This window comes from Erythrolamprus reginae, chromosome 5 (assembly GCF_031021105.1).
Source record: "Erythrolamprus reginae isolate rEryReg1 chromosome 5, rEryReg1.hap1, whole genome shotgun sequence".
Lineage (NCBI taxonomy): Eukaryota > Metazoa > Chordata > Lepidosauria > Squamata > Dipsadidae > Erythrolamprus > Erythrolamprus reginae.
The window spans coordinates 78979402-79040349 of record NC_091954.1 but is presented as its reverse complement, the minus strand read 5'-3'; the positions used below and the strand labels follow the sequence as shown (position 1 = coordinate 79040349).

General features: G+C 39.5%; 1 protein-coding gene across 4 annotated transcripts; it reads left to right on the top strand.

Moving 5' to 3' along the window:
• The first annotated feature begins 493 nt into the window (after positions 1-493).
• On the top strand, positions 494-56282 carry NMNAT3 (nicotinamide nucleotide adenylyltransferase 3). 4 transcript variants are annotated; one of them, XM_070753281.1, is made up of 7 exons: positions 494-593; positions 7324-7394; positions 27727-27869; positions 34879-35062; positions 38263-38372; positions 50011-50189; positions 56086-56282. In XM_070753281.1, exons 3-7 carry the CDS (start codon positions 27761-27763, stop codon positions 56125-56127), a joined length of 624 nt encoding a protein of 207 aa, XP_070609382.1. In that variant the 5' UTR covers positions 494-593; positions 7324-7394; positions 27727-27760; the 3' UTR covers positions 56128-56282. The 4 variants fall into 4 exon arrangements, with proteins under 4 accessions (XP_070609382.1, XP_070609379.1, XP_070609380.1 ...); XM_070753278.1 differs by lacking the exons at positions 50011-50189; positions 56086-56282 and adding an exon at positions 44090-44465; XM_070753279.1 differs by lacking the exons at positions 7324-7394; positions 50011-50189; positions 56086-56282 and adding an exon at positions 44090-44465.
• The last annotated feature ends 4666 nt before the right edge of the window (positions 56283-60948 follow it).

The following is a 60948-nucleotide window of genomic DNA, read 5'->3' as shown; positions in this document are numbered from 1 at the left end:
TCTCACTTATGACTGTACCTTGTTGCTTGTATCAAGATTTGTAGTAATATTGTTTCTTCATTGCTTATTTGACCCCTATGACAATCATTGTGTTTTACCTCATGATTCTTGATAAATGTATACTGTATTTTCTTTTATTTACACTGAGAACATATGCACCAAAGACAATTTCCTTGTGTGTCCAATCACCCTTGGCCAATAAAGAATTCTATTCTATTCTATCCATGCATCCTTACGGTATTCCCAAAGCATGGATCTCCCAATACAATGTTTAAAGTCAAAATTTCTCCCCTAACAAGTGCTCCGTTCTATCTCTTATTGTTGTTGGGGGGGGGGAGTACTGAGTGCAGCGCAATTAGCGAATACCACAAGCATTCAGAAACCATTTTTTGCACTAGCGCTGAACGCAGAAAGTAGAAGCGAGGAACATAAGAAGCAACCATGCGTAAAACTCAATTAAGTTTTCGTTTGTTTACTTTCAAAATCCTGCCCGCCTTGCCTGTCCGGAGCAGCACCTCCCCCTCGAGGGGCAGAACCGTGATCAAGTTGGAGAAGGTGAAAGGACTCGACGGAAGCGATATTGACTCCGGCTGGTAAGGGAGGACGAGGCGGTTCAAATCTTATTTATGCCCCGTTTAGGTGAGGCAGCGTGGTGAGGTGCCGAAGGGGGCGGGAGGTTCGTCGCAAGGAGACTTCGGGAAGCTGGTGCGTAACCGCGCTTTCCCAGCTCTGAGTAAGGGAAAGCACCGGAATGAGGAAGGGCTTTTTTTTTTTTAAGTTAAAATAAATCATTCAGCGCCGGGAGGGCGAAGGGAAAACCTTCTCGGACTTGGATTTCCACTTGACCTTTTAAAAGCTCTGCCTCTAGGCCAGAGTCGGGCTAAGAAAGTGGCAGGCTTTCACTTTAGGTTAGAAAGAGAACATTTAAAACGAGCAACTTTGCTGACTTCTGGGATGTCCTCGGGAGTAAGAGGCAATCTGAAGAAGAAATGCTTTCATAAAGGCAATCGGGCTAACGGCTGTTAAAGGCCCGATGTTGTAATGGCCTTAAGAAGCTAGATGAACTCTTTGTAATTAACCAATGCTTTTCTCATCTGGATTAATGACTTCTGCAAAAGACCATACTGGATAAGAGAGATGCCTTCAATTAAATTGGGAACCCAGTCGATTCAAGCTGATTAACACATTTGCTATTTCTTCTTAACTGTTTTTTAAATTCTATACATTTTGATATCTCTGCACATCAGACCTTGCTGCAGGTTGTTAAGACCAATCCTTAGTACAAAATACAAAGCAAAGCGGAGATTGTCATTATTGCATTTGTTTTAATACCTCAGTGCCATCTGTGATGTTAGCCAAGCATCTCGATTGTTTTTTTCATGTTTACATTTTTAAGTCATTGAAATATTATCTGTTGAATTAATGTCATCCCTTCTGTGCAGCATATGTTACCTTTAGGTTTTTTACTGAAATAAAAACAGGAATGAATGAAATGGAAACGTTTTGTAAACGTTTTATAAACCTTAAAGATATCTGCTATCTACATTTTTAAGCCAGTTAAATTTTTATAGGACCTTGAGTTCTAGAATTTTTGTTTGCACAGAATCAAATAGTTTGCAGGTGTCATTTAATATTGTAGGAAAGAAAACACCTTAGTTCTTGAAATCTAAAGCAGTGATTTTAGAAAGGCTGAAAAAAGAGTACTGTATTTCTGCGTACAGGTTAAACATGAAGACTGAAAAATCACTGCTTGGAAAGTAGGAACAAATATTTAAATACATAAAAGTGATCTGAATCCCTTTCTGCATCATATAAAGCTTTTTTTAAAAAAGGGGAAATTTGAAAAGTATTTAGTACTTCAAAATACAATATATAGTTATTGAAAATGCTTCTCTCCCTATACATATAATTGCTTCCACTATATCTGTCAGAATGCACACATCTATCTGTCAGTCCCCCAGGAAGAAGTTGGATTTTTTACTTAATTTAATCTGATATAAAAATAGATCCACTGGCATTTATTTAGAATATTAGGACCATTCTGCTTGTGACTCTCATCTATTCTACCTGGTAAACTGGTTTGCCAAAAGTGCATAAGGAATGTAAAATAATATTTCATCACTGACAATTATGATTACTGATGATAAGGAAAATATTGCTTCTGTAGTATTAAATACTGACAATATCAGAATTACTACCCTTCTTAGTTAAAAACTGCAGATTGATCATAAGTCTTGCATTCTGCATAGCATTGTTGTACATGCTGAAAAAAATCACATCATTTTAACTTGCAAAGTAAGTGATTATAATAAGCATTATTTCTAAACTATGAATTCTTTTAACATACCAGAGGCTTTTATATCACAAATTTTATACAATGACAATCTATCACCCATCCCACTCCTAGAAAAATTAAATATTCTAGGATATATTAAAAAGGCAGAATATTATATTTTCTCTAAAGGAGAAACATGTTTCTAAAGACATAAACTCAGAGCTTCAACTCCCTGCTCCCCTCCAGCAGATATTTTGGTGCCAACCTATCTACAGGACAAAGGCTGGGCCAGATTATCTACAAAACAAAAGGCATGGCTCTCAGGACATGATGGAATTAGCCCTCATTCAGGATCCAAACCAAGACAAAGCTGTTAAGCCATAATAGGAATTGTGTAAAGTCCTTTCATTATATCACCACCCAGCAAGATTCAACTAGGCCTTGGACTCAAGACAACCTACAAAGGTAGGCCTGTATGGCCCCATGGGAGTCTGACAACCAATCAGTACATTTCTTACACAGGAACAGGAAGCTCCAAGGCTGGGCCCAAGAGAGAGTATACATCTTTCTCCCTGTCTCACCCATATGCTATTTTTTGTTCAGGACCTCAAACCATGTGGTCCTGTCCACCATTAAACCATCTTTCCAAGCAGTCCATGTTTCCAATGTTTTTCTTGAACTGAATCCAGATGGACATTTCTTTCAGCACATGTTATCTTTCTTGTACCAGATATATTTTTAAAAAGCCCTTTTGTTTGCAGCACTAGCTTCAACTGCTTTTTTTTTTGGAGGTGATAAAAAAGTACTGGAAATGTCTGAAACTATGGCATCTCTTGAGCAAACATAATGGATAGCTTAGTGGAGTAGGATCACTAAGAAATTCAGATTAATTTATTTAACAGTACCAAGAAAAATGGTGATTTTCCTGATTGAATTAGACTCTTGATATTTAAAAAGGAGAAAGGCACAGAATGCATAACTTTGGGGGGGGTTGTTTACCAAATCCTTTAATTGGCCTTGGCCTCCATATGAGGTGAGGAAGAAGAGAGGAAATCTGAAGAATGGATTATTAGTTGTTAAATTGTTCTAAGCAGCTACTCAGCTTTCTCGAGGAAATCCTCCAGGACTGGGTTGGATGAAAAATGGAAAAACCTCCAGGAAGTTCCGTATTTTTGAATCCCACCCTTAGTCATGCATGCATGTATGGGGAAGCGCGGGGCATCATGTGCGCATATATGGGGGACTACAGGGGGGTGCATGTTCTGCATGCACATTGCATTTTGGATGCCGGCATGCATGTGTGCCTGCTGCTACACGCACATGCACTTTCAGCACGCAACAAGAAAAAAGTTAGCCATCATTGCACTAGACCAGTGATGGGCAACCTTTTGAGCTTGGGGTGTCAAAATTCGCCAAAAAACCCAGCATAACTCGGGTGGTGTGTCACCTTGAGAAAAAAACCATAATTTTGTGCTAAAAGTGTCTGGTAACCGATTCCAGGCACTCCAAATTTCCTGTTCATAGTGGCACTCCCTCTTGATTCTCCAAGAGGCACCTTTCTAGCTTCTCAAGCTTTGACCTCAAGTCAACAAACAAGCTTCGCCGAGTCTTACTTTCACTTTGCAGAATAGTCCCCGGACTCTTTTTTTAAAAAAAACTCCTGCAGGAGAGGGCAGGGCGCCCTTGCCCCAAAGACTCACTGAAATGGCGAATTCTCACGTGAATTGCAGGTTACTTCCAGAAGCCTGGGACAGATATCCTTGCAAAGGTTTGACAGAAAAAGCAAGCAAAGAGCAAACTTCAAAAGAAGGGAAAAGATGGGAGGGAAGGAGGAGGCAAAAGGAGGAAGGGAGGGAAGAAGGAAGGAAGGAGAGAGAGAGAGAGAAAGGGGCTCTTTGGAAGGAACAGGTTTCGTTCTAATGGAAAGAATCGGCTCACCCAATGAAAGGGAACGCGAAGCGACGATATTTCTTCATCTGGAAAAATGGACACCTGACTTCCTTAACGGCCGCGTGTCACTGAAAATGGCTACGCGTGTCAGTGCTGACACACGTGTCATAGGTTCGCCATCACTGCACTAGACCAAGGGTAGGCAAAGTTGGCTGTTCTATGGCATGTGGACTTCAACTCACAGAATTCCTGAGCTAGCATGGTTGGCTCAGGTATTCTGGGAGTTGAAGTCCACATGCCACAAAAGAGCCAACTTTGCCTACCTCTGCACTAGACCATTTCTCATTGAAGTATATATGATTCCATATTTGCCTTAAAACGTATTACAGTAATGTTGATTTGCAAAGACATTTCCCATAATTTGGCAAAATCTTTACAACATACAGTTAGTCCCCAAAATAAATACTAAATAGTACCAGAATGTTTTTCAACATATTTAATAACACACAGCTGCAAAACGACTTATTTATATGCATTTGTCTAATCAAGACATTATTTCCACTTTGCATTTCTTTGGCAAGCAGCTGCATTTGTAGTTTTGTGTCTTGATGAAAATTGTCTTGGTTCTGAAGCAATTTTTGATGTTGCTTTCTGCTTTCTCATAGGTTTTTTTTTTGTATGGTTACAAATTTATATTGATCCCAGGAAGATTCATTTGTCATGTTTCTGCACTTGGATCATTTCAGAATTTCTTATCATCTACAGGTGGTCCTTGTTTAGGGAACATGCTAATTCCACCAGAAAAGTGGTCACTAAGTGAAAAATCATATAACCACAAATGTGTTTGTGATTTTATTTCAGCTTTCCTTTACAGCAGGGGTGTCAAACTCGCGGCCCACAGGCTGGATGCATCATGCGCTGGCCACCCCCACCTCTCTTTTACCAAGTGGGAAAAAGTTGTGATACATCAGGTAATGATAATGTGTCATCGTGAGTTTAACACCCCTGCTTTACAGCATTAGAAGGATATGTCAAACAGCCACATGACTCCAAATGGCAGGGAAGATTTCCAGAACTTTATTCATGAGGAATCCAGGTAAAGGGGAAAATCTTGCATCCTTTTTTCCTCGCTCCTTTGGAATGCTCACCTTGGTACTGGGATAATTAACAAGAAAAGAATTGATGTTTGTATTTACATTCATTGGACTGGAAAGGATTACAAGCGAATAAGTGGGTACACAACAGGAAATGTGCAGTGAAAGGAATAGGCTAATGCCCACTGTTTGCCTAGTGTGCTTCCTGAAAGCCTCTTAGGAGGCAAGCAAAAGCCTTTGGTGTGAAACTGATTGGGGTCTTGTCAGTGTCAGGCAGCAGCGTGAGTCAGCCCTAGGGTTCTAATCAATTACTTAAGGTCACAGAGCTCAGCTTGTTAATTTGTGGTTAGAAATTTTTAGGGATGTGCTACACTACCAAGAAAGCAGTTCAAGAAGAGACCGCTTGTTAGATAAACCTTACCTCTGCAAGGGAGAGTATGGAAGAACAGGACACGTACTAAATTGACCATAATGAAGAGGGAGAGAGGAAGAGGTTGCTTCATCTGCCCCTTCTTCTTCATCACCATCATAACTGAATGGTTGCTATTCAGGACATTGTACAGCTCTCCAGCTAGGGATAAATTTTGTTTTTAACCTTCAGACCGCTGGCTCTGAAATAAAATTCTGTCCAAAATGTGCATAACCAGTGTGTCCCTCACGTGTTAATTCTAGTAGCCTCTGAGTCAGCCCTTTCAAGTGCAATAACTTTGTACAGGTGACATCTGATGCTTCTGTGATTCATGGATCGGATTTCTTTTCGACGGACATATCCACATTTGGATTTCTCCATCTGTGGGGTAGAAATTCTGTTATGATAGGGATGGACAAAATATTGACTTCTGGTCTAGCCATACAGCAGTCTTATATGTAAATATTTTTCCTATTCCCCCATATTAGGCTTTAAACTGCAGTGTAACTAACATACACAGGAATTATTTATTTATTTATTTATTTATTTATTTATTTATTTATTAAATTTGTATGCCGCCCCTCTCCGTAGACTCGGGGCGGCTCACAGCAGTGATAGAAACAATGTACAATACAAATCTAATAATATGAAGTTAAAAACCCATAATTTAAAAAACATGCATACAACAAACACACCATACATGAATTATATAGGCCTGGGGAAGATATTTCAATTCCCCCATGCCTGACGGCAGAGGTGGGTTTTGAGAAGTTTACAAAAGGCAAGGAGGGTGGGGGCAATTCTGATCTCTGGGGGAAGTTGGTTCCAGAGGGCTGGGGCCGCCACAGAGAAGGCTCTTCCCCTGCGTCCCGTCAAATGACATTGTTTAGTCGACGGGACCTGGAGAAGGCCAACTCTGTGGGACCTAACTGGTCGCTGGGATTTGTGCGGCAGAAGGTGGTCCCGGAGATATTCTGGTCCAATGCCATGAAGGGCTTTATAGGTCATAACCAACACTTTGAATTGTGACCGGAAACTGATCGGCAACCAATGCAGACTGCGGAGTGTTGGTGAAATATGGGCATACTTGGGAAAGCTCATGATTGCTCTTGCAGCTGCATTCTGCAGATCTGAAGTTTCCAATTACCAAAACTACAAGGCAGTTCAGTCCTCTGACAGCATGTTTGTTCTTTATAAACCACTTAAGTAATTAAAATAGGTTTAAAGCAGTGTTTCTCAACCTTGGAAATGTTAACCATAGACTCAACTTCCAGAACTCCATGCTAGCTGGAAAATGTGGGGAATTGAAGTCCATACAACTTAAAGTTAAGTTTAAAAGCCACCCTGAGTCCCATGGGATTGGGCGGCATATAAATCAAATAAATTAAAATTGCTAAAGTTGGAACAACTAGCCTAAATATATAGACTGCTTTCAGTATTTAGTCTCCCTTTTCTAGTAGAAAGTATATTCCTGGACTGAAATTATATTGGGATCTTCCTTGATCTAGTCCCAGAATGGGACTACTGGTACATTTCTTTACAGTGGTGAGCTTGATGTAACCCATCCTTATGGGATGAGGAATTGAGATTTTTTTTAACCAGTTCTCCCCTTCCTATAACATTCTAATTACTTTATCCCACATGATTTATTCTAGATATCTGTTTCTGTAATACTGTATTGCAAACTAGAGAAGAATTACAGCAGAGAATTTGGAAGATAAAAACTGTGAGTAAAGAAGAGGTTAATCCCTCCCAGCTCCTTTTTATTTAAAATTCACATTAACTTTTTCTAACACATACTCATGTAAATTATCACAGGGGCTGTACTGCATTGATGTGGAAAGTGTTGTTTGCAGCTGAATAGTATTATAAAACAAAATTTAGATTTTGTCTCTCCTGCTGCTGTAGACAGCTTACAATTAATATGTTGCATTCAATAATTTCTTTTCTCTGCAGGTGTTGGATTACTGTTGGAATTCATGGTTCAGCCCTAGCTAATTTATGCTCATCAAGATGAAGAAATTATAAATAATTATAACAGGAAAAGAAGAATTTGCAGTTAGAGCAGAAAACATTAAAGGGTTTTATATGAAACAAATGGCAAACAGTTGCAAACAAAAATAAGTTGCAAACAGTTATTTATAAATATGGGGTCTTTCTCCAGATATTTTAAAAATCTTAGAAATGATCTTCAAATTTTTGTATATTATTAAGTGTAATTATATACCTTTTCTGAATATTGATCTATTATGCCTAGCTATTGAAAATTAAGATTCACTGGGTTAATCCAGATGTGTCCATCATATGCCTGCCTCCTAGGCACCATATTTTTGGAGTATAAGCTGCACCGGAGTATAAGACGCACCTTAGTTTTGGGGGAGGAAAATAGGAAAAAGAATCTACTTACCAGATATTAATCTGGCTAGCATCCTTGGTCTGGTCAGCTTCAGCACATTATTGTATTACCTGGTTAGGGCTTTAAAAAAAACTTCTTCAGAGAAACAATGAAAGAGCTTGCAAGCCCTGAGAGCTGGGAAAATCATTTGCACCTGGTTAGGGCTGGAAAGAAACATTTGAAGCAAGTTAGAGCAATGAAAAAACCCTGCAAAGACTTAGGACTTTTCACAAAAAGTAACAATGAAAGAACCTGCAAGGTAAGAGTTGGGAAGACCGTTAGCACCTAGTTAGGGCTGGGGGGGGGGGAAACTTCAAAAACTACATTCAAAGTATAAGACACACCGGAATTTTCAGCCTCTTTTAGGGAAGAAAAAGATGCGTCTTATACTCCGAATAATACAGTAGGTTCTGTGACAAAGTAGGAGATAATAAACACCTGATATCTAAGAATGTAGTGCCATGTTTCAGAAGGATATTTCTCATTAAACCTCACCCACATGCAACACTGTGGTTGAACAATTATCTCTCTCTTTTTCTTTAAAAATTAGCCAAACTTTACTGTGGTCTGTATCACTGGGCTTAGGATAGAAAGATCTAAACTCTTCCCTTCTGTTTTTCCCAGGACCAATCTGAGGGAGAAATTGTTACTAGATGGGTTAAAAAATCCCCACCTAGAAAAACGGGTTGGCTGTTGTCTTTTTACAGGAAAATCCTTAAAGAAAGGATCTTCCAACAAGGTTTTAAAGTATCAATCTATATAGTATGTATTCTTACAGTGCCTATGTCAAAATTAGTTAACATGATAAAGTGGTAAATATCACTTTAGTTATTTCTTAATATTTTCTAAGGATACGTAGGAGCTAATTTGCTTGATTAAGCCTCTGAGGTAATGTAATAATGTATACCAAATCAATATTGCATCTGGTGTGTTTTTAAAATTAAAGTGAAATGCTTAATGTTTAATTACATTCTCCATGTTGGGTGGAGCTATTATCCATGATTTAATTTAATTTAATTTAATTTAATTTAATTTAATTGACTTCTATGCCACCCAATCCCAGTGGGACTCAGGGCATCTTACAACGATAAATAGTACATACAATAAACAAGACAAATAATTGGTAATAAGAACATTTTAAAAACCCATAATAAGCCAAAAAAAAAAAAAGAATTAACCAATTGAATCCACAATTATACAAAACAGTTGCAGTCGGACGTGATGAGATGTTACATTCATGGCCCCCAGGCTTTGCCCCAAAGCCAGGTCTTCACTGCCTTTTGGAAGGATAGTAAGGTGGGAGCAGTGCGGACATCGGGAGGTAGTTGGTTCTATAACGTCGGGGCAGCCACAGAAAATGCTCTTCCTTGGGGCCCAATCAACTTGCATTGTTTAGTCGACAGGACCCAGAGCAGGTCAACTCCCTGTGATCTAACTGGTCTCTGGGAGGTATATGGCAGGATACGGTCTCATAGATAGGCTGGTCCTAAGCCATGTAGGGCTTTATAGGTAATAACCAACACCTTGAATTGTGAACAGAGACCAATTGGTAGCCAATGCAGCATGCGGAGTGTTGGTGTTATATGGGTATATCGAGGAACACCCATGACAGTTCGTGCAGCTGCATTCTGGACTATCTGTAGTCTCCGAACACTCTTCAAGGGTAGCCCCCTGTAGAGAGTGTTGCAATAATCTATACGGGAGATAACAAGGGCCTGAGTGACTGTGCACAGAGCCTCCTGGTCCAGATAGGCCCTCAACTGGTTTACCAGTCGAACCCGTGAAAAGGTCCCTCTGACCATAGCTGAGAGATGGTGGTCAAGATTCATCTGTGGATCTAGGAGTTGTGTACTCTATCTGAGGGGGTTAAATCCCCTGGAGAACAGCAGTTTCGTTGTCTTAAATCTGTGACTTGTTTTCAACTAACCTTTGGCCTCTGGATCCAAAAATAACTACAGGTTTTGTATATCACATCAACTTTTTAAGCTACAGATACCCCCAAAAGTCGTACAAATTGTGCATATAAAGCAAAGAAAAAACTTACCAAATATACTGTTTGCAAAGAATAATTTTATTCATACAAAGGCTATAATAGTTACTGCAAGTTAAATTGTGTTCATGCAAATAGTTAATAATAATAAAAATAATAACAACAACAGAGTTGGAAGGAACCTGTGGCGGCCCCGACCCTCTGGAACCAGCTCCCCCCAGAGATTAGAATTGCGCCCACCGTCCTTGCCTTTCGTAAACTCCTTAAAACCCACCTCTGCCGTCAGGCATGGGGGAATTGAGACATCTCCCCCAGGCCTATATAGTTCATGCATGGTATGTTTATGTGTATATTTTTACTTTTTAATAAGGGGTTTTAGTGACTTTTAAATTATTAGATTTGTTGTATATTGTTTTATTATTGTTGTGAGCCGCCCCGAGTCTACGGAGAGGGGCGGCATACAAATCTAATAAATAATAATAATAATAATAATAATAATAACAACCTGCTTAGGCAGGAAACCCTACACTACTTCAGACAGATGCTTATCCAACATCTTCTTAAAAACCTCCAATGTTGGAGCATTAACAACTTCTGGAGGCAAGCTGTTCCATTGATTAATTGTTCTAATTGTTATGAAATTTCTCCTTAGTTCTAAGTTGCTTCTCTCTACTTATTCAGCTTCCAACCATTGCTTCTTGTTCTTCACTCATGTTCTTTGGAGAATAGGTTGACTCCTTTGTGGCAACCCTGAGATATTAGAAGACTGCTATCATGTCTCCCCTGGTCTTTTTCCTCATCAAAGTAGCCATGCCCAGTTCCTGCAACCGTTCTTCATATTTTTTAGGTGCTAGTCCCCTAATCATCTTTCTCACTCTTCTCTGCACTTTTTCTAGAGTTTCAACATTGTTTTTTTTTTAATCAAATGGTAATTGTACATATTAAGATAAAAATTTTCGCTTATAGCTTTTTCTGGAATGTTTAATCTGTGGACATTCTCGCTTGATGCTCCAACAATAGTCAGCCATCATATGTACATCCCATTTATCTTGATACTGTGCCTCCATGACCTTCAAATCTTGGTGGAATCGCTCACCCTGCTCATCACTGACTGCACCAAGATTTTCCAGGAAGTTAGCAAGATGGCTATGTAAAAAGGCAATTTGATGCTCATGTTGCAACCTCATAACTTTCATAAGGTATAGATAAAAGATGTGGTAGAAGAAAACTAACTACAGTTTTGAAACCAGCATGCCTAATTAACTATAAAAAAGCTCAAAAATCAAACTCAACAGAAATTTCCCTTTCCCCAGGCCATTCTCTACTTGGGCATTTTGTTAATGTATTCTGAGTTTGGTGCCTTTTTTATTGCCACTTGCATTCCATTCTGTGTCCTTGGATCTTTCGATCATTGCCTCTTATCTTGGGTTGTTAGCAATAGCAATAGCATTTAGACTTGTATACTGCTTCACAGTCTTTATAGTCCTCTCTAAGCAGTTTACAGAATCAGCATATTGCCCCAACAATCTGGGTCCTCATTTTACTGACTTCAGAAGGTTGAATCTACCCTGAGCCTGGTGAGATTCAAACTGCCAAATTGTAGACAACCAACAGGCAGCAGAATTAACCTGCAGTATTGCTTTCTAACCACTGCATCATACCGCGGCTCCTATTTTTCCTGGTACCTCTGGTTCCTGTCATCCCCCTTCCCGACATTCTCCTACTCCTCCTATTCCTTTTATGGCAGGATGTCATCACAGCGAAGCAGGACTCAAGTGATATGATGGCAGATATGACAGCTTATTTGATCAAATATCTAAAAAACCTCTGAAGGTTTAGCTCATCTTGGCTAAACCTTCTGTATTGGCTTTGAATTAAACTTTTTTTTTTTTTAATTGCTATTTCTCCCCCAAGTTAAGTAATTTTACAATTAAATATAGAGATGAAAATTTGAATTTGGAGTATGTGTTTTAAATATATCGTTGAAGTGTTAACTTTGAACTAACATCAGATAATCATACAATGCTAAACTGAAAGCAATCTTAGGCTGATCTACAGATAATTCCTTTCTCAATTAACCTCTCAGACTTGTAATATTAATAATAGAAAAATAGAGTGTAGGTTGAGTGTTATGAGTTATGCACATGGATGACCTACTGCCATCTGCTGATTAAAGCTACTGTTTTTTATTAAAAATATAAAAAGGCCATTTGTCTGTCTGCAACTGAAAAATAATTATTAATGCTTTTAGCATATAATCAAATTTTAGCAGTACAGTATTATATATGCCCATTTGCCAACTCCCACAATAGAAATGATAAAAAAAACAAATTTGCAGTTTAACACAGAAAAGTTTTAAAAATTTTAAGGCCTGTTCTGGGTGCATGTTTAAATTTTCTAACAAGTTTGGGGAAACTTGTTACAAAATAACGCATGTTTTGTGAATGTTTAAAATATTACAACTAAATTACAATTTCCATATTGATAAAAACTATATTTGTAGACACAAACTTTGCAGATTTACATATACAGTGTATTATTTTTCTCTAAATTATAGTGTTTACTATTGTGGTGTTTTATGCGGGTCGCCCCTAAGGTAATGCACCACATTTTTTTCATCAACCTACAGTAATGGTACGAATGTGAAACTTTAGATATATTATTTGAATTGTCAGGAGTGCATGTGTAAATTTTGCGTTTCTTCAGACAGATAGTGTAGCTACAGCAGTGTTTTGAAATGGCGTCTGTAATGGATGTATGTTATAAGCAACATGTCGTCATTGAATTTCTCACTCAGAGAAAGAAACTGTTGGGAACATTCACAAACGTTTGTGTACAGTTTATGGAGAATCTGGAGTCTGCAGAAGACATTTTAAGGATAAAAAAAGAGGTGATTCACACAGTGCAGAAATGGCTTCGTGACCAGAACAAGGAGTGGTACCGACAGGGCATACATGCTCTTGTGTCTTCCTGGAGGAAGGCCATAGAACAGGACAGTGATTATGTGGAAAAATAGGGAGTGTAGAAGAAACATCATTCTTTTTTGTGTGTAAGTTTCATTGTGTTCAATAAATAATTGTTGAAGGGGGAAAAAAGTGGTGCATTACTTTCTGGGCGATCCTCATATGTATATAATTTATGCATATTTCCGATAGATAAAGTGACATTGGTTTAATAAATTATACGTAGACAATTCCAATGAAGCCTTTTTAGAGTCTCTTAATCACAGAGCATTACTACTTTCACTTCAGGGACGACTTGTATCTTGACTGAGGAGACTGAGAAGAAGACAAAAATAATTTATTTCTAGATTACAGAATCTTTGTTGCGCTATTCTTAGTGATGTTCTCTAAAAGAAGCCCTACTTTTTCCCCCAGCTAATCTTCCAGGAGATCTCACCAATGGTTGTGCTCATTCCTGCTGGTTCTTTAGTTATCGACTCCCGTCACCTACATGCTGTGCAAAAGCAGGTCCAGCAATGCCCAATAACCTTCTCTTTCACAGTTTAACACCTTTTCTTTTATATGTTTTCAGCTATATGGCAGAAATGCCTACATTCAAGTGTTTCGATTAGACTTGGAGCTTCTTGGTGCTTACATGCCTCTTAGGCCTGGTTTTGCCCACAGAGAAATTACCTTGCTACAAGAATACACTACCTGACTCTAATATCATCAACTAACCCCCAAATCTTTACCCTTAGGCTATCCACTGTTGACCTCACCAAATTCCTAAGAGATCAGTAAGTGCACCAGTATGCTTACCATCCCGTCCTAATGTTTTCTCTTACTAATATCATGTATATGAGCATGGTTATATCTTTGCATACTACCAATACATTCTTGACAAAATAAATAAGAAAGAAAGAAAGAAAGAAAGAAAAAGAATATTTTTCTTCCTTATTTATCTTTGCTTTTAAGAATCTCACTCTTTCTGGATATTCTTCCATGCAATATCGCCGGCTCGACTTACCGGCCACGGCGCTTTTGCGGAAGGGCCGGGCAGACACCGGACTCTTCCATGGCGGCCGCCATCTTTGTTTTCGGCCGAAATCTCGCGAGACGAGATTTCGGCCGGGAAAGCCAGGCCCACGTGGCCTGGAATGACGTGGGGACCGGGCGGGGCTTGCTGGCCCTATTTAAGGGCTGCAGGCCCTGGGCCAAGCCTGTTCGCCCGGACCCAGTCATAGGAGCAGACACTTGGCTGTCTGCTCCTGGAGCCTTGCGGCGGCCGCGTGGAAGCGGCCGTCGCCTGGGAGGCCTCATGGCGGACCCAGTCTAAGGGGCAGACACTTGGCTGTCTGCTCCTGGAGCCTTTCGGCGGCCGCGTGGAGGCGGCCGTCGCTTTGGAGGCCTCGTTGGAGGCTTGAGGTGGCCTGCTCGTCGGGGCAGCAGGCTTCGGCCCATCCGAGGCTGGCGGTCTGCCCCTCTTCCAGAGGAGCTCTTGGGCAGCAACGGGCTTTCGGAGGAGTCCCGCGTGAGGCCTCCCACCCCCACCCCGTTGAAAGGCGGCCGCGTGTTGCGGTCGCCATTTTGAGAGCCTCATCGGAGGCTCAGGGGAATGGTTTGGGGGGCTTCGGTTTTGGCGGGAAGGCCAGGCCTGGTGCCATTTGGCTGGTGCCCCCCCCCTATCTCTGGGGGGGGATCATTATGGTACCCCCCCTTGGGGTTGTGGGGGGCTCGGGCGGAGGGCTCGCGGGTGCGGCCCCTCCCGTTGCGTGGCACCCCCCAAGACACAATAAAATAAATAAACACACAATCACTAAAAATGGAGGACAGTTGGGCCCGTGGCGGCAGCTTCTTGCTGCTGCGCTGCCTGTTTGGGCAGAGGCCTTTTGCTGCCCTCTTGGGGCCCGGGTGGCCCCGGTTCCTTCTGTGTAAATTAAGAACCACAGGTACACATAGATTATAATAATAATAATGGATTATTTCATATTTTTATATGGCACCATGGACATATGACGGCAAGGGTAGACCCATTGGCCCCTCTGGTCTGCCCTTGTTCTGTTCTGTATTTTATTTTGGGATGGATATATGTTTATCCCAGGCATGTTTGAATTCTGTTGCTGAGGATTCATCTACCGGGCCTGCTGGAAGTTTGTTCCAAGCCTTCGCTATTTCAGTGAAGTCATGGTCAAACTTCGGTACAGTTATGGTCTAACTTAATTATTTAAATATTGTTGCCTCTCGGTCCCAATTTTTTGGGGTTTTTTGTTTCGGGGGGGGGACACCTGTACCCAGGTTTGCCCCCCCCTCCTGGCTCCTAGTGTGGGAACACAGGCCCCTGGGGCTGCTTTTGCCAGGGCCTGGTGTGTCGGGGGCGGGGGGTTTGACCCCGCCAACCCAGGGCGTAGGGCCTTCTCCCTTTGGACGGCTTACCCGTCGGGGCCAGGGAGCTTGGACATGGGGGCCACCACGGTGTGGGACCCGTTCCCTGCATGTCAGGGGTTTGCGCAGAGGGGCTTGTTTCCCCCCTTTTGTATGTGCGGCCATGCGTGTGGGAAGGCGGGGCTCCCATGCCGCTTCCAGGTGCCCCTGCCCCTAAAAGGGGACGGTTAGGAGGGGGGGGGTCCAGGGTCCTAACCCCACCTACTGGGGGGAAAGCTGGGCCCAGCCCAATTATTTACAAAACAACAACAACAATAACATTGGGGTTGGTTGAGGGACGACCACCCTTGCTCGAGAGCGGCCGCTCTCTTGCTAGGTTTCTCCTAGGGATCCCGGATCCCTTACATGGGTTCGAGCAAGCCTTGAAGGCATTGTTCGGTCCGGAAGAGCATAAGAGGTGGCCTTGGGGAGGGCCCCTGGGCCCTTCCTGGAGCCGCCCTTCCCAAATCTTGGGGTCTCCCCATTAGGGGGGTCCCCGGTAAAGGTGGGTGATGAATTTAGGTTGATTCACCACTTGTCTTTTCTTAAAAGGGAGTCAGTGCGGGATTTCGTTCCTGACGAACTTTATTTAGTCTGGCTCGCATCCTTGATGCGGTCGTGGCCATGGTAAGGCAGTGTGGGGTTGGAGCCCTTAGGGATAAAATGCGACATTAGGTCAGCATCCCGGCTCTTCCCCATGCACCCGGACGGCTGCGGGCTTTTGGGCTTCCATTTCATGGGTGTTTTTATGTGGTCGGGGTTTTACCCACGGGTGGCTCCGTCTCTTGCTCTCTTTTGGGCGAGCTCGAGCACCTTATTGGAGTGGGCGCTCAGGAGGCGCAGCGGTCTGGGCTCGGCGTTCACTACCTCGAGGGTTCTTGGTGGCGGGGACTACGCGGGCAGCGCACTGCTTTGCTCTGCTGCGGGTCTTCGAAGCCCTTTGGCCCTGTTGGGGGTGCCTTTAGCCCCTGCGGGGACCGGGGGCCCCGCCACCAGGATTACCTTCCTCGGTATTGAATTGGACTCAAAGGAGCAATCTTCTAGATTGCCCCTGGACAAGTTGACTAAAATTAGGGATAACCTTGGTACGGTTCTGGGCTGCAGGAAGGTCACCCTTTGGCAGCTCCAGGACCTAGTGGGGATACTTAATTTGGCCCGCCGGGTCGTGGTGCCGGGCAGGGTTTTGTCTAGGAGGTTATATGCCGCGATGAAGGGGCTCCGTTTGCCCCATCATCGTACCCGCTTAGGTGCAGGGGTCATGGCTGACCTCTGCGTGTGGCGGGAGTTCTTAGAAAGTTTTAAGGGGTTGTCTTTTTGGAGGCAAGAGCTTCTTTGAAGCTGGATTGCAGTGTGTTCTGATGCTGCAGGGACCTGTGTTAGGTGCAGGGTTGTGTTGGGTGACCAGTGGTGCTGGTCTGCGTGGCCTCCAGCATGGAGGGCCTCTTCATTGGTTAAGGATTTGACCTTTTTGGGAGCTCCCCCCCTTGATAGTGGCTCTAGGGCTTTGGGGGGAACAGTTTAGGGCAAGACTGTGCAATTGGGTGTGACAGCCTAGTGGTTGTCCACGTGGTGAACGCCCTGTCCTCTAGGAGTGACAGGGTCATGAGGCTTTTCCGCCATTTTGTGCACAGGTCCTTGTCCCTGAGCACATTGTTTTTGTCTAGGCATGTCCCCGGGTTAGATAACGGGGTGGCTGACGCCTTGTCCCATGGTCAGTGGTCTCGGTTTCGGACCCTGGCCCCGTGGGGCACGTGTGTCGCCAGAGGTTTTCCGGTCCACCTTTGGAGCCTAGGAGGGCTCCTGGGCAGTGGAGAGTAGAGGCTTGCTGGCTACGGCTCTCTCGGGAGTGTCTGGCGCTCTGGGGGGCTTAGCAGCGGGCAGGTGAAGAGTTTTGGGATTGCAGGCAGTATATGGGTTACCCCTAGCTGGCCTGCCCCAGTTGTGTACCTGGCCATATTGTGTCCAGCTTGGGCAGCGTGGCCTTTCGGTTAGGAATATTAGGTCCAGGTTGGCCGGCTTCGCCTTGTTTAGGCGGGGGCGGGGTTATTGGTTTTTGGCATCTTCCGCAGTGTGACAGTGCGGGAAAGTTGGGCCGGGGCCGCATTGCGGGCCGCCGGGTCAATTTGGTGCCTTCCATCTCCTTACTTCAGTAGGTGGGTGCTAGTATGTAGGGTTTGGCCAGGCCAAGTATGGATCCCGCCATTCGGGAACGCTCGTTCTCGAGAGGCGCTGCCACTAGTGCGGTAATGGCCTCTCGATACGGAGGATTCGGGAAGTCGCTCGCCGGCGGTCAACGGCCTGTTTTAGGGTACGAACGGCCTGTTGAGGGTCCGGGTAAGATCTTAGGCCAGGTGCCTCCTTTGGTCCCCTTCTATTCAACCCCGCCAGGACGCGGCCGACGGTGTTGCTTGGGGTCATGAGCGCTCCGAGACCACTCAGCAACAAGTTGCCATCGGGGGTGGGGACCCTGCCGTCGTGGCGGCTGGGTCCTGGTTGTCTGGCTGGGGAGATGGGGTGTGCGGTGGGACGGGCGTTTCTACCGCTTGCTGGGAGGGCGGCATCCCATTGCTGCGCCCAGGTGGTCCTGGGAGGGCGGCATCCCATTGCTGCGCCCAGGAGGTGCTGGGAGGGTGACATCACGTTGCTGCGCCCAGTTGGTCCTGGGAGGGCGGCATCCCATTGCTGCGCCCAGGTGGTGTCGGGGGGGCGGCATCCCATTGCTGCCCCCAGTGGGGCTGGGAGGGCGGCATCCCATTGCTGCGCCCAGTCGGTGGCCAGGGGCGGCATCCCATCGTTGCGCTCAGAGGTGTGCTGGGAGGGCGGCATCCCATTGCTGCGCCCAGTTGGTGCTGGGAGGGCGGCATCCCATTGCTGCGCCCAGTTGGGACTGGGAGGGCGGCATCCCATTGCTGCGCCCAGTCGGTGCCGGGGGTCGGCATCCGTTGCTGCGCCTGGAGGTGTCCTGGGAGGGCGGCATTCCATTGCTGCGCCCAGTTGGTGCTGGGAGGGCGGCATCCCATTGCTGCGCCCAGTTTGTGCCGGGGGCGGCATCCCATTGCTGCGCCTGGATGTGTGCTGGGAGGGCGGCATCCTATTGCTGCGCCCAGTTGGTGCTGGGAGGGCGGCATCCCATTGCTGCGCCCAGTTTGTGCCGGGCGCGGCATCCCATTGCTGCGCCTGGATGTGTGCTGGGAGGGCGGCATCCCATTGCTGCGCCCAGTTGGTGCTGGGAGGGCGGCATCCCATTGCTGCGCCCAGATGGTACTGGGAGGGCTGCATCCCATTGCGGCGCCCAGGTGATGGGTCTTGCACTGTGGTGGCAAGGACCTGTGTGGGCCTGGGGGTCGTTTCGATCTGCCAGGTTCGCGAAGCCTGCGGTGGCTTCGCACTGTGCGGCCCTCCGCGCAAGTGGTGTGGTCGAGATCCTCTTGGGGATCGCTTGGTGGGACGCCATTTCCCTTAGGGCCCTTCACCGGGTTAGAAGGGGAGTTAAGGCCTGGGGGACGGTAGTCAGAAAGTTAGGCGGGGTGGTTGTGGCCCATCCCCGTATCACCATAGATCAGCTGTGGCTTTACCTGGCTGCTGGTCTTCCTCTGTCAGAACTGAGGAACACCACTTTCTTACAGGACCTGCAGTGTCTCTGCGTGAGCTGGCGCAGTTAGAGGGGGGAGTCGGGGGGCCAAGATAGAGATCTGACCCCCGCTCCGTGGCAGGTTAGGGGCGGAAATCTGGGTGGTGGTTCAGCAACTGCGCGTTCTCCCTTGGGCATCTTTGGGGATGATTGACAGGTTCTCTCCAAGCTCATGGTGGGTGCTACCTGCGCACTTGGGGGGAACCTGTCTTTGGGTCCCGCTATTGAAGTCCCAGGGTAGGGGTGAGCCGGCGGGACCCCCCTCATGCGAGTGCATGGCAGGGTCTCAGGTGAGGGAGAGGTCCCTCACCTGGACCAGCATCGAGCTACGCCCTTAGTTGCCCAGGAATGTTGACCTTTTACGTCATTTCCGCCCCGGAAGTGTTTGTTTGACCCTGCAGGTCCACTGTTTCCGGGTCATAGTTGAATATATTGATTTATGCAAATTTATGCTAATTAATGCTAATTTAATTAATAAATTATGCAAATTTATTTTAATAAAAATGACCCAAGTTTAAATCCAGCTCTGGTGTCCGTGTCGTTACTCCGTCTCTTCTGCAATTGTCTTACTGTGGAAGATGACAGTTGAACATAAATGACTCCAATTTTGCTGTTTATGTTATAGGGAAGTGTCATTTAGTACACAGGCTATGATTAGAAATGATTGACATGAGCTTAACCAGTTTTACATATTTTTCTGGCATAGATTTAACAAGAATAAAACAGCTGGTTTTAAATATCTGGTATCCAGTGTGATTACATTGCTTAAACTATGTAATACTTTCTTTGAGTAACAGTTCTGTGAAACTTAACTTATTTTGCAGATAAAATGAGGAAAAAAGAATAGGAAATTTTGAATATTTCTTAATTTAGGTTCCTGACCAAAACATCTAGTTATTACTAACTGCCTGGAGACCACCTAAACTCTGGGCAAGTATCTAGGCGTGATCTTTGGGGAAAAAACACATTTGAAGGTTTCCTGGTGTTAACTTTACATAACTGAACAAAAGTTTTTTTTAATTCCTCTGTCAATATATTGTTTTACCAGGTTTATCTAATGCAGGTTGATTCAACAGCAGTAAACCAGTTACAGAATATCCAAATTTTGACGAAGAGCAAAAATATGTGGCAAAATGGCAATTACAATGATCCCTCGAGTTTCGCGATCTCGATCTTCGCGAAACGCTATATCGCGATTTTTCCACCCGATGACGTCACTCTCTTCCTTCCTTTCTCATCTTTCTTTCTCTCTCTCTTTCTCTATCTTGCTTCTTCCTCTCTCACACTCTCTTCCTCCCTCTCTCATCTCTTTCTTTCCTTCTCTCTCTTTCTCTCCCCCTCTTGCTGGCGGGCGGCGGGCGGGCGAGCGGGGGCATCAGCGAGGAACCGGGGTTTCCCCTTTGCGTGGGCGGCTGGGAAACCCCAATCTTCATCTGCTCGCTGCTGCTGTGCTACCGAGCAGATCAGCTGCTGGGCGGCCGAAGGAACCTTCCCTGGGTCTTCCCCCTCTTGCTGGCGGGCGGGCGAGCGGCGGGCATCAGCGAGGAGCCGGGGTTTCCCCTTTGCGTGGGCGGCCGGGAAGACCCAGGGAAGGTTCCTTCGGCCGCCCAGCAGCTGATCTGCTCGGTAGCGCAGCAGCAGCGAGGAGCCAAATCGGGGTTTCCCCGCATGCAAAGGGGAAACCCCGATTCGGCTCCACCATCTACGCATGTGCGGCCATAGAAAAAAAGGGCGCGCATGCGCAGATGGTGTTTTTACTTCCGCAACCCTACATCGCGAAAAATCGATTATCGCGAGGGGTCTTGGAACGGAACCCTCGCGATAATAGAGGGATTACTGTACTACTGAGTTACCTGTTTAGAAATATAACTCAAAAACCCCCTTATGCTTTCCTTGTACAGCAATATAATACAATGTTGGAGTATTCAAAGAAAAAGCTGTCGAACCTCTGGAGAATTTTATATGTTAAGAAGGTGCTTTACAGTGAAAAGGTTGTCTTATGTGAATAGGCCTAAAACCAAGGATGGATTTCCATTCCTGAATAATCAAAATAAGTAAAACTAGATACTCTTTAACTATTGACTTAAAATTGTGCCAAAACTTTGATGTATAACCTCTAAAATAGTTAGTTCCTGGGTTTGCAAATCTACAATTTAATTCTGTAATTGTATGTAAGAATAGTTTAACTGGGGGAGGATATAACCAAGGACTCCACTGGAATTTTGGAGTTGCAATATAAAAATAATAAACTGGGAGAAGACAAAACTGATTTTTTTTTGTCCAAAACACAGTGAGGTTGCAGGGGATATACACATAGTAGAATAGAATAGAACAGAATAGAATAGAATAGAATTTTATTGGCCAAGTGTGATTGGACACACAAGGAATTTGTCTTGGTGGATATCATCAATCAATGGAAGACTAGAAGAGAAGATGTAGGAATAATAAAAACATAGGAAGAGTAGTAGAAAAAGAGATATATAGTTATAGAAGAAAAAGATAAGAGTTATAGAAGAGACAATAGGATAGGAGGTGGGAGGCACACTTGTGCACTTATGCACACCCCTTAATTTCCATGTAATTTACATTTAAATTCAAATAAAATGAAACTAGATATGCAGAAAAGTCCAGATTTTAAATACTTTCAAATAGATAAATGTGCTTAATCATCATTCCAAATTTGAATGAACCCTTTATTATAATTTGTTACAATTTTTGAGAAAGACAGCTGTGGCATTAGATTTACTACTGGTCTTTCTTCCTAGACATCTATTCATTACAGTACAGTGTATTCATTCACTGAAGAAGCCATGCTATAAATAATTATTCCTCTGGCTATCTACACAACTGGGATTACTAAGTAATAAACCTGTTCTATTCCATTGATTCTTCTGAGGGCAGAATCATCAGTTCCTCTATCAAGTGCAGCTTACATGATTAAGTTGTGTAGCTGTTTCTAACTCAGTCCATGGAAAATAACTGTCCCCAAATATCTAAGATTTACATATCCCTGTATTAAGGTAAGAAACTCTGAATATGTTTTGAAGTGATCTCATGTGAGATTACAACTCTTGTACAATTTCTTTCTCAGCAGTTTTTCAAATTTAAGGAGATAGATCAGAGGTTCTCAACTTTTCTATAGCTGCGAGCCCTTAATACAGTTCCTCATGTTTTGGTGACCCCCAACCATAAGTCTCCCAACAGAGCTTTAAGCTGATTGGCAGGAAGGTCAGAGGGACATTCCCACTGTAAACGCCTGTTTTGGTCAGATTGTAAAAATATATTCTAAGCTTTAGTTCCTAACACTATGGGAAATTCGTCTTTTCCCATGGTCTTAGGTGACTCCTGTGAAATGGTCATTCAACATCCAAAGGGGTACCGATCCCCAGGTTGAGAACCACTGAGATAGATGATTGTAACCTGTGATAATGTTCTTTGTTTCAGAAGTCCAGTTTAAAGTTTTGATCTGTATTGCATGGGGTCATTTAAGGGACCATTTCTTTTCTGTTACAACTGCCCACCCTCCCATCAGATCAGACAGAAAAGATATGTTGTGGGTTTTATCCCTTAAAGTGTTGCATCTATCCTCCTTTTTTCACTCCATCCCAATTTCCTGACAACAACCTCTGTTTAAGCAAGAATAATGTCTTTTCTTTCTGGTTAAAATAATCAGAATCACTGAGGACTGGTACAAAAGGAGGACATAAAAGGAGAGACAAGGACAAATTAGTAGGCTTGCAGTTCATTTCAGGGGCTGTAAAGATCACTTCACCCAGTATGAAGAATGTGACACTTAAATCAGACACTACTTAGAATTAGCTATGACTATTTCTGTCCCTTTCCGCAGTGTTCTGATTCCCTTTGTTATTGGGGAATATACTGGGCTATGTATATTACCTGTTTTAATGTTTAATTACATAATTCGCAATCTTTACTGGGTTATTTTATGAACCTTAAAATACAAGCATTCACTTGTATTTTCACTAAATAGAGCCGAGTAAGGTAGCAATTTTACTTAGTTTTTCAGTTTTCTTCACTGTATTCCATAAATTTTAGTAATTAATTATAGACTAATACTGGACAGTCATGAAAACAGAGGTTAAAAGAGTATGAAATAAAGATGGTTTGTCTAGCTTTCTTAACATATTCATGTAAATATTGTATAGACTCTTCCTAACTTTGCTTTAGATAGAAATGTAATGCCTCTCGCCACTGTTTTAGCCCACAGTATTAGCCAAAATTAAATACTTAAGCATGCAAGATCATGCAAAATAAATAGCAGCAATATAGCTGGGAAATTTGTGAACAGTATGCTCAGCTTGTGGTATTGCAGTATAGGATTTCTGGAGCCATGTGGATGCTTAATGTGACATACTTACTGAACAGAAATGAGTATTTTTAGCCATAGGCTTTCTTTGCTTTCTTGTTATTGTACGCACATTATCAGTGCTCTGTAGCTATCAAAGAAAAGGTTATGTTTCTAAAGCAATAATCCTTACAGCTGTGATTCTTTGATGTAATGTTCTACTTTGTGTCTTTATTTAAAATACAATAGATTTTCTGTAGGTTGATTTATATTTAAAGATCCCAAATGTAATAGAATTTTTAATTACAGTGATACCTTGTCTTACGAACCCCTCGTCATACGAACTTTTCGAGATATGAACACGGGGTTTAATATTCCTTTGCCTCGTCTTAAAAACCTTTTCCGTCTTACGAACCTGAGCCTGGGTTCATGGGCTCCCTTACTGCGCCTGCGCTCTTGTACTGCGCATGTGCTCTCTGACTGCCAAAGGGATTCCCCTGCCTTGTGACTGTCACCGCCGGGATTTCCCATTTGCTTGCATGGGAATTCCCCGCCGGAATTCTCCCCCCCCCCTTTTGCTTGCACCTGTGACCGGGAATGCAGGAATTGCTCCATTTCCCTGCCACTTTCCCCTCTAGCCCTCTGCTTTCTCTGCTCCCTGCAGCCGCCCCATCCTGCTGTCAAAATCCCCCCTAGCCTGCCGTTTCCTTCGCCCCATTTCACTGCTAAAATTGCCAGTCCAAAAGCTTCCTATCTTGCCCCCAATTCCTCCAAACATTGCCAGTCCAAAAGCTTCCTATCTTGCCCCAAATTCTCCAAAAATCGCCAGTCCAAAAGCTTCCTATCTTGCCCCAAATTCTTCCAAAAATCGCTCCCCCAAAAGCTTCCTAAGCCACCCCAAATCACTTCCAAAGTCTTCCAAACTCACCTCTTCTTTCTAAATGCCTCGTTTCTCCTGGCTGCCTTTCTTCACTCCATTTGCCTTCATTAGGACCTCGATTTGGGTGGCATAGGAAGCGGCTGGAGGGGCGATTTTAGAAGCAATTTGGTGCAAGATAGGAAGCACTAGAGTGCCTTCTGTCCCCTGTCCTATTGCTCTCCTATATCTCCTATACCTTTCTTCTATTCCTACATCTCTTCTTCTATTCTTTCATTCATATGTTCTATTACTATATCTTCTTTTCTATTATTCCTTAGATATATTTTACTATGAGTATCTCCTCTATAACATTCATCATATATTTTACTATGTGTATGTATGTGTGTGTGTGTGTGTGTGTGTGTGTATGTGTGTGTGTGTGTGTGTGTGTGTGTATATATATATATATATATATATATATATATATATATATATATATATATATATATGTAGATTGTTCTGAGTTCGGGTTTTGCCCTGTGTAATATTTTGCATGTCTATGCGACGTTTCGGTGAAATCACATTCACCATCATCAGGCTGAAGTTTTAAGCTTCGTGTTGCTGTAAATATGGATATTTACATATCCATATTTAAATATCCATATTTACAGCAACACGAAGCTTAAAACTTCAGCCTGATGATGGTGAATGTGATTTCACCGAAACGTCGCATAGACATGCAAAATATTACACAAGCTAGCTAGCTTTTGGACAGGCGATTTTTGGAGGAATTTGGGTCAACATAGGAAGCTTTTGGCCTGGCAATTTTTGGAGGAATTGGGGGCAAGATAGGAAGCTTTTGGACTGGCCTATTTTTGGAGGAATTGAGGGCAACATAGGAAGATTTTGAAGGGGCAATTTTGGGAGAGATTTGGAGCAGCATTAGCCTTCGTTATGACCTCCATTCCTTGCTGTCCGTCTCCTCTCCGTTAGTCTTCACTTTGTCCCCCGCCACTTTTTTTTTAAGCCTTAAAATTTGGATTTTCCTAATGGGTTTGCATGCATTATCTGCTTTTACATTGATTCCTATGGGAACAATGCTTCATCGTACAAACTTTTCACCTTACGAACCTCGTCCCAGAACCAATTAAGTTTGTAAGACAAGGTATCACTGTACTTATAAATAGATGTCAATATGAAAATAAGCAGCTTGTCACTACAACTTCTAACCGTGTAGCAGAAAACTGCTTTTTTGAATTTGAAGACAGATGAAAAATACCCAATAATTTGTTCATCTGAGGATTTTAGGGACATTTCCTTTTTTCTTTGAGAAGAATCAGAGGATATACTAATTGTTACAGAGAATATTGTTGAACATCAGAAACAATTTGGCATTCTGGATTTGAGATGAGAGAAAATGATACACTTTTCTTTTTCATTCTTTAGCACACTTAAGGAAACATTCTCCGAAGAAAAATAAATAATCCAGCCTTGTCTTTAAATAAAGAAATTCTATTTTAACCTTGGGAAAGCTAGTTACAGAAGAAATAACTAGATTTCCCTGAGAGCTAAAAAGTATCTCCCCACCCTGGCTTTTTTTCTTTGTTATTCTATTATTCAGTCTTATAGATTGACACAATTTTATATGGAAGTCTTTTGTGTATACAGACTAACATAACCTGAGTGGGTTGTATCAGTCTATTTCCAATGTTCCTACTATTTCAAATGTTCAGAATATGCTATTTCTTTAGTCAAAGCTTCACCATCTACTAAGAGAAGAATTAACAGCAGTCTTGATTTTAAAAAAAAATCCCAAAAGTTTATGGAAATGCAAAATAGCTTTTGAATTAAAACGCCTAAAGAAATGGAACAAAAAAGGTCAAGAAGAATTAATTGAATTTGATAGACATGGCATGCTGAAAAAAATGAAGTGCAGATTGAAAACCATGGGGGAATGGAACTGTTCCTGGAATCCTGGCATGATTGTGTGTGAGGTACCAATTATCTGTGCAACTGTGCAGAATCATATAATTGGCCAAGTACTTTTAGACCATCAGATCCAACTGCCTGCTCAATGCACCAATTAAAAAAATTTAGGGAAAGTGCCTGTCCAACCTCCATGTATTTAGTGAGATAAGTCTTTGCCTGCCTGGGTCATTTGTACCATTATTGAATCTATTGTTAATTTTTCCCCCTAACATTTAATTGAAATCTGCCTTCCTATGACTTAACTTCATAATTATCTGTCCTTCACTATAGAAAAATAAGGAAGAGATCTTGATTTTTTTCTGTGTGACCTTTTTTCTAGATGTTTGAAAAATAGCTGTTAAATCTAACACATCTATATTTTCATCTTAAAACTAAACATGACTGGTTGTTCCACCTGTTGAAACGAAAAGGACAACATCTTTGTTGTCCTTCGCTGAACCTGTTAGAATTGTTCTGAATTATTTTATTTTATTTTATTTTTATTTATTTATTTATTTATTTATTTATTTATTTATTTATTTATTTATTTTGTCCAATACACAATGAGGGTTTTAGTGGGTATATATCTATATATACATAATAAAATACATGATGAAGGTAATAGATGATATACTCATAGTAAAATATATCTAAGAAATAATAGAAAAGAAGATGAAGTAATAGAACATATCAATGAAAGAATAGAAGAAGAAATATAGGAATAGAAGAAAGGTATAGGAGATATAGGAGAGCAATAGGACAGGGGACGGAAGGCACTCTAGCGCACTTGTACTCGCCCCTTACTGACCTCTTAGGAATCTGGATAGGTCAACCGCAGATAATCTAAGGGTAAAGTGTTGGGGGTTTGGGGATGACACTATGGAGTCCGGTAATGAGTTCCACGCTTCGACAACTCGGTTACTGAGAAAATATTATTTTACTGAAAGAGTAGTAGATCCTTGGAACAAACTTCCAGCAGACGTGGTAGATAAATCCACAGTAACTGAATTTAAACATGCCTGGGATAAACATATATCCATCCTAAGATAAAATACAGAAAATAGTATAAGGGCAGACTAGATGGACCATGAGGTCTTTTTCTGCCGTCAGACTTCTATGTTTCTATGTTTCTATATTTTTTACAGTCAAGTTTGGAGGTGCTCCTAACTTGTCTGTTAGGGAATTATACTTGACAAGTCCCAGGTGGGTGGAGGGTTTCTTTTGACATAGTGGCAGCTTTACAAAATCTTCTTTCCCTGGACGTGAGGTGAATACCGGTACTTATTATTTTAGGAAATAATTGAGAAAGCTGAATGAATTGTTACAGTTGTTATTTTCAGGGGTGAAATTTTAAAATTTTCCCTACCTGTTCTTTTGGTGTGGCTTGGTGGGCATGGCAAGGAAAGGATATTGCAAAATCTCCAGTCTCAGCCCACTCTGGATCCAGCCAGAGGTGATATTTGCTGGTTCTCTGAACTACTCAAAATTTCTGCTAACGGTTCTCCAGAACCTGCGAATTTCACCTCTCATTGTTTTCTCCTTTCAGATGAATGGTGTGCTATTGAAGATTACTTAGCTCAATGAAACCTCTAACACCCCTCATTCTTCTTGCCTGTGGCTCCTTTAATCCCATAACAAATATGCACATGCGTCTATTTGAACTTGCAAGAGATCACCTTCATCAAACAGGTTAGTATATTTAATGTCTCCTAAAACTGAGTGAGCTGTATTGCAATAAAGACTCATTTGTATCTCCAAAAATGGGGCAACATTCCACATTGTTTCAACACATTTTAATTTCTGTTAATTAAAAGTTCAAGACTTAGACCAACTACTTCACAGCATCTAAATTGAAAGTTTACACATTTACTCCTTGAAATAAAACTGATGATAAGGAAATATAAAATTGTTCCCCATCTTTATAATTAAGTTTTGCCACTGGTTCAATAGAATAATTGCAGACTAACTTGTGATGAATGGGGTCTTAACTCCTCTCCCAGATTCTCTCTCTTTCACTTTTCAAGGTGCCGTGAAACACTTAAACTGCAATGTCACATCTGTATGCTAATTATATCACTTACACTAAAAAGTGATATAGTCTGCAATTTTAACTAGGAAGAGAAATTTTTAAAAACCCTCTTTGTATCCATTATGACTTTGAACTGTTTCTTCAAAATATAAATTACAGAAGAGGAAAAAACCATGTTTTAGCTGCTTCTGTGTCCTGCGGTAATGATCCAAGTAGTTAATGATCCAGGTAGTTGACTAGGTCATATTCATTCAAGCACTAGCAATGATCTAAGATGGATAAGGTTCATTGAGTCTCAGTACCACTAATAAATGGACTGTAAGACATGAATGCTTGGAAAGCATCAGGAAATAGTTCACAAGCAATAGCAGTCAATGATGGGCAATCTAGAAATGTTTTAATGGCATACTGCTACGTAAAGTCACTCACAGACTTAAATTTCAAGGTTACCAGAACATTATAGTTTTTTGTGATGATGCAAATAGTGAAGATATTGGTATATCTGTTAATTGTGAAAAAGGAAGATAATTCTTACAATGCCAGATGAGATTTGAAAGGAAGGCTTACCTTCCCCCAATGCATTACTTTTTTAAATTATTTTTTTCATTCTTTTGTTGAGTCTTACTGAAAGGCCCTAGTACTTTTTCTAAGAATAGACAAGTAAATATGTATAATGAGATCTTTTCAATGTTTAATGAAGAGCTTTCTATTTTCACTTTTGCCAATACTGGTCTCTTTTCGTGACGTTACCAGAAAAGGTTTGTATCTAAATCATGTTTAAATGGGTTGTTTTTTGTTAATATTAAATATATATACAGTGATACCTTGTCTTACAACTTAATTGGTTCCGGGACGAGGTTCTTAAGGTGAAAAGGTTGTAAGACGAAACAATGTTTCCCATAGGAATCAATGGAAAAACGATTAATGCGTGCAAGGCCAAAATTCACCCCTCTTGCCAGCCGAAGCGCCTGTTTTTGTGATGCTGGGATTTCCCCGAGGCTCCCCTCCATGGGAAACCCCACCTCCAGACTTCCGTGTTTTTGCGATGCTGCAAGGGAATCACAGCAGGGGAATCACAGCAGCGCAAAAACAAGTGCTTCGCTGGCAACGGAAGTCGGGAGCTGGGGTTTCCCAGTGAAGGGAGCATCAGGGAAATCGCAGCATCGCAAAAATACCGAAGTCCTCAAAACCCTACCTCCGGACCTCTGTGTTTTCGCAATGCTGCGATTTCACTGAGGCTCCCCTCGTTGGGAAACCCTACCTCTGGACCTCCGTTGCCAGCGAAGCACCTGTTTTTGTACTGCTGGGATTCCCCTGCAGCATCACAAAAACACGGAAGTCCGGAGGTGGGGTTTCCCATGGAGGGGAGCCTCAGGAAAATCACAGCAGCGCAAAAACGGGTGCTTCGCTGGCAATGGAAGTCTGGAGGCAGGGCATCCCATCAGCAGCGGTGGGTTTGTAAGTTGAAAATAGTTGGTAAGAAGAGGCAAAAAAATCTTAAACCCTGGGTTTGTATCTCGAAAAGTTTGTATGACGAGGCGTTTGTAAGATGAGGTATCACTGTATTTGTTGAAAAATGACTTTGTCCTGGAAAGAATAACTGAGTAAGGATCTCAGAAACTATTAGGATCAAATGATACCCTGTTTAGCTTCTTACCTAGATGACTTAAAATATTTTTTTTACTCAAAGCATAGAATCTACACTGTTTTTTAAAAATTGTTGTAAACCTAGTTCTATCTACCTAGAGCAAGCTACTAGTTTATATATATATTTTATTGAGGCAAGATAGAGAGCTAAATGGAGTTACACAAGTTTCTTACAGATGTTTTATTCTATCTACCGGTAATTCCCATGTGTAAACAGAACAGAGTAGAAATGAGCTTATCTTGAGATTTATTGGATCTTTCATCCTGCCAAAACAAGGGCTTGTAGTGGTAAAGTTCAACTCCAAGAAACATTTAGATTTTTACCTGTTGTTCTTTCTTTTTGTTACATGTTTGTATTGTAATCAAAAGGATGGTACATGTTGTCAGTAGACAGACATAAAAAGGCTTTTTAGCAGCAAGATGTAGTTCTGATAACAACCATGTGAGAAACTGCCCTTTAATTCTCGAACAGATGCTAAACATCTTTTGAGATTTTAGGTAAAAGAAATGAAATAGACTATGTGCTACTATTTTCTTCCTCATTTTCTCATGGATTCCCTTGTTGAGAATATTATTACATTCTATTTAAACCAACAGCTATGTGAAGAAAATGCCTGATCACGGGTGCCAGGTTGGTGTTAGTGTTTATTAATGTCACAGTAATTGCTGGCAATTATTTCCCATTATCGAATGAATAAAACTTGTAAAAATTAAATACTGCATTGTAAGCAGGAGTGGGCAGCAGCCAGGATAGGGTGGAAATGATGTGTGCGCAGCTCCAGATGATCGGCAACTATCACTTCCTGGATTACTGATCTCGGCTCTCCCTTTTTCCCCTGCTGCTGCTCCTGCGTCTGCACTCCTTGCTTTTTTCCTCTTTCTACCTTCCTAGCCTCAGTCGAGCTTCCCTCTTTCCTGCTCGGCTCCCCTCCAGCCTCATGCGACTACCTCCTGCCTGAGGTGCAAGCAGAAGGCATGGGTGGAAGCAGCGTTGGCAGCATTTATGCTTCTGGCAGCATCCGTTCGCCTAGCTACCCAGCCTGAGACGGGGGGGGGGGGGCAGCCCAGGAAGGACAGCGCGGGAAACATGAAACAAATTGTCACCCCAGCAAGCGACACTGGTAAGGTTGTAAGTCGAGGACTTAACAATTCACTTGAATGATGATTATCACTCAAGCCACTTCCACTTGGTCACATGGCAGGCAAGCCACTCCTACCCAGTCACATGTCCATTAAGCCACACCCACAAAATAAGCCACGCCCACAGTGGCACTAAAAATTTTGGCTGTCCATTACTGATCGTAAGATATTATCATGTAATCTAAAGAAAAGATTAGAGCTTCACCTCTAATATTACCACAGTTTCATCTTCAAACTTCTGAAATGCAGAGACTTTTGTAAACACCGTATTTTTCGCTCTATAAGACGCACCTGCTGATAAGACGCACCTAGATTTTAGAGGAGGAAAATAGAAAAAAAATATTTTGAGCCAAAAAGTGGGCTAAAATATTTATTACAATAACAGAATAACTTAACAGCTGGGAAGCGGGTTCGGGGGGTGCTGGGAAGCCCCCCAGGCCGGCTGCGATCTTTTAAAACAGCCGCGCCGCTTCCCAGCTGACTCCTGAAGCCAAAAGCCAAAGGCGAACTTCCGCGCTTCAGGAGTCAGCTGAGAAGCGGCGCGGCTGTTTTAAAAGATCGCAGCCGGCCTGGGAGGCTTTCCAGCACCCCCCCGAACCCCCAACCCGGGTTCGGGGGGGTGCTGGAAAGCCCCCCAGGCCGGCTGCGATCTTTTAAAACAGCCGCGCCGCTTCTCAGCTGACTTCTGAAGCGCGGAAGTTCGCCTTTGGCTTTTGGCTTCAGGAGTCAGCTGGGAAGCGGCGCAGCTGTTTTAAAAGATCGCAGCTGGCCTGGGGGGCTTTCCAGCACCCCCCCGAACCCCCAACTCGGAACCGCGTTCAGACGATTCCCCCCCCCCCGTCCCCATCCCTGCGCCCCCTCTGCTCCAGCGCCTCCCCCCTCCCTGTCTGCATCTTCGCTCCATAAGACGGGGCTGATTTTTCATCCTACTTTGGGAGGAAAAAAACTGCGTCTTATGGAGCGAAAAATACGGTATTTAATATCCTTTATACTTGGATTAGCAAAAAACCAAAAAACAAAATAAAACTCCACCAGAGAGATTTGGGGGAGGGGGTTGTAGTTTTCTTATTGAGATGGGTAGGTTATTTTTCTTGATGATGGCAGTTATTAGTGGTATATTTAGTCTGAGAATTCTTTTCCCTTCAAGCAAGAATATGTTGCCAATCAATAGTTGAGATATTGGTGTCTATGATTTCATAGTTGGTGTTTTTAAAGTTATACTTGGGTGTCACATTATTAAGGTGATTCTTGGAGTGGCGTAGGTTGAGGCTGAAGTTGATCATGCTGTGGTCGCTGTTGGAAAATGGTTTCTTTATTTGTAGTCCATAAATTGCACTTTTATTCTTGCAGAATATGAGGTCTAGGCAGCTGTTGAGTCTTGTATTGTTTGTTACTAGTTGGTCGAGTCCCAGATTGGTAATAGCATACAAATCTAATAAATACAAATACAAAAATACAAATACTTAATGACACAGCAATCAGACTTTTGCCATTATTAAGTAAATACCGAATGGGTCATTAAGCAAGGACCTTGTGTGACTTCCAACTTCTTGTCAGTTTACCCATTGACTTTGTATGTGCATGTACAAATTTCACTTATAACTATTGCTTGTTCAATAGTTCACTGAATAAGTGGGTCATTAAAGGAGGATTACTTTATTTTAAAACAAAGTACAATTTCAGTGACTTGCTGGGAAGGTAGTGTGTGTTGTGTGTGTGTATGTATCACATGTTTTTGCTGAATTTTTTTTAAAATTAAGGGAGACTATGATAGCGCTATTTCGGCCTTGTTCTGGTCTAATCAGCTAGCCATACCCTTACTGGGATTTGATCCTGGGGCTTCTGCCTTGTAAGGCAGAGCTTTAACCTCTAGGAATGATCCCTTCAGCTTTGTACCAGGAAAGGGTTATATGTTTTTTTTGTTGGATCACCCTGGTATATTGAAGGAACGTCACAGCTCCTTTTTGCCTCTAGGCCCAACCCAGGGCCATTTCAAGGCAGTTAATTTATTCATAGCCAACAAACTATATTCTGTATATATATCACATGTTTTTGCTGATTTTTTTTTTAATTAAGGGAGACTAGGATAGCGCTATTTCGGCCTTGTTCTGGCCTCATCATATATGTAACTAAGTTCAGTAATTTGTTTTGTCTCAAATTTCAAAAAATATTTGCAAATATTTTTCTGAAACATATTTTTCTTAATGTGTGGTAGTAGATATTTCATTTATTCATAGTACCAAGTTGGATAGACTAATGGTAAGTAATAGGACTATGCAAAGCAATACAAACATTATTTTCCCAAGTGTGTTAAATGTGACAAATGGAACAAAAAGCAAAGGAGAAAAAGCAAAGTGAGATGGACAAGGACTTTTCCAAGTTGATATATAAACATTTCAAAAGCTTTACTGATTCAAAGAGGGATAGTTCATTTCTACAACTGTATGGTATTCTACAAATAATTCTATATTAAGTTTGGGGAAATCACTCTCACATCTCTAGAATATCAGATTGTAGAAACATTGGAAGAAAAGTGGGCTTAAATCTAATATTTATTTTATGCCTTAGATTTATCTAACTTGAAATGTAACTTCAGCTCAATTTGGGCAAACAGAAATATTATTTCAGGGAGTTTCGTTTTCCTCTATATTTTGCTGTTTATCCAATTTTATAATACATAAGAAAAAAGTGTTATTAAACACCACAATGACTTCTATTCATCTGAATTATGAACTTTATCATCTGCCTTGAAGAAGACATTAATTAATAATATTTCAGAACATTCTTGGAGATTCTTGACTTTACCTTTTAATTAACATTGTCACTCATATGGTAGCATATGATATTAATTAAATTAGTCCCCTGTAGCTATTCACACATGATCTAAAATCTGCGATAATTGCTTTTTTCACTAGCTAACACCATTACGAAGATTTGAAGAAAACACTTTAAAGCATATGGCACTGTTATTTTATAAGTACAAGATTTTAACTAGAATGCATTATTCCAAGGAGCAAATAGTTATCAGATAAAAGCATACATTAGCTAGGTTATGTTGAAGCTATTCTTATAGTTTTGGTACATATTTTAATTAATCATTAACCCAATCTTCAGTCATTCTAATCCTATATACATTATAGATTAAAAATGTTTGTGTTTGCAGAGTGCTTTATGATTATGCGCTCTTCTTTTTAATAAAGTCACAGGACCAGGTTATCTGCAGGACATCCTCTCTTTAAGGATATCTTCTTGTCCTAACAGATTAGATAGGGTGGGTATGCTCCTAGTCCCTTCCTTTAAATATTACCTTATTGGGGATATGAGGATATGAGGATCATGTCTTTTCCATGGCAGCCTATGCCTAGCGGAACACCCTTTCCTACCATCCACAGATCCTTCCACAGATCACTTAAGATCTGGCTTTTCCCCTAAACACTTGTTAGATAAGACTATTTTTCTGATGGACTATGGTTAAAGTTTATTAAGGCGCCAGATTTTTACTATTTTTCACATACACACACGCGCACACTTATATGTCTGTCTAATACACACACACACACACACACAAATGTATACACCAACGCCAACATCAATTTGTCCATCCATCTATGTGTGTTTGTGTTTGTGTATATGTAACAATGATGCTGTTACAACTCTTGCTTGGGAGCTGCCCAGAATTCAGTATAAGATGTGTGACGATAAATATTTTAAATAAATAACTTAATGCTTCATTAATAGAACTTTCAATAGTTTAATTGCAGAAAAGAAGAAACAATCATTTTTTATTGTTCACATAGTGAAGAATTTCTCAGTCCATCATTTATTACTATTGCGAGAAAAGGTATAAACATTGGATTGTTTATATTTTTTTTCTGTATCTAGGAAAGTACCATGTGATAGAAGGCATAATTTCCCCAGTTCATGACAACTATGGGAAGCAAGGATTGGTAGCAGCAAAGCATCGTGTCGCAATGGTTCGGCTTGCAGTTGAAACATCGAACTGGATCAGGGTGGATTCTTGGGAGAGTGAGCAAAGTCAGTGGACTGAGACACTCACAGTACTAAGGTAATATATTTATAGTTACTGCTACTGATAGTTGAATCTAATCAAATATTTTAGTAAAAATATAAACCACAAGGAAGGTAGCAATCTTTATTTTGTTTAGAATAAAATGGTTGTAAGTAGAGTCCTTTAATTTGTAGAAGATAAGAAGGTAGACTTAATAGCTTTTAACAACCCCCTCCTCCTCTTCCTCCTATCAGACATTTATTTTTTTATTTTTATAAATTCTTAATTATTTTCGGGGATGATTATAAGGACATTTCCCTTGACATAAAAAAAAGCCTAGGTATAGTACTGTATCATATCTAGGTCCCAAAATATAACATTACTGTATTCTGGAATTAATTTCAGTACTGAAAATGCAGGATTCTGTATGTTCTCAGAATTTTTCATTCCAAATTTCTATAAAAAACTATGTAGGTCAATTATATATAACTTATACTCTGATAACAACGATTTTTCCAGTTACTTGGCTTGCAATCCTTGTTATTTTTTTTCCTAGTACCATAACACATGTTTTCTTAGGAAAAAATGACTTGATTTTTATGCAGGAAATCCCCTGCTGTCTGTCATAATGCTATCAGCACAAGGGAAATTGCTTAATACATGGGCAAGGCCTTTGAAAAGTTCTGACCTGCTTGATTTCCATCTGTTCTGTTCCTATTCGTTTCTCTACTGCTGGACTTGCACATCTAACAATCCCTTTGGTTTAGCCTTTAGTATGCTATATAGGCCTTGTGTAGACAGCAATTACCAAGTTGCTGAACTGAAGGACCTCACAGCACCTTCTATTTCAGGGACTCATTTGGTTCATTTTTCAGATAAATAGATATCTGCAATTTTGGCACATTTAAAGAAATGTAGAGAATATCATAAGACAAGAGGGAAAACAATGTAAGCAATATGGTATGATTGGATATCCAGAAAATTGCAGTTAACCAGTACATCAAATGTACCATTTAACTTGCTGATGTGTTTGATATGATTGCCAGTCTAATACAAGTGATTCTAGGCAGTGTATAAAGATTAAATACAAGTATTCTAGTATACCATTTCCATTGGACTGGTATTAGTCATTTCGTACAATATTTCTGTCCAAAAAATATCTCAACTGAACAATAAAAATATCTGATTAAGAAAATTAAAATCAATATAAAAAAATTAATTAAACAGTACAAAATACACTAAAAGAATATAGTAAATAATGTGTATAGAACTCAGATTTTGGGTGCAGTACAATCCCATGCAATAAAATAAGTTTAAATTGTATATCAGTTTACATTTTAAATATGAAGTTATTCAAGATATCATATTTTCCCAAATTAATTAGCCATTATTCCAGAGAGAAAGTTTTACATTCTTAAAATCTCCAATTGCATAGTATTTTCTCTGAACAAGTGGTACTAGATTTCTCATCTATTCAGGATGTCAAATTAGATAGACTAATATTAAGTAATAGGGCCATGCAAAGTACTCAAAACATGTTTTGCCATATGTATTAAATTTGAATAGGGGAACAAAAGCAAGAGAGTAATATTTCAGTGATAAAACTTATACCAATTGTGAGTAATATTTAAAGAGAATTTAATATTTAATATTGAATTTACTTTTGATTGAAATTTCCATTGTTCAATCTTTTATATAATGATGGAAATTTATATTCATGTTCTAAATTTATATTGTTCCTATCAAATGTTTAGTATCATGGATTATAAGAATTCAAATTCTTCAAAGTTGCACTCATATGACAATAACATCTGCAGCCTTTCTTTGTAGAATTAAAAATTGACTGGGTGACCTTGGCCAATCCCTCTCTCTCATTCCAGTTCACCCCCCCCCCCCCAGTGTGGTTGTTGAGGGGAAAATAGAGTAGTGATCATTGCCTGGATTCTATTCTCAATTAAATGCAATCTTTGTAAAACCAGGCCGTGTCACCTTAGGACGTACTAGACCGTATTCCCGGTAAAATAAGCTAGCTAGTCACCAAGACCATGATAGGAACAGCAGTGGTTATTTGAGAATCCACCCTCACTTGGTTTTGTGTGACTTCATTCTTCCTCCTTGGTTATTCTGAATCAGGCTCAGAAGAAATTAAAGATGTTTAATGTCTGTTGCAATTAGTCATACATAGTAAGAATGAGAGAACAGGGGCTCCTACCAAGTATTTTTTTAACTCTAGAATAATGAATGAGCTCTGTTCAGATGAATTATCCATCTTTGTATATTCACAGATAATCACTCAAAGGATTTTCATTAACAAGTAATTCACTATTGCCATTTTAAGGAAAATCAATTGGAAAGTTGTCTTTTAAAAGCTTTCAAGTTGAAAGCCTTTGAAAGTCTTCAATGGAAGATTTTGCTTCCAGACTGTGTAATATAGTCCTTCATATATTTGTTTTCCATTATATCTATATGTTTTTAAAAAGTTAAAAGCAACTGCATCTCTTTTTCCAAGTTTTTAATTATCAACGTAGTTTAGTTCCTAAAGTATTGTTAATTTTAACATGATCCTTTAAGAAAAAATTATGAATAATCATTAGGGTAAAAAGTTGGATTAGAAATTAAATAAATTACAACACAGTAATGTTACAAAATGTTGAAAGCATTAGAAGGACAAATAGTTTTCCTATTGCACTCCAGGTCCTCATTCTTCCCAGAATAAATGAGAATAGAAATATCATTTTTTAGTCATTGCATTTTTGGAAGCCAGGCATTTAACGCAATTCTTAGCATTTGGGAAACTCCCTTGCACTTTTTGAGTACAGTATCAACATTCCCCACAAAGTTTAACATGAGCTGAAATACTATATTTGGCACTTGGTTTAAATTATAAGCCTTCGCTAACAATTATTTAATTGTTTAGGTGATTTCATTGCAGCTTTTAAAGTAATATATGAAAATTATTTCATTTATTTTGTTAAGAAGTGATCCAATAAAATACTTTTTTCTGTCATCTATCATGTAGGATATTATATAAATAACAAATGGTCAATAGATATTCCAATTGAATAAGAGTGTAAAGTACTGTTTGCACACATCTTGCAATGCACAAAATTAATCTGGCAATTTCTCCGACCCTGTTATTAAACTCTGACCTGAAGTTTGCAACAAGCCGGTTGAATTTTAGAAAGTGCCAATAGAAGATAATCACAAAATGTATCCCTGAGAGAGTTAGCTTATAACAACATCTTTATTTTGTACAGGCATCATTACAAAGAGCTACTTAAATCACACAATATCAGAAAACTGTATAGAGAAAATACTTGGTCTAAAGAAGTAGTAGCTGACCCATCAATCAAATCATCAGTTACAGGTTTGTTTAATATAATTGGGTTGTAGGTCATAAAATGTAGTTCTAGTACAGTCAGCTTTTTGCCTTCTACTTCATGGTTAACAATAGAAAACAAGGAGATAAAGAATCTATAATAGACCTTGAATATTAAGTATAATAATTAGAAGGTGATCACTGCATCAAAATTTGAAGGCTAAACAAATATTTTAATAACAAAGTTATATTTTACACTAGAGACAAAAAATAAAACACAAGAGATCTTTCAAAGAATAATAAAATCAAAGTAGTGACAAATGAAAGCTAATGTTCAAGTCATACAATGTCTGTATGATGGCAGAAAATGGGTCTTTTGACAGTTTTGGAACAAAGTATTAAGTAACTTTAATTTTCTTCAAAAAAAAGATAAAGGTATTCTTAGCTTATGTTGAATAATCTGATTCTGAAAAAAACTTGAAGATCTGAATTCATCTGGATAAGGAAAACCATCTTTAAGTATTTGAAACCTATTTAGGAAACCTATTTAAAAGTAAAAGAGAATGATGCTGTTTTATAGGATTACCGTAAATAAAAGACAATAAAAAAGTAACAGGAGCCGAATCTCAAAATGTAGAAGAAGCCCAACTTTAAAATGTCTATATGATTTGTCTATGCTTACCTTTACCAATTTAGTAGCTCATATTTAGATTGCCATCTTTAAAAGCTGGAGATTGTATATACAGGTAAAGTAATTGATAGGTATCAAACGTGTCAAGACCAGTTTTAAAAATTTCAGTGGAATCTTTCAGCACTGATCAGATTATGCACAGCTCTGCCCAGCAATGTATTTTACTAACTGGAAAAGTTGGAATTGGGATGTTGTAAAATTTCCCTTTCTAGATATGATTCAATCCTCAAAGTTAATTTCTAAGCCTATTGAGAAAATACTATTTCTACATTCTTCAGTTAACTTAGCTTGAAAAGATTTCAGTTATTTGCAGGCTGCTTCAAAAAAAAAAAAACCTGCACAGGCAGTTTTAAGGATTTTTATTGTTTTACATCTCTTTTTCTTCAAATTCCTATTGTAGTTCTTCGCATTTTTTATTTAGGGTCATTATTTTAGCATTATAAGCCCAGTTATTTCTTTAGGATGGAATACCTATTTTAATTTCAACTCAGCCAAATAACTTATGTGTTGTTTTCTTGGTTATCTAAGAGCTCTAAGATATTGTTGGATGTTAAATCTATCTGTTTCTTTTATGCTGTTGGTAATCTCTCCATTGTCTAAGCTGGCTAACCTTCTGAAAAGGTCTTAGGGAGTGTTAAACTAACTTTTGCACCACCAGTATTGATTCTGATAACGCCAGTCAAAAGTGTACAAAAACAAAAGCTGAAGAGCTGGAGCATTATTATAGGCACTTGACTTCAGGGAAAGCTATTATCTGTTGTGAAAGTGCAAGATCGTTATTTAACAGTAGCTCTCAAAAATCGAAAGATATTATATGCTCACTTTTCTTCCTATTGAAGTTGATTCTTTTGTCAGCTTTCTTTGAAAAGCCATTTAGTTGTTCATTTTTGGCTAGATATCAATATTTGATTTTTTTTTAAAGAGATCTCTATTTCTCACAAGTTTTATTCCGTGACTATCAGGAAATACATCTTTTCTCCATCACTTCATTTAATGTCACCTTTCAAAATTCTTTGTTTTGTTTACTCAGGAAAAACCTGCCATACAGACTTTAATACATATGCCTGTGATGCCTCCTAATGCAGAATGGGACTGTTTGCCTCCTCCACTTGGCCCTGTAAATTTCATCTTGTTTGACATCAGGTTGTTGAGGAGGGTTTTGCTAATACAAAGTTTGCTAAGCAGATCGATGTTTCCTGGCATCGCCTCGTCCTGCCTGTGTTTGCGCATATGTGTGTGTTTCTGTGTATATTTTGAGTGTGTGTGTGTAGGGGGTGAACTATATGGATGTGGGTTAGGGAAGTGTTTTTCAACCAGTGTGCCGTGAGACATAGTCAGGTGTGCCGTGGGGAAATTAAACATGGGTCCCCAAACTATGGCCCACGGAGGCCATTTATTCGCCCCACCGCCAGCCGCCTCCATCCGAAGATAAACATTCCCCTCACAATCCCTCCAGCTATCAGCGACAGGAAGAGTGGAGGCACAGGGAAGGCTCATTGACCAATCACCTTCTAGGATTCATCCCGGCCACTAGCGATGAACCAATAGCAGGCTGCCTCTCATCCACACCCAGGAAGGTCCCCGCTCGGGCTGCCATGCACTTGTCATTGTGTGGCTGCAGCGAGTGAGTATAAATACATTTAGAAACTATATTATTAACTATATGTATAATATGTACTGTGTTAGAGTGTCATTTTGGTCAGTGGTGTGCCCCAGGATTTTGTAAATGTAAAAAATGTGCCACGGCTCAAAAAAGGTTGAAAATCACTGGGTTAGGGCATGTTGCATGTGTGCGTGTATGGACACGTGAGTGTGTGAACACTCAGACTTTCCTTTCCACCCTGAGAGCTCCTCCATTCTCATCTACATCACTCCCAACCTGGCATCTGGTGGCTGCAAACCTGCAGCTTTCTCAGCGGATAGTCACATCCCAGCCTCCATAGAGAGCAGGGTTTTTAGCCCTTTTAGGAGAAAAGGCACCGCTTGAATGATTGGGAGGCAGAATCCTGGGAACCAAACAGGTACAGCCAAGTAGAGGAAGTAAACAGTCATTAACCCCTCTTAATGTCTTCTTGATGGTTTTGTATTTTTACTTCTTTTTAAAATGCATATATTATATTAGTACAATTGAAGTGTTCTGTTCATTTTCAAAATATAAACCAAGCCCAACTGATATATTTAGTCCCAATGAATTCATTGCAATTGAAATTAAAAATCCATAGCTGGGGAGTACCTTAGGCTAATATAGGATGCAATTTCCAAGGAGCCTTTATAATCATATTGTTATGTGAAATCATCCAGCATGCAATTAAGTTTATAATTGAAAAGGATTAGATTCTGGCATTTCCATATAAAAGATTGTAGCCAATGAATATTAGGGGGGGAGGGGGGAGAAATTCAAGCAATAACTTTCAGGAAAACAGGAGCTTAACTCAATATTCATTTTATACATTCTTCAGATAAAACGGTATAGCAGATATAGCAATAAAAATGGTCTAAAATAAAAAGTTAACTACTTTAATATTCCCTTATCAGATATTTTTCTAAGCTTAACAGCTTTTGCCATCCACTGTGGAAGGAAAATATGTCAATATCATAATGGCCTTATATAAATTAGTATTGCATATACATTTGGCATACTGGGTACAGCTCTAGTTGCCACACCTCAAAAATGGTATAGTAGAGGTATAGAAAGTTCAAAGGAGGGCAGCTAAGATGACGAAGCAGCAGCTTCCCTATCAGGAAAGGTTGCAACATTTGAGCAAATGAGAGCATAATTAAGGCATACAAAATTACGCATAGTGCAAATAAAGTAAACAAGGAGAAGCTGTTTACATGTTCCCAAAATAAAACCTTTAAAACTGGATCCTGGAATAATTGGGATAGATAAAAGGAAATACTCTTGTGAAACAACATGTAATTAAAATTTGAAATTCACTACCAAGGTATCCTGTGCTGTCTACCAGCTTGGTGACCTCAAAAAAGGATTATATTAGTTCAGGAAAGTCATGGGGATCAATGGCTATTAGCCTTGATGGCAGTCTAATGGCCTCTGGAGTCCATCTGGGGGACTAATGGACTTCTTTGGCCACTTTGAAATCTGAATGTTGAATTTGATAGACCATGCATCTGATCTAGCAAGGCCCTGTTTATATTTGTATAATAAAGCAAGGACATATTGGAGAAGGAAAGAAAACCATAGCTTTTCATTATTTGATAAGGAGGGCAAACAAGTAGGTGAAGATATGGATCTATTGTCTCCAGAAGTGAGCATCAAAATGAATTTAGTATCTGTGTGAAGAATTCAGGACTGCAAACGCCAATTTGTAAAAGAGTAGCAAAATAACAAACATTTACGACAATTCCTAAGGAATAAACCAAAGCATATGCTGACGTTGAAAATTACAAAGCCTACGGAGTCTACGGAGAGGGGCGGCATACAAATCTAATAAATAAATAAATAAAGCCAGTCCTGCAGGGGCTGATTTACAATTTACTGAACTGTATCAAGCAAAACGTGTGAAATATATTACTACATGCCTTTATTACACATAAGCTGGGTTTGTATTCAGTGCTGTATGGTCTTGGCTGTCAAGTAAGAAGTCTGTCCCCTTGAAAACCTGGTAGCTAAGCCGGAAAAACAAATGTATGTTGACAAAGTTGTATAGATTGTGAGTCCATTTCCAGATGACAATGAAGGAGTTACAGGAAAAAATGACCTGATAAAATAATTTTTTTCATAGGAGTGATCCCATTCTTGGAGGATGAACACAAATACCCCCCATACAGATGATATTTCACAGTTCTGGGAAACTGGGAAACTGGGAAACAGATCAGGAAAGTTCTGGAAAACAAAGTTAAGAAAGGCGTGCTGGGAGAAGGCAGGGCAAGCTAGCGACACCAAAGTTCAACACTAATACTGGGATGAGAAAGCAATGGCTTAGTGGAACTTTTTAGTGCATCAGTTTTTTAAAAAAAGACTATTTGTATCACAGAAATAACAAGCTCTCAGGTTTCTGGGAGACTGAAAAAATCAATATTCCAATAGCAATAAAGGAAAGGAGAATTCCAGCATACCAATGGCAGGTAGACAAGAAGGAAGGAAGGAGGGAGGGAGGGAGGGAGGGAGGGAAGGAAGGAAGGAAGGAAGGAAGGAAGGAAGAAAAAAAATTGAACTGTCAACAATAAAATAAAATAAAAGATAAACAGATGATTGGCTGTTGCAATACAAGAAAAACAGAGAAAGAAGGGAGCACAAGAGCCCACAGCCCAGCCTGTGGCTGTCGGTTGGTTGGTTTTCCTAAAAGTAAATAATGCCAGGTAGGTAGGGATGGAACAGCAGAGAGCCACCTTGAATCCTGAGATGTAAGATACAGTGAATAAGATACAGTATTGACTGTAAAGAATTCATAAAAAGGGTACCTTAAGCTTTATGTCTATCATTTTTTAAAAAATGAAAACATTAGAATACAAGGTGCAATGCAACTAATATTTGGTTGCTACTCCTAAATCTTAACTGGGAATGAGTGTGCAAAAAGTTGGGTGTGGGAAAAGCAATGCCCTTTAGTGCCTTTTCCTAACTTTATGTCCTTGATTGTGTGTGAAATGACCGACTGATATCCATCTAAGGCCTAGTGTCAATGTAATGGCAGGACGCCTGCTTCATTAATGAATACCCTTTAATTAAATTACCTCTACTAATTAAAGTAGTGATTCTGCTACTAAGTAATTCTGTGTATTCATATGTAAAGTTGTGTCCAATAAATAAAAGGGGAAATGTCATTAGTTTGTTCTTCATGTATATTAGTTGACCAGCACTGATGAAGATCCATTGAGAATGCACATTTTATGTGAGAAAAAGAGGTTTGAAGGTGTAAAATTCTCACTTGAAAGTTGAAATAGGCAAAATTAAAGTCTCTGTCTTTGTAGCTACCTGCTTTTTGGAGAGTAGAATGATTAGTGGGCTGAGTTTTAATATTTATTCTTAAGCAACATGTCAACATGTTACGTGTCAACAAAGAAAACAGACAATAACAATAATATTTCTCACAATATACTCTTATCATTCCTGCAGTTGTTCCAGAGCTAAAACTTCTCTGCGGAGCTGATGTTTTGAAGACATTTCAAACACTTAACCTCTGGAAAACAGAACATATTATAGAAATAGTGGAAAGGTTTGGATTGGTCTGTGTTAGTCGTGCTGGCCATGATCCTTCCCAGTACATCACTAACCTAGAGTTTTTAAATAACTGCCAGCATAATATCCATTTAGTAAAAGAGTGGGTTCTAAATGAAATCAGTGCTACAAGCATAAGGTGTGCCTTGCACAAGGGCCAAAGTGTGAAATACTTGGTGCCAGACTCTGTCATTTCTTACATTAAGCAAAACAATCTATATATAGAAAAGACTGAATGAAATAAATTAAAGAAAAATTGGTGTGGCCCTTTAAAGTGTTGATACTGCTTACTTCACTTAAAAAAAAGATATTGATAAGACGGAGTGAGATCAGAGAAGGGCAACAAAAAAGCTGCAAATATAAGGAACAAAATATATCAGGAAATATTGGATTAACTGAATTTGTAGAGCCTGGAGGAGAGAAGGAAAAGGAAGTAAAAAATATGACTTCAGCAACCGAGTTGTTGAAGCGTGGAACTCATTACCTGACTCAGTAGTGTCAACCCCTAACCCCCAACATTTTTCCCTTAGACTATCCACGATTGACCTCTCCAGGTTCCTTAGCGGTCAGTAAGGGGCGTGCATAAGTGCACCAGTGTGCCTTCCGTCCCCTGTCCAATTGTCTCTCCTTATCTCATTTATCTTTTCTTCCTTTCAAATATGTTCACCTATACTTTTATATCTTTTCTTCTATTCTTTTCTTTACTTATATTATTACATATCTTTCTCTTCAATGTGTATTATGTATTGGACAAAATAAATAAATAAATAAATAAATTAAATAAAGAACATGATTGAAACCTTTAAATATATTAAGGGGTATGTATAAGGCTCTAGAAGGAAAAATTTTCAATACAGGTAGTCTTCAACTTACTATTTAAATTGAGACCAAAATTTCTTTTGCTAAGTGAGGAAGTTGTTAAATGGGGTTTCCCCCTTTATGACCTTTCTTATCACAAAATCACTGCAGTTAAATTATAATATCATTGTCAAATGAATTTCACTTTCCCATAAATTTTGCCTGTCAATTCACAAAAGTTGATTATAAAACCCTAGGACACAGCAACTGTCATGAGTTGTCACACATCTGAATTTTGATCATGTGACTATAGGGATGTGCAATGATCATGAGTGAAAAATGACATTTTTCAGTGTTGTTACAACTTCAAATAGTCAGTAAATGAATCGTTGTAAGTTGAGGACTACCTGTATTAAGTGAAAATCAAACTTACTAGTAAATCAAATCTCAAACTGATAAGAGGAAAGTTCAGAACTAATGTTGGAACCAACTTCCAGAAGAGATAGTGGGTCAAGCCATCAGTAACTAAATTTAAATATGTTTGGGATAAATGCATGTTTATCATCTGACCAAAAAATTTCCTTAAAGTCATTTCTATGCAGTGTGGTTGGTGCATTTTTCTTCTTTTTGTCTATCCAAGTATACCATTTATCTCATATTTTAATGAAGCCTTGACCTAATTGAAATGTGGTAAAGTAGTTTAAGAATTTGTTAGTGTGAAAAATATTTTTACTTTGTTTTGGGAAGAAATCTGTTTCCATGTTTTTAGTTAACATTTCAGTGTGAATTTTTTTAATACATCTTGATTTATTTCTCTAAACCTTTCATTATACCAAGTGCATATAATGTTCATAATACATCTATTTTAGTATTAAATTGTCAGCCACTGTCATGTTACAGTATAAGAAACAATTCTGCTTGTCAGCACTGGATTTGTAAGGCTTACCTGATTACATTTATGCCACTACATCTTTCACATTTTCTTAACATTAAAGAAAAAAGCTACACAGTTTTGGTTAATTAGTTTGTATTATCTATTGTTCTGTCTGGGTCCCCCCAGACGCCAACACCAACTAAAAAGAGTATCCAGACACACTGGTAAAAAGCAAAGGCAGTTTATATATTTGAAAGCAAACACAGGTAACAAAAACTGTTCTTACAGACAGGAACGTTATGAAGCTTCACAGAGGTTTCACGACGGCCAGGCTATAAAACAGGATTCTTGCTGGCAAAAACAACTCTGGAGGTAATAAAACCCACGCCTCCCCCAAGTCTTCAGCCTTCGAAGCCACAAGCCAGGATCAGAGACGCCAAGAATCGAAGCAAGGTCACAGGACTCCCAATTGATAACTCTCCACAATACAGTAAGGGCGGGCCTGCCTTTTCAACCCTGCTGAGGAGAACCACACCCAAACCCAGCTGTTACCAATTCAGGGATGGAAATACCTTGCTAATTGTCCCCTTCTTTGGGCTGCCCGTCTCTGCCTCATATCTATGATAGCCTGGACATCTTCATCTAATGAATCCAGGCTACTCGCTGGGGAGAGCCCCCCCCCCCGGGGGTCTCAGGCTGCTCTCCCTCCTCCTCTTCCTCTTCTGCCTGGTCCTCCTCCTCCTGTTCATCGTCCTCCCCCTCTGAGCATGGATCCGGCAGAGTTCCAGCCGTTCCCTGAGGAGCCTCAGGCTGAATCACAACATCTATGGGCATTTCACTAGTTTTTCAAATAAATTCAAAGAAAATTATTTGATTTTCAGATATGTAATTATTTTAACCATTAATACAAAGGTTAGAAGACAATCATGCTTATTTTTTAATACAGTCTAAGGCAAAAATGTAACATGCTGTTCCATCTTATAGGCCTTCAGGAAACTAATCAAGCAAAATGTTGCCTGAAACTTGAATATGTGCTTCAAAGAGTGAAAGTTGGGCTTATCAGAGACAATCAAAGATGTTGATTAGCTGAAAGGCATACAGTGTTCCCTCGATTTTCGCGGGTTCAAACTTTGCGGAAAGTCAATACCACGGTTTTTCAAAAATATTAATTAAAAAATACTTTGCGGTTTTCCCTATACCACGGTTTTCCCCACCCGATGACATCATATGTCATCGCCAAACCTTCGTCCACCTTTTAATAAATATTTTTTAAATAAACTTTAATAAATAAACATGGTGAGTAATAATTTAAATGGTTGCTAAGGGAATGGTAAATTGTAATTTAGAGGTTTAAAGTGTTAAGGGAAGGCTTGTGATACTGTTCATAGCCAAAAATAGTGTATTTACTTCCGCATCTCTACTTTGCGGAAATTCGACTTTCGCAGGTGGTCTCGGAACGCATCCCCTGCAAAAATTGAGGGAACATTATTCCCTTTCAGTTGTAGAGTCAGCAAACTATGGAGAAATTTGTTCCTTGATTCTGACTAATAGCAGCACGAACATTGTCTTAAGTAAGCAGGAACTGGCATTTCTTTTCAAGCAACAAACATACTTTATATTGCTTTTTCCCTGTCCTTTCTCTTTTTGACCTGCTGCTGAACAATAGGAAACCATTTACAGAAACATTTTCAACCCCCTTATTAGGAGTAGACAATATCAGTCAAAATTCTGAAAGATACTTATTTTGCTATACTTCCGCAGTCTTCTGATGGCAGAATATAATTCAGGCTGAAAGAAATGTTGGTTTCTATACAATTTTAGAAAAAAAATATTTTGTATGCTAGTTGTTTCGGATAAAACTTTGCTTTCCTCCAGAAACTAATTTCAATGTACTTTTTAAAAATAGCTGGCCTGAACTTTGCCATTCTCAAATAACAGTCCTTATTTGTTTGTTTGTTTGTTTATTTGTTTGTTTGTTTATTTATTTATTTATTTATAGGGTAAACAGAAAAAGTAAGAAAGTGAATGAACATCTGATAAAGGAAGTTTGCCTTTTCCAGTCAACTTTCAGGTACCCTGTAGTTACAATATAGGATTTTGACTATTAAGGCCTGGATTCAGATGCTACATCTTTGAAGCTAATGGGTACTGTATATGTTATTCTGAACATGTTACACCATTTGTTTGTACTATTCTATCTCAAGGTAGTTTTACAAGCATTTCATTTAAGAAGTCATATCAAATCAGGATGTGGGTGTAAGTATTAAAGCCTAATAATTCAGGTTTTAAATAAAAGGAATCAAATTCAATAAACTGTTTTGATACTGAATTCAGTTTTGAAGACTTTGGAATCAATACATGAAATTAATGACACATGATTTATCGTGATATAATTCAGTAGAAGTCGGATTATAATATTTTTCAAAGACCTCTCTATTTAGAAGCAGAACAAATATTCCAAATTAACTAATTCAATTAATTTAATTTTGAATTCATTTTACAAGGGAAAGTATTTGTTCTATGATAAGATTGTTAAAATTTCCCTGCTGTATTTCTAAGTGATTTGGAGACTTTAACAGTCTAATGTGATTCCCTTCAAGCAACAGCATATTGTTGAATAATGCAGTACAACATGTATTTTTTTTCTTCACTTGCTTACTTGCACAGGACTTAATGGGTTTCTGTGAAGTACTGCTTATTCCTCAGCCTGAAAAGACTTCACATTCTCTTAGCTGAAAACGTGTTCTGATTAATAAAATGCTCACTTCTTCTAGAGATGCTGGGTGTTAGTCCAATAATACAAGGTTGAATGAGTAATGCCTGGCACATTTTCAGCCATCTATTAACTAGCTAGTTAATACCTGCCATCTTATATCACTAAGGAATTACTTCATCAAACTTGGTTGGTTCAACAAATTTGGTTTATTCATAAAAGAATTTACCATTCCTTTTTAATAGTGTATTAAGGGGTGGCATACAAATCTAATAAATAATAATAATAATAATAATAATAATAATAATAATAATAATAATCTCTTTTTGCAATTGGAAACCAGTTTTTAAAGGCTATCACTTACATCATCCTTATTAAATAAAATGCTCTCTCCAAACAGTGGGTAGAACTTACCATTATCAGTAAAAGCCATCTTCTTTATTTAGTCATTTGAAAGCAAAAATCTACCATTGTTAAAATCTCTAGCTACATAATCAATGACCTTACAGCTGTCCTGCAGAAACGGAGTGACATATTCAAGCCACCCCGCAAGCAAAACTGTCCAGCTTTGTGAAAGAAGTTAAAAATAACACTTCAATACTAATCAGCTTAAAGGAACTAGCTTAGCTGTACTGCTAGAGGAGCAGATAAAGGAAACTAGGAGTTTAAACTCGCTTCTAGAAAAGAGACTGAGCTGGATGGTGCAGAATTAAAACACTAGAAAAAAAGCTTTGACTTTTAACTTGAAAACAAACAGGACTATGCCTGCAGATTTTAATGGTTATTGGAAAATGCTCAGTAATGAGAATTTTGAGGAGTATTTGAAAGCTCTAGGTAAGATTCTTTTTTTTACTTTTTCCATTTATTTGAGCCTCAGGATAAATTATACAATTTCATTAGATATGCAATTTGCATGAAAATATTCTTAGCAGCTAGTTTCTTTATTAATATTGCTCTTCTGACTAAATAGAAACTGAAGCAATTTTGAAAGAAATAAAATAAAGTACGTAATACAAATTGCAGTATTTTAGATTTTTCCAGATGAATGATCAAAATTTTACTCTAGAATTTTATTTATTCTATATATGGCATAAGGTACAAAATTTAATGACTTGGAAGGTTTAAAACTAAGAAGACCCCCACCCCCCCGGCCTTGCCCAATTTAAATCATAAATTTCCATACAAGTATAAGAAACCATATCGGGGACAGAAAAATCTCAGTTAGTTTCAATTTAGCAAAGAACCAGTTTTCATTGAGTCTATCTAGAAATTGGATTTTTTCAGGCCAGATTTTGTCATCTTATTTTAAAAGGAAGTATGAATATTAACCTATATTGAATTTTAGATTTAAATAGAAGCAGAGTGTCCAGTGTTTCCCCAAATTTTGGATTATTAATTTTATAAAATATTCCAGCCTATTTTTTTTTCTTCCAGATGTAAATATCGCAGTGAGAAAAATAGCCAGTAGGCTCAAACCTGACAAAGAGATTATTCAGGATGGAAACCATATGATCATTAAAACCCTAAGCAGTTTTAAAAACTACGTCATGGATTTTGAAATAGGGACAGAATTTGAAGAGGATTTAACAGGGGTGGATGGTCGCAAATGTATGGTAAGATTTAGAACGTTGATCTATAGGACTAAATAATGAACTTAAAAATCCTGATTCGCTATTGTCACTGGTTTTGTGGCAAAACTTTTCTAATAATTCTGCTTTAGTGTTCAGCAACATTTTAGCCAAAAAATTCAATCCAAAATTTATTTTCAAAACAGCTGAAATTCACCATTGTTATATATATATACCCACCTCTGCCGCCAGGCATGGGGGAACTGAGATACTCTTTCCCCCTAGGCCTTTAAAATTTTATGCATGGTATGTCTGTATGTATGATTGGCTTTTATATAATGGGTTTTTAACTGTTTTTAGTATTGGATTATTGTTTTATACTGTTTTATTACTGTTGTTAGCCACCCCGAGTCTGCAGAGAGGCGGCATACAAATCCAATAAATAATAATAATAATAATAATAATAATAATAATAATAATAATAATAATAATAATATAACATTGCCTCCCTCATCAACGTTCCAGCTTCCTACTTTGCAAACTACCGGGCAGCTTGGAAGGAAGCAACTTTAACAAGCAACTGCCATGGCTCCTTTTCCAAGTCAAGGTGTGTGTGTGTGTGTGTGTGTTAGGTATAGCAGCCAGTACCTGCAGGGGACCAGTGTGTGGAGGAGAGGTGAGAAGTGGCTCTCCCTCCTCCCTGCGCCATCTCCATCTCCCCGCCTCTTTCCCCTCAATTGAGGCTTTGCAGTCCTTGGGCACTGCTTCTGCGTTGTGGTTGCAACATTTGGGGGCGGGTCTAGGGGCATGGAAGTGCCTACAGCCACGTCCCCAAGCAGCCACGATGTCGGATATTTCGGAATGTTGGATATCCAAGGACAGATAATTATTTCTGATAGAATAAACTCCTACTTGTCATAAATTGACATGACAGCAACAGATATTTATTCGTCTTCGTTTTCATTTTCCTCTCATTAATTACTGTAAATAAACCAAGAATGATTGTAAATTTTCTTGAAAAGATACTTACTGGATATCAGAAACAACATGTTTACTAGAAGTGAACATTTAGGTCAACTTCCTTTTGACAGACAAGCAGTATTACAACTTTCGTAAGAAATCATATTAATTAGTGTCATAGGCTTGCTGAATCAAAATCTAAAATACGCTGCTCTGATAGCCTCGCATAACCACAAATCAAGGGATTTCCAGCTGCAAAAAGCTATTTAGATGGGGAAAAGATCTATAAATGGAAAAGAAAACATTCTGTGTGAGCATGCTTCATTCTATACAAAAGATTCTCTTATGGCAGAAGGTGAAAAGATACGTGTGAATTTTGTTTTGACACTAAGCAATTTCACCTCACATACACCAGGCTATCAAAACAGAATGTAATGTGGAAATGAAATGAGTGATAGGCTGTTAGTTTTAAATAGATAGTATGCTAATATTTTCTTCCTAAATAGCTTAAAATCTTTTAATCTAAATGCATGAAGAGAAGATACAATGTCTTCCTGAATAATCTCTCCATAAGTATGGTTGTTTCCATAAGATGAGGAGTTCCCTGTGGATGCTGTAAAAGTCCCTAATGAAGACAATGCCCTCAAAAGGGGCTAAATGTGTGGGGTCACTCACGAACTCGAATCCTAGAAAGAAATCTTGGACACATTGTCTCTCTGGGTGAAGTGACATGTTGTAGAGCCATGTACCCCTTTTTATTTGGGAACATAAGGAAATGAGGATAATTACACATACATGTCAAGTAATATATCCAATAACATAACTTCAAACGTATCTTTTGAGTTCTTCCTTTTCCCATAGATATTAAAAACAATTTCCTAGAAACTCTTCCTCAGAGCAGATGTTCCTCACACCTAATTTCTCTGAAGCCTTCTGCCTTATCTCAACTAATCTTCCTTAATCACCCTGTCGTCCTGTGTATGCTTCAGGCAATGTAAATCTCCCCCTTTGATCCTATAACGTCCTGTCCAGAGTGGTGAAAACTTTGTTTATTGTGAGATGTTTATTGAGCCCTTTTGTTTCCCTGTTGTAATTGCCAGGAATGCAGATTAGGCAAGTTTAGTGCCCTCCTGTCCTGGATATAGAATCAGGGTAAGCAGAGTATTTTTATGCTAGAGGTCCAGATATATAAATCCTATTCTAACATTTATGCTATACTGCAACAGTTCCCTACTAACAAGAACCACCATTCTCTAGAAATGTGTCTTTGAAATTTTCTGATTTAATAATAATAATAATTTATTAGATTTGTATGCCACCCCTCTCCGAAGATTTATTGGACTAATAAATTGCAAGCGCCTCCACTTTTTTCTCAGATCCCCAAGCAAATTATTTTAATTTCCTGTCCAAAAGAAGAATTCTATGAGGTCCGTTGGAATAAAAGAAAGCAACTGTCCAGAAGACGTTCAGAGGACTTCCATGGTTGAGGGAGATTATGGAACAGGCTTCCATAATTCTAATACATTATTAAGCACTGTATTATACTGGCCGGCCTGACAAATTGTAACTGATTAATCCACTTTTTTTTTTTGGTTCAGCTGTTATACTTGGTTGCCACTTAATTTTCATTCTTAACTTTTTACATCTTTCCATTATGGCAGATTTGTCACAAATGAGTTACTTTGGAATCACTAGAGGAAATGCGCCGTTACAAATGAAATAAGAAAGTGCGTTGTCCAATATTCTTTTCTAAAAAATGATTGCCAAAAATTCTTGCAATGATTTCCAATTATACCAAACAAAACTTGTGCAACCCCCCCACCCACCCCAAAAAATAACCTTAGGTAAAAAAGCAGGCAAGAGGCACAAGGTGACCTTGCTTTTTGCCTTACCATTCTTTTCATCATGAGTCTCCCCTGTCCTTGAAACATTAACTGTTGCCCTTAAGTATCTGACAAAGATAGAGATGATACATAGCCATGGGCAGCAGATAAGATTCTTGAAAACTTAGGAAGAAACATTTTCTTCCTGGCTATAATGTGCAGCAGATGGATTTTAAATATGCATATACAAAAATGCAATTTGTTTATTGTTACTAATACACGCACTGGGTAAATCATTAAGTGTTCTAAATAAATTAAATGACAGTGTGCTTAAAAATTGATCCCTGCCTGTGCTCACACTAATTAAGCACTATAGTCTGGCACTTTATCCTTCTCAAGGCTGCACAGTAAGCATTCTACATTTTAAAAGTGCCTGAACTATTAAAATACTGAAAAGCAATTTATGCAGAAAATAAAGAGCAAAGGAAAATGCCATTTAATGAAATGGTTGGTTTGAAACTTCCACAAACTACATAGGCTTGCATACAATTTTATATCATGCATTTGTCTTATAATTAATTATTTTCTTCGGCATTAAATGAGCTTTCTGTACCCCATCTTTCTGAGTATCGATTCTTATCAGTGACTGCAGCTTAGCTCCTCCATTGGTTCCTTGCTGACTCAAAAAAAAGTAATTTTCAAGTTTAAAATTGTATTCTACAAGGTAAAAAATTGCCTTTTTGTCCTAAGCTTGGAAAATTCAATAAGCATCTATGCTGCTGACAGTAACATGGGTACAATGCATTATATGTATTTTGTATTTTCATTTATTTTTGTGCAATTTGCAACTATTAGGCAATACTGAAACAACTAAATCTGTGTGTTTATTCAAAACTATTTGGTAGCTTTTCACTTTAGTTGTAAATTAGTAATTTTAAGAGAGATTGCTATATATAATGCTGGTCAAGATAAAAAAATATGTTGTGAAAGATTTTTATTTTATTAGATCCCTACAATCTCAGGATAAGTAAATGTATACATATAAACAATCCAATTAATGCGGGCAGCCACATTATAGGAAATGGAATAATACAGTGCTTGATACTCCAATTTTTCTTAATTGTACTTAATTCAGTAGTTAGAATTAAAATGTCTGCATTCTGAATCACATACAATTATCTACTCCAGTCTCTCTGATACTGCTGTTATCTTTTCACATCCTATATAAACCTGTTTTCTAAACACCATTGGCAGTATAAAATTCCACTTTTTGATCTTTAATTAACAGAATTTACCTACACTATTCAGCAGAATTGAAAAAACAAATCAGTAATGAATTTCCCAGATGTAGATGGTTGGTAACTATGTGACTACAAATGAGCTGTCAAGCAAGGTTCTTAAATTTTTGCTAATATTTCCCTCTTCCTTATTCAAGAAAGTTCTAATTCAGGATTAGAAGCCAAACTTAAAACTTGCTAGTCTCCAAAAATGCTTTGCATATCTCTTAATGTGCCCTCATAATGTTTAAATTTCATTCAGTGAAAATGATCTATTTAAAGAAAAAAATAACTGATAAGAATTGACTATACTATCTTGGATTCTGCTGCATGAAAAAATCATGGCCCTACCAACAGTGATAGCTATGATATATAAACAAATAGAAAACCCTACACTCACGTTACTTAGGTAATGAAACATCTGCAAGCAAACCTCCAAAGTCAGAGAAAACCAAGGATTCCACAATATTATTTTCAATGGTTGCTCCACTTTTAAGAAACATCTTTTCTACTATAGAATCTCCAGAACATTTTGAGATTCACATTGTAAACATTTTCCAGAATAGAAACCAGAAAAAAAGTAACTAATAAAGCATATCAGTAAATATAATGAAACAATATACTTTTCCACATCTTGCTCTTTCGCTAAAGAGATATATTGCTGTAAACATGAGTGATGACTGTATCCTAGAATCTACCTCTTGTGAATACAACACTCGTATTTTCTATAAAGTTTTAGAGGTGAAAATTGACTCTGCTGTCAGTTTCCAGAATCTTTAAACCTGCCTCGGGCCTATATGCCTTGATTGAGGGATGTATGAAAAATCGTGCCATAACACAAGGAAATATAAAGTACAGTAATTGTTTCCATGCCAGTTCTTGCAATCTTGTTGCAGTTCAGATTATAATCTAGCCCTGCACACAAATTATACTTGATTTTAGCAAAAAGGCCGAGAAGTAATAGCTAGTCCTTTTATTGGATTTTTCACTGTCTATAGGGGAAAGACATATTATTAACTTGTTGCGTATATCCTAAGATTTTTATTAATATTGCTTCTTCATTGCTTATTTGACCCCTATGACAATCATTAAGTGTTGTACCACATGATTCTTGACAAATGTATATTTTATTTTATGTACGTTGAGAGCATATGCACCAAGACAAATTCCTTGTGTGTCCAATCACACTTGGCCAATAAAAATTCTATTCTATTCTATTCTATTTCAGAATTGCAACTCATTGATTTTAATTTACTCTATTATTGAATATAGGTCTCATTTACTCATATAGCACTAGCACTTAGAATTTATATACCACTTCACAATGCTTTACAGCAGGAGTCCCCAAACTTGGCAACTTTAAGACTTGTGGACTTCAACTCCCAGAATTCCCCAGTCAGCATAGCTGCCTGGAGAATTCTGTGAATTGAAGTCCACAAGTCTTAAAGTTGCCAAGTTTGAAGACCTCTGCTTTACATCCCTCTCTAAGCAGTTTGAAGAGTCAATATATTGCCCTCAACAATTTAGGTCCTCATTTTACCCACCTCCGAAGGCTGGAAGGCTGAGTCAATCTTGAGTCAGGTGAGATTTGAACTGCCAAATTGCAGGCAGCTGACAGTCAGTAGACATAACCTGCAGTACTACATTCTAACCACTGCACTCCTACGGCTCTATATAGCATCCAAATTAATTGTTACATATGTAATATATGAACAACTGGCCCGCTTCTCCCATGGCAGCAGAGGAGGCATTTTGTTGGCCCTTTCAGTCAAGGAACCTGACTGCAGGGTCAAAGTGAAAAACCTCTACCATGGCTCCTACCCTTTAGAAAATCTTACTTCATGAGGTGACACTGGCTCCTTTCCTTCTGATCTTCTGCAGGAATCTAAAGACCTGACTCCATCAGATGGTTTTGGGCCCTAATGGGAATATCATACTGGAGGTGGCTGCTGAATTAACTCCGCATCCTGTTCTTTCCCTTCTTTTAATTATAATTTTATCTTGATTGAGATTGCTGTTTGTATTGTTTTAGATGTATTTATTTGTTAGAACTTTAAGGTTTTAATGCTGTAAGCCATCCAGACCCGTTTTGTTATGAAATGAGCAGAAGATAAATTAAATAAATACTGTAAATAAAACTTTGATTCAAATGATCTTTCTAGGTTATGTTAACATGAAGACTGGAAATATTTTCTAGTTATATTACTGGAGATAAGTCATGCAAGTGCAAAGATTGTTGGGTTTTTTAAACTGTAAGAACTTCAGTTGATTTTAGGGTGAAAATTGAAGACAAAAGAAGAATCAAAACACTGATAATCTTGTATTGAAACAAATACTGTCCATAAATGACTAGAAGAATTAACACTGAAACAAATTCTCATATTTAGAGGCAGTCAGTCAGTCATTGATGGCTAGATATTTATGTTCAGCTCCTCAACAGCAGTCGCTTTTTAATTTTACGGTAGATATGTTTGTTTCATATAGACAGTTCAATGATTATTGGATCAATCTCTATTAAATTGACTTTCCAAATAAACTAAATTTATTTAACAATTTGATGCCCTGCTGCATAGGCATCAATCTTTTTTTCCCCTTTATCAAATTGGAGAAGCAAATTCCCTCACTTTTGCAGTCAGGTTTGATTTCCACAGGTCTACTTGATTTAAGTTTCATTCTCTACTTTTAGGATGTCAGGTTGAATAATTTTTTAGACTGGTCAGGTGCATGATCCAGTACAATAGGGGTCCTGTGCTATTCTTATTTTCATTTACATAAAAGAAAGTTTGTACCTTAACAAGGAATCTTTTATAGGCTTGCAAATTGGCATCTCTAGTGGGACATTCTTCAATTTCTGCTATTTAATGTTATAAGGATGCAGGATAAAATAATGGAGACTCGTGTCAAATTCATTCCAGTTAGCAGTGACATATTCTGAACAAATGAATTTTTGCGGATATTGCACTTGCCTCAGAGAATTCTAGAAATGAAGAATAATTCACTACCTGTTTCACACCAAGTGTAGGGCTCTTGTGATTCAGCAAATTAAATGTGATAAACAAGAAATGCTGAATCAAGGTTTTCTTGAGGACAATATTGTTGCCAGTAATTGGAACTCCAAAGTTGCTGCAGATGAAAAGAGACATGATAGTAGTGTTCCAATATTTCAAAGGTTGCCACAAAGTAGAGGGAATCAAACTATTCTCCAAAGCACCTGAGGGTAGAACAAGAAGCAATGGGTGGAAACTAATCCAGGAGAGAAGCAACTTAGAACTAAGAAGAAATTTTCTGGAAAAAAAGTAATCACTGGAACTGCTTGCCTTCAGAAGTTGTGGGTGCTCCTGCACTAGAAGTTTTTAAGAAGATGTTGGATAACTATTTGTCTGAAGTGGTGTAAAGTTTCCTGCCTAAGCAGGATTAGAAGACCTCCAAGGTCCCTTACAACTCTATTATTCTATTCTATTTTATTGTGATTCTATTGGATTGAATGAGGAAAACTAATTAGGAGGCAGTCTATGGGCCACTCCTTGACTAAAAATGTTTAGGATTGTCCTAGCATCATCTTGCCTTTGCTGAAGTGTATTATTAGTATATTACAGTATAGTATTTTAGTGCAACAAATGGTTGAATGACTCTAGAAGACACTGAAGATTGATACTGGGAAAACAAATGTACAGCTCATACAAGTATTTGCTTCTGATAGGGTAGGATAGGAGGTTGTCTAGAAGGTTTTCTTTGCTTATCTTCTTTGTAGCAGAAAACTTGATCCTGTCTTCTTTAGTTCAAAAAGAGCTGTAGTGATATCTGGGCATCGTTTCTCTGTTCTGAATTTTTAGGTTCTGTAGATGCCAAGCAATGCCAAGATCTACCATCACTTCCAAGCAATCTTGTATCACACTGTATTTCTTCCATACAATTCCAAGACCATTACACAGTTCTACGTTTCCACCACTACTATGACCGGCGCTGCTGCTGTATCCTGTATCACTAAGCTCTTCATAGGAGTATACTTAGAAACATACATATACCTCCATTTTAATATTGTGCTAATCCCTTATCTTTTAACTGTGGTTGTTGGCTAAATCATACTTAATTTAGTGTGTCTAATTCTAAGTATAAACTCTTCAAGTAGACCAGATAAGAAATGATTCCGTGGGAAGATTGGAACTATACTCTAATGAAATCTGCTCTAATAATAGACTCTCACAAATCTGATTGTGATTCTCCTCCCCTTTTTTCTATAACACATTACATCAGCTAGGAAACATCTGCTGGCTCTTCTTTTAATACTCTTTCCCTTCCCAGGTGTTAAGGAATGTTTTCTTTGCATAATGGTTTATTTCAAGCTGTCTCCTGGTTCTTTATACCAAGCCAACTCTAACACTTAACTTATCCTAGGCATAGTTTAAATCCTATTATCGCTCCTCTGAAGAAAGAGTGAGTGAGTGAGTTATTTATTTAATCAAATTTCTATGCCGCCCAACATCCCAGGAACTCAGGGAAAAGTTATGTTTGCAATGATAATGGGGAATCTCACACTCATAGCAGCTCTGGAGCAGCTGTGAAGTTGCTCTGGCAAACACCTCTAATTGGCAATCTCCTTTGCAAATAACTTTTAATGTGATTGAGCTGAACCAGGTCATGATTCCAAAGATTATTTAGGCACATAGTTTCTAGGAAGCCTGATATGCGAGGGGAAACATGCTGTGGCAAGTGATTCCAATAACTATAGTGTTTATCATGACTCTGTAACTAGTGATGGGCGAACAGAACTCGCACAATTTGGGTCCGTACCAAATTTTATGGTGTTCGGTATCCTGGACCTGAACCTGAATTTTTTTGAAAATCTGTGCCAAGGTTCGGGTTCGGGTTTGGGCAACGTGGTGAAGCGGCGAAGCGGCGGACCAATGGACAGCCTTCTTACCTGAAGTCATTCGGTCTCCAGACATCAAGGTAAATGAAAGGCTGGGATTGGCCATGTGCTCTGCTGACCACTCATTGGCCAGCAGGATGCATGGCTTGGATTGGTCCCCAAGGACACCTGACCTGCCTCTATAAAAGGCAGCACCTTGCTCTCCAGCCCCATTGTAAGAGATACCAGCTAGCGAGGGAAAGTCTGGGTTACTTATACTGAGAGGGAGAGATAGATTAGCTTTCACTTTGTTTCTGCTACAAAGAAAGAGAGACCTCAAAGACTCTTCATACAGAGTTCTGAGGAGGAAGAGGCTGTGGTAGTCCCGCAGCCAGCAGAAATGGAGGGAGAAGGCTGCGAACCCTCAGCGCTGAGTCTGCTGTTACTACTGCCCACCGTGTCCAGGGGCCGAGCACGCCTCATGTGTCACAAAGAATCTCACCAGCATGGCATTTTTTCAAACAGTTAGCAGAAGACAAGAAAAAGGTCATTTGTAATCTCTGCCACCAGTCCTTGAAGCGAGGGAGATATCTTAATAATCTCAGCACCAGCTGCATGACTAGGCACCTGATTTCAAAACATGACCTTCGGTGGGAACAATACCTTAAAACTATTCAAACGCCTGGGTCTTCCTCTTCTGCTGTGGCTGCCTCGGCCACTGCCAATGACCCCCCCCCCAACAACAAGGTCACCTGTCTGTACCCAAAGGGACATTGATGGATCGCCACCAACAACAATGACACCACCGGCAGCATCAGCACCGGCAGCAGCACCACCATCATCGCCAAGCATGTCTACACTGTCCCAGGGAAGCATTCATCAGCTGTCCATCCCTCAAAGTTTTGATAGAAAGTGGAGGTTCGGGCCATCCTGCCCACAAGCCCTGGCCCTAAATGCCAGCATTTCACAGCTGTTTGCATTTGAAATGCTACCCTACCGCCTGGTTGAGATACCAAGTTTCAGGAAATTTCTTAAATTGGCTGTCCCACAATACTCCGTTCCCAGCCACTATTACTTTTCACGCAAGGCTATCCCTGCCCTGCACTAACATGTAGTGGAGAAAATTCGGTGTGCGCTGCAAAATGTTGTCAGTTCCCACATCCATCTTATCACCGATACGTGGACCAGCAAACATGGCCAGGGCCAGTACATCTCTCTCACTGCCCACTGGGTGAATGTAGTGGCGGACGGGAATGAGGCGGGAAGCAGTTCAGCGCATATCCTTCCACCATCCAGGATTACTGGACATCAGTCAGTGCCTACTGTTGCCTCCTGCTCCTACTCTGCTTCCCTGTCTTCTTCCTCCACATCCAGTAAGCGCAGCCCGGCAAACTCCTACTTCAGAATGGTAGCACGCGGTGCTGAAACTCATCTGCTTGAGTGAGAGACCACACACCGCCCAGGAGTTATGGACCGGCATCCAGGGGCAAACAGATGAGTGGTTGTTGCCGCTGAACCTGAAGCCGGGGAAGGTGGTGTGTGACAACGGGCGGAACCTTGTGGCAGCCTTAGGCCAAGCGGGGTTGATGCACATCCCTTGCATGGCGCATGTGGTCAAACTGGTGGTGCAGAAGTTCCTGGCCAATTATCCGGGCATGTCGGCGCTGCTGGGTAAAGTGCGTGCGATGTGCCTGCACTTTCGACGTTCCTACCCTGCTGCTGCTTGCCTATCTTACCTGCAGAGGAACTTTGGCCTTCCCACCCACCGCCTCATCTGCGATTTGCCAACCAGGTGGAATTCCATGCTGCATAAGCTTAAAAGAATGTGTGAGCAACAGCAGGCAATAATGGATTACCAGTTTCATAACCCACGGTCAAGTAGAAGTGCAGACCCA

Bases quoted from the DNA above. Each gene is read 5' to 3' on its own strand.
- NMNAT3 (XM_070753279.1), top strand. From the start codon at position 27,761: ATGAAACCTCTAACACCCCTCATTCTTCTTGCCTGTGGCTCCTTTAAT. The intron at 27,870-34,878 runs GTTAGTATATTT...TTCTGTATCTAG, and splicing joins AGATCACCTTCATCAAACAG to GAAAGTACCATGTGATAGAA. The intron at 35,063-38,262 runs GTAATATATTTA...TATTTTGTACAG, and splicing joins GAGACACTCACAGTACTAAG to GCATCATTACAAAGAGCTAC.